This window comes from Spermophilus citellus, assembly GCF_964194105.1.
Source record: "Spermophilus citellus genome assembly, chromosome: 7".
Classification (NCBI taxonomy): domain Eukaryota; kingdom Metazoa; phylum Chordata; class Mammalia; order Rodentia; family Sciuridae; genus Spermophilus; species Spermophilus citellus.
This window is the reverse complement of record NC_138188.1, coordinates 166,118,615-166,190,315: the sequence shown is the minus strand read 5'-3', so window position 1 is coordinate 166,190,315 and position 71,701 is coordinate 166,118,615. Positions and strand designations below refer to the sequence as shown.

The following is a 71,701-nucleotide window of genomic DNA, read 5'->3' as shown; positions in this document are numbered from 1 at the left end:
GTGTGCCAATGTGCAATTAGTAAATTACTAATTGTGATAAGCAGAATAATGGTCTTTCAAAGATATATACATGTTTCATCTGTGGGAAATTTTCAATATGTTATCTTAAGTGACAAAAGGGATTTTGTAGATATGATTAAGAATCTTTTGCTGGGCTTGGTGGTGCACATCTGTAATCCCATGGAGCTGAGGTTTATCTTGGGAGCTAGACATCAAGAGATTGCTGCCTGGCATACCTTCATTTTAGCCCTGTGAAACTCATCTTAGACTTCTTACTACAGGAGCTAGATAATAATTTTTTGTCACTTAAGTCATTATCTGTGGCAATGTCCTTGAGCAGCCATAGGGAATTGACATAGTAACTCAAACTTTACTAAATTTTAATTCCCAAAACAATAAAAACTAATTGACGTCATCTTATGATAAAGGCTCTTTGTGATGAATAATGTTTAATAATGAATAAAAATGGGATTGTGCTCTGTTGCACAGAATTTGTCTCAAATTCAAGACCTCTCAAGTGATCCTCCTGCCTCAGCCTCTCTGCCTTTGACACAAAAAATTTAAGAACCACTCCTCTAAATGAATCCTGTGTCATTATGACTTGCCACCTCTCTTTTCACCTTGGTTCTTGCTGCTCTGAGTGTCCTTGCCTTAATTAAAACCCTCACCATTGTTTAAGGTCCATCTTACTGTGTACCTCATCATCACTCCAGCCAGAAGGCTCCCTCAGTCCTGTTTTCTGACATTCCATGAGGAGGTAACCATCTCTGTAAATCCTGCTCTCCACAATTTAAGGTCCCTGGCTCTCTACATAGACCCCAGCTATACTGCCATGATAAAATCCCAGGTTCTGGATGCTCCACAAAAAAGCCAAGATTCCCAGTGAGTACTGCTGTCATAGACTCTAATTTACTAGCTCATCATGTAAAGCCCAGCATCACTGTGAGTCCTACCATCAAGAGAACCCCAGTTCCATTTTTCTAAACATAGAGTTCAGAGGAACTGACTGCCCTGCGATACCGCTGAAGCCAGATTTAAAGATAGGTAGTTAGTGTAGTTACATAAATCAGGTCTAATATGGAGTAAGATAAAGAAAATTGAGGCCATTATCAAAAACTGGAGTCCAAGAAACCAGAGCAGAATTTGGGGAAATTGAAATGTTAATGTCCCCATGGCCCGCCTGGAACTCATTCTAAGGAACTGTTAATGAAACAGCTTCCAGCAAACAGGGAAGTGCTAATCAAACCACCCCAGGCCCTTCCTGCCCAGATAACTCCTCCAGTCATCTGTCTCCCACATTTTGGCCTTCCCACCTACATTCTATCAATGCAGGATAAAGGGAAACAAAGGACAAAAATGTGGGAAGACTAAAAGAAGACCTTAGCTATAAAAAAGGGAAGACCTCCCTCATCATGGATTCTTTTTCCTCCTGGAGGAAGTCTTTTCTGAAATCCTTTAATAAAGCCTTCCACTTTCCACTGTACACTTGCCTCAGCATGCTTCGGGGAAGCAAGGACTTGTCACCAATAAACAGCTGTAACACTGCCAGTTATCAGTGACAAGTCCTGCTTCCCCACATGTTGAAGTTTTAACATTAGAGAAGCACACCAAAGCAAGCATATGACCAGGGTTTATTTTAAAGGGGGTAACAGCGAGGGAGAAGGGGGCCATAGCTGGTATCCTGGTATCCCAAGAGATGAGGTGTTCTCCCCTTTTTATATGTTCTAGAATTCCTTTGTTCTTCTGCCTTTTCCCCCTGATCTTTCTCCTTCCTGCCTAGTGACTAGACCCAGTGTAAAGGTAGAATTTCTAAGCTGATTCTAAGCTGCAAAAGTCTGAGTTAAAGTGTAAAAGACTAGGGCATTGTAAAGCTTCTAGATTACAAGGCCTGGGCTAAAAGGTAAAAGTTTATTGTTACAATTCCCCTGCTATCCCCGGAACCTGCAATCTCTGTAAACTTGTTAGGACAATGCGGGACCTGCTCAGTAAATATCTCCATTGATTCCCTGGTTGTTTAATAGCTAAGGGCTCCAGGTAACATGGCACATAGGCATCCAGGCCCCAGAACCAATCAGTTTGAATGTGTACCCCACTTGGAAGTGACCAATCACCCCTACCCAAACTGTTCCCTCCAATGAATGGACTAATCATGTATCAGAATTGTTGTTCAATTTCCCCGTGCCTCATGATGATTTGTTCTGATGTATGTAAAGCCCACCGCCCTCTCCAAAAAGTGTACTTAAGCTCTGCTTGACCTCTGCTCTGGGCTCTGGGCTGCTCTCCCTTCCTGAGTGAGCATGGGGCCCTAGCGCGCTGGAACGGATCCCTAATAAATCCCCCTTGCCATTGCATGAAGCTAGTCTCGTGGTCTCTTTCTCCGACACTTCGCCGGACCCTTACACCAGGAATGCCCAGTGGGATGGCCAAAAGTTGGAAAACTGGTGGGCTGAAGGGGGAAGGGCAGGGCAGAGTAGCCAAGGACACTTGAACAACCTTATAGCTCCCTATAGGGAGGGGAAATTCTTGGGACAGGTTACCTTGGCAACGGGTTGGAGCAGGGGCAGGTTCTTGATAAGATCCCTCAGGGGACAATATCCAACTGCCCATACTCACTCAAATTGGCCTCTAGATCTGACCTGACTCAATTTACCTATCTACACTGACTGCCTAATTCTGGCTTCACTGCTACCAGAGAAACCCACTTACCTGTCTCTCTTGTGGACCCCAGGAGACCAGGAATTCTTCCATAAATAGAACCTCAGCTTCAATGCTTTCCACATAAATATTAGCAGGACAGATAGTCCAACCTCCTAGAATTGCAGTCCCCTGTGGGTTTTTTGTTGCTGTTGTTGTTTTGGTGATGTGGGTTGAACTCAGGGGCACTCGACCACTGAGCCACATCCCCAGCCCTTTTTTTGTATTTTAAATTCTTTAGAATGTATACATATGTATAAACTAATACAATGACTCTCCTATGAACTTTAATACTAATATGATAGTCAAAAGTACTGAGAGTCCTGTCATCATATAACCCCAGTTTCTTGTGATTTCCATGTAAATTCCACCAGACTAGATTTTCCTGGAAACATTAAAAAAATAGTTCACTTGCTATATCCATGGATAACAGCAGTCCTGAGAGTCATGTCATCATAGAAACCAAGTTTCCTTGCTCTCCATATTCAGACCTGCAGAACTGTGAGTTCTGACACGATAGAACCCCATTTCCATGTCTCCAAGTAAAGCCAAGAAAACATTGGAGGCCAAATTATCAAACCTGTGTTCCCTGGCTTTCCACATATCTCATAGCAGCTCTGGTGTTTATGCTATCATAGAAAACAGTTTATTTTCTCTACATAAAGATCAGTTGTCCTGCTGTCATAGAACACCAGTTTTCCATCTCTCATTGTAGAGTCCAGGAGCCCTGTGCATCGTGCCATAATAATCCTAGGAGGGAGGAAGTTCCCAAGATCCTCTGCACAGAGCCAATAAATCATGAAACTACATTACCCACAACTATAACAGGGGAGGAATCTCCCACAAGTCTCCACAGTTTGAATAAAACTTGGGATTATATTACCTGCAATTCCATGTGAATTGGTAGGAGGAATTACCCAGAATTCCTCAACCTAAGCCATACACCTGTTAATACTTCACCCACAATATTTGGGGAGAGCCTCCCACAATACCAAGCTAAGAGCAGGAAATATTGGGACTACATTATCCATAATCCTAAGGGGAAGAATCTCCAGTGTCAGTGGTTAAACCTGGACCTATACTACCCATGGTCTTTAGTGGCAGAAATTCAAGAGTACCTCTTGGTTTTGTAAATCTCACTAACCTTTGCTCTGTGGCTAATTTTTGCTTAGCCCTATCCCTACCCCTAAAATTACTCAGAATCCTCAGGGTATAAGGGCAAGCATGTGCATTCAGCTTTCATTGGTCTTCTGGCAGAGGTCTGTGGGTAAGATCAAGGACTACATCACCCATAATTCTTAGGGTGAGGAAGCACCCAGAATCTCCCAAGGAGAGTCAGGAAAACCCAAACTCTAACTCTATTCTTGTTGTAATGTAGTTCAGCATTTTGCTAGCTCTTCATGGGGGATCCTGGGGCTTCATCTTCCTTAGGATTGTAGGTCATTTAGTCCAGACTTTTTCCCACTCACGGGAAGAGGTGGAAATAATTCTCCTAAAAGTTTCTGACCCTGAGGACTGTGGGTAATGTAGTCCAGCATTTTGTCAGTTTGCTCCCATGAGGTGACCCCCCCCCATAGATTGTGGGTAATGTAGTCCAGTATTGGTTCTCTCTGCAGAACCCAGGGAACTTCTGCCCCATTCAGATTGTAATGAAGTCCCTGTATTTTCTGGTTCAGAGGGGTTGATTCTGTGCACTTCTACCTCCCCCTCCATGGATTATAAATAATGTAGTTCAGCATTTTGCCTGCCTGGGGGGTGGAGAAAGGGGGCTCTTGAGAATTTCCGCAACAGAGGTCTGAAGGCACTGTAGTGCAACATTTTGCTGGCTCCTGTGGGGGAATCTGGGAGCCTCTGTCACCTCAGGATTGTGAATAATTTAGTCACATGTTTTACCAGCTCACGTGAGGCACGGGAATCCTGTGATTTCCTGTCCCCCAGGATTGTGGGTAATGTAGTCCCACATTACAGCTCATGGTGAAGGAATTCCTATGAACCTCCCACTCCCACCTCCACCCCAAGCATTGTGGGTAATGTAGTCTAGTGTTTTGCTGGTTCTCTGTGGGGGACCCTGAGAGCTTCTTCCCCCTTAGGACTGTAGGTAATGTAGTCCCACACTTTGCTAGCTCACAGTGGGGAGCACTCCTGTAAGCTTCTACTGCCCCCTGAGAATTGTGGGTAATGTAGTCCAGTGTTTTTCCCACATACACCTCTGTCAGATGTCTATGTAAGCACAGTTATCACCACAGTGGCTTCTGGGAATTATCAGGCAGATCACTCAACTGTGTGCAGACTTACCCAGAATAAATATAAACAATGAAGCAACATTAGCCTTAGCCCTCAGGCACTAGTGAGTCCCCTGTGCTGGGAACCCCAGGCCTCCCCTGCACTACCCTGAGTCTATGCCTCAATTTCTCCTTTTAGTGTGCTGGGTTTTCTCCCCATAAAATATACTATGACAATGAGCATTCAAAGCCTCACAAGGAATACTTTCATAAAATTAAGTCCCACCAAAATATTACCTACAAAAGTAAAAACACAGCAGAGCTTCTTTCTCAGTGCCTGGGATAGTGGACAAAGAGGCTTTTCCTCATTCTTCCCCCACCTTTTCCTCTGATAGACTTCAGTTATCCCAAAATCACTGTGCCATCCACATGTAGATTCCTAGGGGAAGAAATCTCATGGTACACACGTCCCTAGGTGTTCCCAGCCAAGGCATCTCCCTGTGAGGGTATCAAGGAAGCTCTGTCACAACAGTCATTGCTCCAAGGTGCCTTTAGCCTGCACCATGGTCCCTTCCTGGGTGGGTTCCCAGTTTTGGGTTAGAGTTACTTCACTTGGACATGGGCACCAGGTGTCCTCAGCTACAGCATTTCCCTGTGTGGGTCCCAAGGAGAAGGAAGCTTTTGTCACCACACTCATAGCCCAAGGTGTCCACAGCAATGGTCTCCCCTGGTGGACCACAAGGGTGAGGGTTACAGCAAGTCTTGAAGGTTTGGGTTACCTCACTGTGGACATAGACCCCAGGTACCCCCAGCCATGGAATTTCACCAGGTGAGTCCTGAGAAAAAAGTTTGTTGTGGGAATAGGACATCAATCCCTGGCAGTCATATGATTCAAGGGGATTAGAAAAAGTCACTCTGAGAACCCTCTTCTGGCCACTGTGGGCAGTTGAGGATAATCAGTGCTCACTGTTCAGCATTGGCCCTGCACCCCCTTGTAGCAGTCCTGGTGAAGCTCTGAAATTCATGGTTTTGATTTTATGAGGCCATAATTTTGGAAATCAAACAGCAATAGAATCCACTATACCATGTTCATACAGGATACAGATAGAAAAAAGCAAAATACATAGTCAATAAGAAAAAATCAATTGATTTCTTATATATCTGCAAAACTATATAGGAAAAATTGGAATTTAAAAACTAGAATAAGAAAAAAAATTGAACTATTCCATTTACAATATCACCCCCAAAATTGAAAAGTTATATGTTTTAAATTACAACCATACTTTTAGAAAATCTTGAAACAATTGAAAGAAATCAAACAAAATATAAATAGAGATATTTGTTGTTCAGGTGTCTAAATAGTAAAGATGAAATTCTCCCACAGTTGATTTGCAGATTCAGCACAATCACACTCAAATTTCCAGAATTTTTTTTTTCTGAACCTAGAATAGATGTCACAGACTACAGAAGGACAAAGAATTCGCACATCTGTGTCACAACACCTGAAGTAGTGAGGAAATGTGATGCTGTGAAGGGATACACAGGTAGATATAAATGGAGATGAGTGGAGAGCCCAAAACTCACACATGCCTACAGGCAGCTGATTTTGTCAAAGGAAAGAGACCTTCATGAAGAAAACAGCATCTACTGCACAGATGGTGTTGGAGTGTTTGGAAACCCTATGGGAGAAATGGACAGGGAAAACCTTTATAAGGTTCACAAAACTCACTCTAAATAGTCCATGGCATACATCAAAAATGTGAAACTATAATAATTATAGTAGAAACTACTATGACCATGTTTCATATTGAGTTTTTATTAAAAAATACAGCTGCAAAAACAAATCCATGAAAGAAAGAATTGATAATGTGGACTTAATTTAAATTTAAATTGTCGCTGTGCATGGTGGTGCATGCCTATAGTCCCAGCTACTAGGTAGCCTGAGGTTACTTAGCAAGAACCTGTCTCAAAGTAAAACAGTTAAGAAGAGCTGGGAATATAGCTCAGTGGTAGAACACCCCTGTGTTTTATGTTCAGTACCAATTTTTAAAAATATATTTTTATTAGTTATTGATGGACCTTTATTTATTTAATTGCTTATATGTGGCACTGAGAATCAAACCCAGTGCCTCATGCATGCTAGGCAAGTGCTCTACCACTGAGCCACAGCTCCAGCCCCCACCCCCAATTATTTTAAATAAAAACATCTACCCTGAAAAATTCATATTAAAGGAACAAAAAAATTAAGCCAGAGACTGGTGAAAATATTTGGAAAATACATGAAGTCCATCTAAAGTGGACTTGTATCCTAAATATGGTAAGAAACAATTGAATTAAAATGGGTTAACATCTGAACTGACAACTCAACAAAGAAGATATGAAAATGGCAAAGAAGCATAGAAATGCTGCTCAGCTACACCTGACATGAGGGGAAATGACCCACAATGCTGTATGGAACTTCAACTGCATTCAATGGCTCCAAACTTTTTCAATTGGAAGATGTAGAACCAGAACTCTCATTCATTGCTGGTGAAATGCATAATAGTTCATCACTTTTAAAAGTTTTAAGTTTTTTCCAGAGCAATACATAAGCACACCATATGATCCAATAAAATCTTAAGAATTTAGACAATTGCTTAGAAAATATGTCTTGAAAATATGTATATACAACATGCATTTATACACAGAAATTCTATTCAGAATGGCCAAAGAGATCCAGTGTTCCCTTTATTCCACAACATAAGTTTGCACATTGAAGCTGAAATTGAACCCATTATCCCATGCCTGAATCTAAAAACATGCCACTATGGCTTGAATGTTTGCATTCCACATGTGTTTAAAATTTTTTGTGTTAGAAACTCAATCTCCAAAATCCCAGAATCCAGAAAGCCCACCAATCTCTCATGCCCCCCTAGCCATCCACAGTTTGGAACAGCCGAGGTGTCCCTTTTAATCTCAGCAGGAAGGGTGTCTCAGGAAGGCACAGAAAAGGATGCTCCACCTGGTCATGGTATCTCACCTGTGTCCACTGGGCCCAGCCAGCCTTTTAAGGCAGTGAGGGTAGAATAAGCTGGGGGCTACAGCCCTCTTCTCAAACCCAATGAATTACAATTTAATCAAAATCCACCCTTGTCAACCCTCCCTGGGCCTTCCTCAGTCAGGTTTCCCTCACAGTACTCAAAGGAGATGCCCCATGGACACAAGCATTTCAGAATGCAGGCCACACCCCATTTAGAAGGCTAATGGGGTGCAGGAATGTGATCTTGTGCACAGGTGGTGGGAAAAGGAACACTTCCCTCTCTAGGTAAGACTTCACTGCACAGAGGACACAGGGAGCTCAATTCTGACCTGTGGCTGCTGCTCAATTTCTGAACATTTCTCAAATGCTCCCTCTAACACAAGGAGCTGCCAAACACACTACTGAATGGGTGGCAGTGTTTTTGTCTCCACAGAAACCTTAAGAAATTTCTGGGGACCTCTGTTTTTTACTCAAAATGAAGCTCTATAATTTTTGTTGAAAAACTGATAATCTTTACCTGATCCTCATGGGGGGCTGACCTGGCTCCGCATACATATTTCTGCCCAGATGCCACTGAAAGTTCAAGTAGCCTCCTGCCTTCCAAGAAGGCATCACAGGAGGCCCAGCTTTAGGCCAATGTTCCCAGAAAGCCAACAAAGCATTACATGCAGAGGCACCTCTCCCAAGGTCTGTCTTCCCCACGGAACCTCCTGGCCCTGTGCAGGCCATACTCTGGACTCTGGAGGGGACAATTCCCTGCAACAACCCCACTCCAGCTCTCAGTCCACTAACATCCAGCTGTGAGTTGTCTCTGATCTTTGTTAACCTCATATATTCATATCAACAACACTAGCTGAGCCTTCCTCAGCCTTGAGCTCTAAATCATGAAGGAAGAGGGAAACATGTGGTGCTCATAGGAAGGCCTCATCTTGCTGGAGAGCAGGAGTTGGCTCAGCTCTATGGCAGACAATGGGGCCTGGGGTGGCAGATGGTGCTGGCAGCTGCTCTGGGGCCCTGGCAGAAGAACAGTGTCGAGATGGGCCCTGCCTCAGGGGTGCTATGTGACAAGATATTGCAGTCCTCCTTTTTACACATCAGGATGGGCTCTGTCTCCCTAACAAGATCATCCCACCAATGTGTTTCCACATTAGGAGTCATCCTAGGTGCTCAATGTGAATGCTCAACCCTGTAAAGGATGTCTGTTAAGAGGGAAATGTGACACATCCTGAATAGAGTTGCTCCACAAGTCACAGGGCAAGAGAAAATAGGGTGTCAGAGCAAGTTTATGGAGATGGATCCAGTGCACGCATGTGAAGGAGGAGATGGTGAAGGATGGGCCTGAGTTATGAAGGAGATGGGAGGCCATTAGGACAAAGTTAAGGATCAGGAGGAGGGAGAGCAGAGAATGGGCAAACATAGTCACCCAGGACAACAGTTATTCCTAAACATGTCAACACATGCCTCCATGTTGGTGGTCAGTTGTGCACCAGGGAAAGTGAAGGGGTTTGCAGAGCACACATGCACAGGAATATTCACAGCAGCCTATTTTGTAATGCTCTGTTATGGGTCAGGCTATATGGGCAATGATCAACAGACTCCATTTTATCCTGAGACTCCATATCCTGCAAGAAATACTTCTCCTATGGGAAAGACCTGCCTCTGTACTCATTAATATTTACCTAGCATAGCATACTTTTCAACACAAAATGTCAATTCTTTTTTTTAATTTTTTAATATTTATTTTTAAGTTTTCAGCAGACATAACATCTTTGTTTGTATGTGGTGCTGAGGATCAAACCCGGGCCGCACGCATGCCAGGCGAGCGCGCTACCGCTTGAGCCACATCCCCAGCCCCCAAAATGTCAATTTTTATACAAAGTAAAACTGTTCTCTTTTGGTCCCATTTTTCTTGGGCAATGTACCCTGACAGAGATTGTCTAGTAACCATTAGTAGTAACCGTTAGTAATTATTCTCTAACTTGTACTCAACTGGGGTCATTTTGACACACTTCCCTTTTGCTTGCTTGCTGCTATGGCAACATGGAACATCTGTTGCATTGTTTCATTAACTGCTCAATTCAGCTTCTGTACCCTGCTTGCTTGCAGCTACATCAACCTGGATGTGGCTTTTGCCTTTAAATACCCTAAAATGTTGAAGTTCAAGGCTGTTTTTTGCAGAGACAACTTGGTCCTGTAGGAAGCAGTCCCAGCCAGTCAGAATAAAGACTCTTCAATTTGGACAAAACTGGGACTTGGTATTTTCTGAGTGACCTGCCCCACAACATAACCACCAACATGCAAATGTCATCCACAGAAGAACAGGTAAGCAACTGTCAGCCACCCACAGGGACACAGGTGGCTCTGAGGCATCTGTCCTACCCTGGCAACAGCAAGTTCATCTGTGTTCTAATAATTGTATCATTTCAGCAAGCAGAGGATGTGATGTGGGGGCTACTACCCTTTCCTCATATTCCCTAATTCTTCCCTCACTGAGCACCTGCCTTGGGTCCCCAGAACTTTAGCTCTATCCCAGGGACCTAGTCCTGGTGGCCACTAATGGAGATAGGACAAGTGTGGTGGAGGTGATCCTCTCTCCACTGGAGAACCTCAGACCATCCCATCACATTTCTCCATCCCACCCCCTCTCTCTTCAACCCATAACCTGTATTCCCAGTCTGGAGGCCTTAATCTCTCCACAGAGGACCCCAGACCATTCCACCACAATGTCCAACCTGTCTCTGTGGTCTCCTACTTGTTTTCCCATCTTTGAACTTGGTCTATCTCTCCAAAGGGGACCCCATATGACACCTTCACACTTTCAACCCCATCTCTGCAGTTCCCCAGAGACCTTGGTCATCTCTGCTGCATCTTCAACAGTACATAGCTTTGATGTCATCAAGAGCAGTTTCTTACCTAGGCTGTTAAAGACCCTTCCCAGCCTGTTCTTTTATTAGAAGGCAAAACTGCTATTTTTGAAAGATGTAGGCAGGAACTATTAGAGTTTTCAGAAATCCTTGAGGAAGGCTTTATCTGCATATTCTGAGATGGCAAGTCTATAAATCAGGCAGTATCCAACCTCATGTCCTGCAGAAATGCTTATCTAGGCTGAAGGCTCTTGGGGCCTACCTCTGGGGACCATAAATCAGGAGTCTATGGTGGGAGCACTGTCACCAGGAAGCTGCCCACCTCTGCCAGCTCATCACTTGGGCCTGGACCCTTCTCCAGGAACACTCTGGTGATAGCTGCTGCATGGGTGGGTAAATCCTGTAAGGAAAGAAATTCCACAACCCACTGGAGGGAGGAGGGAGCATAGTCCACATGCAGTATAACACAACCTCAAGTAGGGAGGCAGACATGGCATCTAGCCCAGCTATCCTAGGCCACCTGAGCCAAGTTCATCACTGCTGTGCCCCAGCCTCCATCTCTAAACCCTGGTCTCCAACTAAGGAAGGAGGGGAACTGAGCATAAGAGATGGCCCAACTGCCTGAGGGGATGACAGCACCTGGCAGCCAGTGGCCTTGAAATTGTGTTTGTCCTAGGAGAACTGTGCTGGAAATGCTATATGCCTGGGGATTGTGGTTTTGTAGATTATGATTTGGGGTCATCTGGCATTAGTGGTTGTGGTTGAATGGGACAGGTTTTGTTGGTTCTAATGCCTAAGCAATGGGTGAGTTTTAGGACAATGACCATATCTGAGGGCAACAGCAGACATCCTTGTTTTGATTCTGCAGAAAAGAGGCTTTATCTCATTTATCCAAATTTACAGTGAGAAAGAGGGTCATTGATCAGTTTTCCCCTGTACAGACATTGGCTGAGGTGCATCACCCCTACTTACCACATGGTAAGAGCCTCCAGGACCCTACTTCTCATCAGGTCAGTGACCTCCCTTCTGTCACCCTGGCTCTTGACCACTTGAACCGAGCTTGCCTGTGGTTCACCCTGACCCTAATTATAAGCACTTCACTCTCTTTGTACTTCAATGTCACCCTCAATCTCTCCTAGAAACACAGTGGGCACCTGCCCCCAGGTTCTCTCAGTCATTTTTCACCCTTTACTCTCCTTATACCCCAAATGCTAGGGAGCACCCAATGCTCCAAGGATTCTCCACAATAAGCAGGCACATAATAGATTACCTTACCCACAATCTGAAGTGGCAGATACTTCCAGGATCCCATGTAGAAATCAGCAAAGGGCAAATATTAACCCAACTCCTAGCCCTTGCCCTAATCCTAGCCCTAACCCTAACTGCTCAGAATTTTCAGGGTACCAGGGCAAGCATGAGGCATTCATCTTTATGTGACTACTAGCAGAGGTATGTGGGCAAAAATCAGAATTATATCAACCATGATGCCAAGGGGCAGAAGTTGTCAGAGCCCTCCTTTTATAGTGAGTGGGCTAAACACAGGAATGCATTACCCACAATTCTAATTGGAAGAAACCACCAGGATCCCTAGAAGATAATTGGCAAAATGCTAAACATTGTATTTAATCCCAGAGGTTTGGGAGGCTGAGGTTGAAGGATTACAAGTTCAAAGCTGGCCTTAGCAATTTAGTGAGGCCCTAAGCAACTTAACAAGACCCTGTCTCAAAAAATAAAAAGTTTGGAGATGTGGCTCAGTGCTTAAGCACCCCTGGGTTCAATCCCTAGTACCAAAACAAACCCTAAACTTACCATAGCCCTAATACTGGAGCTAACAATACTCAGAATCCTCAGGGCACCAGGGTATATGGCTTTCAGTTTCCATGGGATTCCTGACAGAGGTGAGAGGGCAAAACTCACAATAACATTACCCATAATTGTTGCATTTCTCATGACTAAAACACTTAGGGTCACTCCACATAAACTGAACTGGGTTGCATGAAGTAATCACACAAGAGACAGAGAAACCTTTTTCTTTGGGTCCTGTGAAGGCTCCTCTGACCTTAGGGGTTCATGGAAAGAGAGAGAGAACATGTACTGAACCCTTTAATTGGGGAGAAGCCATTCAAATGATGTAAGTGGTCAGGTTTCAGGGGGTTGAGTGTGGCTTCATGATGTCTGCTGTCAGCAGGTTGACTGACATCTAGAAAGGCCATGCTTAAAAGCATGGCCTTTTTTTAGGGAGTTTCCATGGAACATTTTATCCCAAACAGGGCAAAGGGGTAGTGTTACAAAAGAATAGGTGAGTATAGCTCAACTTCAGGGGTGTGTCTACTCAGAAGACTGGCCTTGCTATCTGAATGGGGGAAAAGACCAAGTCATGAGTCATGGCACTACCACGCCAACTACAGTGATCTTTCAGATCCTTGTGGTGCATCAGGACTCGAAGACATGGTAGCTCAATGTGGCTCCCCACATATTCCCCCTTTCTTAATATTTAAATACATTTGGGGAATTATATCTTTTAGTCACTGGATTCTTGGTCCGAGGTCATCATGATCTACTATTGAAACACAAAAGGAATTAGTAGAAAACATATTATCTCAATGACACACCATGTGGAATGTTTCAACATATTTAGGATTAAAGTCATTTAATTAACTTTGGAAGATCCAGGTTATTATTATTATTTTGCCAATGCTTATCAGAAGATTCTTAATCTTTTCCCAATTTTATTGGGAAGCATTCTGTTTGGCCATAGTAACATATACATTTTTATTTGGCATGGCATTTAGGCCTTTCCACAAACCATAGAGCAGAGAGCTCATTCACAGTATTTATTACAGTGGCTTTTTAGAGCATTTTAACTTAGTTCCAATCCTTCCATCAGCACTTATCTGACTATGAAGAGTCTTGGAAGTAATTTAAGTCAAATATTAAGAAAATCAATATAAGTTTTAAGATATAACCACAAGAAATATTGTAGAAGTAAGGAATAATATTTAAAGTATCACTTCAAGGATCATGAGATCAAGAGCTGACCTAGGTCTGGTTAATTGGCATGCACCTGTTTTAAAGCCTGAACATGAACTTCAGCATATAATAGATCTGAAATATTAGCTAGAGATAACCATAATATAAGTTGTATTTTTCATCCTTACTCTTAATTCTCACATTTAAGGAGTTTATTAGGTCTGTCAGTAATATAAATATTCTGAAGGTTGGAGTCAAACATCAAAACATCTTTTTGGATGCCATCTCACTGGGAGTTTAAAGTTTCTAGGAGTTATGGCATCCTCATGTAATTGTTCTTGTCCATTCTAGGAGACCAGCCTAAAATATATACTTTATTTCTAGATATCTTGTGTTGTACTGACAAGACATGCACAATCCATCCACTTAGAAAAGGTATCAACTTCTATTGTAGAAATATTAGGGCAATAATACATTGGTGGATATTCTATGTAAATAACTGTCTTGAATAGGAAAAAATCTATTTTATTAATTTTTCTGACAATTGCCTAGATAAGTAAATATAGTCTTAATCTTAGGGACCAGCATGATTGGCTGGTTTAGGTTTCTTATATGCTGTCTTTTTCTCAAATGATACTTCCAGACATCCTGTTTACCATAGGATCAACATATAGGTATAATTGACCACTACAGTCAGTGAAGACAGAATTAGACAGGCAGTCAGTATTGAGACAGGTCAGGTCAAGGAGGCCAATTTTGAGTGAGTCGGGGAAGTTGGAGACTGTCCCCTGAGGGATCTTATCAAGAACCTGCCTCTGCTCCAACCTGTTCCCAAGGTAACCTGTCCCAGGAATTTGCCCTCCCTACAGGGAGCTATAAGGTTGTTAATATGTCCAGGACTTCTACACTGCTTTTCCCTCTTCAGCCTACCTGTTTCCCACCTTTTGACCTACCCACTGAGCATTCCTGGGCCTAGCCACTAGAAAGGAAGGAGAAAGATAAGGGGGGAAAGGCAGGATAACAAAGAAAGCCTAGGTCATATAAAAAGGGCACAACACCTTGCTTCTTGGGATACCAGCTATGACCCCCTTCTCCCTCACGGGAGAAGTCTATGTTATCCCCTTTTAAATAAACCCTGGTTCATATGCTTACCTCAGCATGCTTCTCTAATGTTCAAACTTCATGGGGAAGCAGGACTTGTCACTCAATAACTAGTGGTATCATTAGTACAGTTAATCTAGTTTCATTGGTGGACTTTCCAGTCCACACTGCAATGTACATTAAAAATGGACCTGAGAAATGGGTCCATAGAAGTCTCTTCATAATTTTTACTGACCTGACAAGCTCATGAATCTATATAGCTATAAACTCTGCAGCTGAAAATTTACCTTCCTGTGCCAGGTTTCTCAGTCATTATCATGATGACAGGTTTAAACTTTATCTTTTGAAATCTGATTAATTTACTGAATCATGTTCAGTAACAATAAGACTCTCAGTATCACAATTTAAGAAAATTTTGAAATATTTGTAAGATGTAGTGTGTGCCTGTGGAGTCCTGTTTTCCCCCTTTTCTTTATTTAATAAAATTGATTAAAGATCTGGTGTAGATTCTAATATATTAATATATGAATCTGGATCTCTTGGAAATCTCCCTGAATTTATTTTGGTCTATATTAAGTTTGAGAGGTTTCCTTTGATTATAGTTTTTGGTAGGTAAAATTTTAAGGCCTTCTCTTAAGAGTAATTAAGGCTAGATATGAAAATGAGATACCTTTTATTGATTATTGTAATTACCCTATATAGATAATTTATTCTAACAATTTAGAAACAACCATCAACCTCTTTCTGAGACAAAGTCTTAAAATATCTCTATGTTTCAGAATATTATCCTTTAATTAGGTGTCTCTTAATTGTCTTTTAGAAAATATGATTAAGGTTACTTCCCAGTGTAGAGAGTGATATATAAATTTTATCATATTTTTTTACAGATAATAGGTCCAGTCAGAGAACTTATAAAGTACCAATGAATTTTCAACAAGGTTTGTAACCATTATTGCTCAAAACTAACATACAACTTTAATTTGGAAAACCTCAGTCCTAATAAAATGTTCTCCCAAATCTCATAATTATCCAAGAAACAAAGTAACATGTAAGAATCAGCAGTGTATTTGAATCAATCAAATTTAGTAACCAAATAGAATTGTCAAAATTGGGATCTAAGTCAGCAGTTTAATATATTCAGTGTTTAATTAAGGATATGAATTTATTGAAAAAATTAATCCTTGCCTTGAATAGTAGAAATCATTAGGCAATAAAGACCTTCCTTAAAGAAAATTAACTTAACATTTTAATATGTCTTCATCATGTCTAAATATGGACAAAATATTAGCTCATATCAGCATAGTAAAATCAGGAAAATAGCCTGAAATATTCTTAAATTAATTAGTTAAAATTCTTATAGTCAGTCCAGTACATATAAATCTTTTTCTCAATTATTTTAACTTTCTATATGATCTGTCTGTCTAGATAATGATATAAAGATCTATTTAGGAAAATATCTTTATTATTAAAACCTAGAATAGAAAGACATTGTTTTACCCAAAGATGATTTTTTTCTTCTTCTGAGGACCTTCAATGTGTGCTTCTTCTCTGTTGAAGCATCTTCTTTTCTTTTAAAACTTTTCCTGGGGGCTGGGGATGTGGCTCAAGCGTTAGCACGCTCACCTGGCATGCGTGCGGCCCGGGTTTGATCCTCAGCACCACATACCAACAAAGATGTTGTGTCCGCCGAGAACTAAAAAAATAAATATTAAAAATTCTCTCTCTCTCACTCTCTCTCCTCTCTCACTCTCTCTAAAAAAAAAAAAACTTTTCCTGGTTATACTTTGGAACAAAACTTTAGAATCAAAACAAGTTATTGTACCTTGATAAGAAAAAATATCTTCATGAAAATATAGTTAAAGTACTTGGATATTTCTGTAGACAGAATTATATCTGTTTATCATCTAATACAGTTTGTATACTAATATGAGATTACTTGATTGTTGTTTCACCTCTTGAAAGAAAATATATGGTAAAATACATCTATCTCAAATATCTGCAATTAAAAGGCAGAGCATCAGATAAATGCATATATAAGAAATGTATAAATTATGTGTTTTATATTAAAGAAAAACAATTAGATAAACATATATTACCTAAACAATTAGACACTCAGACAACTAGACTGCTCTGGAAGGGAACCCGGGGCGCACCTAGAGACGAGGCCCACAAGGGTTTCCCAGCATGGCCTCTCCTAGGGCTGCTCTGAGGAGAGGGGAGCTATGCCCTCCCTGTGGAATGACCCATGTTGTCCAGCAGTCAGGGTTCCTATGCTCAGCTCTGAGGAGAAAGCTCCCTCCTCAGCCTGAGGCCCAGACAGCATCCAAGGTGGACCCAGGCCCCCCACTCAGGCTCCCACTATGGTAATCACCTGAAACTTTGCTGGGAGTGGAGATGCCCCATGGGAGGGGAGACACCCTGCTGGGAGGGGAGACACCCCCTCTAAGGGAGTCACATCCCCTCTAGGGGTGACACTCCTCCTAAGGGAGATACCAGCTGACAGGGAAGCCAACCCCTGGTAGGGGAGATACCCTGATGGGAGGGAAGATGCATGCCCCTACAAACCCAGACAACCCCCTATGGAAGAGAAACACCCTGCTAGAAGGGGAGACACCCATAGGACTGGAGCCACACCCTAGAAGTAAAGACACCCTGCTAGGAAAGCAGAAGCCCCCACTCTAGGGCAGACACTTCCATGGGATGGGGAGACACCCTGCTGGTAAGGGAGAAGCTCCTGCTGGAAGGGAAGAATCCTAGGCTTCGGGGGACTCTGCTTCTTCCTCCACCCCAGAAATGTTCCCACTGCTTTCCCTACTCTGGCTGTGCTTTCTGTGGCATAAGGAGGAATGAAATCTCTAGAGAGCAGAAAAGGGAGCCAAGGAGCCATCTCCCTGCACCCCAGCCAGATCCCCACCAGGTCAGGCCTGCTGTGGCCAGGGGCCAGGCAGCCATAGTAAGCCCTTCTTCACTCCTGCGCCCAAGGGCAGAGGCCAGAAAAGGGCCACCACAGAGGCCTCTGGAAGTGATCTTTGACAAGGGTGACAGAAGCCCACTTTAGGATCAGGGGTGTGAAGAAAAGCAGTGAAATCCCAGCCTATGGTGGCCAGTCTAGGAATTGGGAAACCTGAAATCCGACCAAGTCCCAGCAGATTCTGGAAGCTGCAGGATGCCCCTGCCCTCTGCCTTGAGTGTCCCAAGAGACATAAATATCCTACCAGGGTGCCTAGGCCTGGCATCTCCTCTAGGCTGACCTAAGGAGGGAATCCCGGGCATCGCTAGAGACATGCTCCATGAGGGTCCCCAGCCTGGCATTTCCAAAGGCTCCTCTGAGGAGAGGAAACACGGGCATCCCTAGAAACATGGCCCACCAGGGTCCCCAGGCCTGACATCTCCCCCAGGCTGCTCTGAGGAACAGGAACCCCATGTGTCCCTAGAGAATTGGCTGAGTAGGTACCCAAGCCAGGATTCTTCCTCAGGCTGGTCTGAGAAGAGGAACCAGAGGCATCCATAGAGATATAGCCAAGAGGGACTCCAGGCCTGGCATCTCCCCCAGGCTGCTCTCTGAGGGTACCCCTGGGATACTCTTAGAGTCGTGGCCTAAGAGGTTTTTCTGGCTTGTCATCTATTCTGGCTGCTCTGATGAGAGGGGGACTCTGCCCTCCTTGTGGAATGACCCACTTTGTCCAGCAGTCAGGGTTCCTCTGAGCAGCTCTGAGAAGAAAGCTCCCTACTCATCCTGAGGGTGACAGAGATTCCAAGATGGCAACCAGTACCCTTCCTCAGCCCCTCTGCCCACAAAACTCACCTGAATATTGGCTGGGAGACCAGATGCCCCCAAAGAGGGAAGACACACTGCAGGGAGGAAAGATGCTCACTCCCATGACCCCAGATGCCCCCCAAGTAAAGTGAGACACTTTGCTGGGAGGGGAGACACCCCTGGGAGTGGAGCAAGCCCCTAGGATTGGAGACATCCCATTAGGAGGGGAGAAGCCCCAACCATATGGGAGATGGTGGCTCTGTTGTTTCTAGCTCTGAGGAGAGGGAGAGTCTGCCCTTCTTGTGGAATGACCCACCGTTTCCAGCAGTCAGTGTTCCTCTACTCAGCTCTGAGAAGAAAGCTCCCTACTCAGACTGAGGGTGACACAGAACCCGACTTGTCCCTAGAGACATGGCCTTCCTGGGATGTGAAGACATCCTGCAGGGAGGGAAAAAGCTCCCACTTGGAGGGGAGCTGCCTGGGCTTCCTGGGGACTCTGTTTCTTCCTCCACCTCAGGAGTTACTGGATGAAACCTGCTCCCACTACAGTATCTAGGTCTGGCTTGGTTGTCTCTAGCACCAAGAGGAGTGGAATCTCTAGAGAGAACAAAAAGGAGTCTGGGAGTCACTTCCCTGCACCCCAGCCAGTCCAAAACCAGATCAGGCCTGCTGAGGCCAGGGGCCAGGCAGGCACATGGAGCCCCACTTCACTTCTGTGCCCAAGGAGAGAGGCCAGTAATGGGCCACCACAGAGGCCTCTTGGAAGTGGTCTTTGACACAGGGTGACATAACCCAAATTTGTGGCATCAGAGGTTTGAAGAAAACCAGTGAAATCCTACCCCATGGTGGCCACTCTCAAGGTTGGGAAAACCTGAACTCACCAAGCCTCAGCAGCTTCCTCCCCAGAGTGTCCCTAGATATGTGGCTCACCAGGGATCCAGGCCTGGCACCTCCCCATGGCTGCTCTGAGGAAACATAAGCCGAGGTGTCCATAGAGATGTGAAGAGTGTCCCCAGGCCAGACATCTCCCTGTGGCTGCTCTGAGGAGAGGAAACATTGGTATTCCCTAGAGATGTAGCCCAACAGGGTGGCCAGGCCTGGCGACTCCCCCCAGATGGCTCTGATGAGAGGGAACCCCGGGTGTCCATAGAGACATCACTCACCATTGTCCCCAGGCCTGGCATCTCTTCTAGGCTGCTCTGAGAAGAGTACCCCCAGCATCGCTAGAGATGTAGTCAAGAAGGTCCCAGGTCTGGTGTCTCCTCAGGCTGCTCTGAGGACAGTGAACCCCGGGGTGTACCTAGAGTCATGGCCAAGAGTGTCCCCAGGCCTGGCATCTCCCCGAGGCAGTTTTGAGGAGAGGAAACCTGGCAGCCCTGTAGACTTGGCCCACCAGGGTCCCCAGGTCTGGCATCTCTTCCAGGCTGCTCAGGGAGAAAACCCAGGGGCACACCTAAGAGATGAGGTCTGTTGGGGTTCGAGTGTGCAGAGTTTAGCTCCCTCAGGCCTGACAGGTTGCAAGAGCTGTGGTTGTGATTTAGGTCAGCTGAGGCAAACCTCAGTTAGGAGGAGAAAAAGTTCTTTTCCCCTTATCGCAAGTCACAAGTTCTGCATGGTTTGGCTAGGAGGAAGAAGCTTCCTGCATACTTGTCCTGGGAACAGTACATTCTAAAGAAACAAATGCATCCTCAGAGGATTAGATAATGTTTACAAAGAACTTTGGGAGGGTACTTATCATATGAACAGGAACGATCTGAATTTAGCTCTGTGTACCCGCTGAGGCATGACATTTGGGCAATGTGGGTAAAGTGTTAATTGCTTGCTTTGTTAGAAGAAGAATATAAAAGGAACTTGCAAATAAATCTCAGCATGCAATTGCAACTGCTGCCTTTGCTCTGCATCCCCTGTGTCCCGGTTATTTCGCGAACCTTACCCAGGGACCCCAACACTCTAGACGTTCACAGAGGTCCATGAGGGTTTCCAAGCTGGCATGCCCTGAGGCTGCTCTGAGGAGAGGGGACCTCTGCCCTCCCTGTGGAATGACCCATGTTGTCCAGCAGAAAGGGTTCCTCTGCTCAGCTCTGAAGAGAAAGCTCCCTCCTCAGCCTGAGGCCCAGACAGCACCCAAGGTGGCACCCAGGCCCCTCCCTCAGCCCCCCACTATGCTACTCACCTGAAGCTTGGCTGGGAGTGGAGATGCCCCCTAGGAGGGGAGACACCCTGCTGCTAGGGGAGATACCCCTCTAGGGGAGTCACCACCCTCTAGGTGAGTCACCCCACTCTAGGAAAGTCACCCCCCTCTAGGAGAGAGATACCTGCTGAGAGGGAAGCCAACACCTGGGAGGGGATACTCCCTGCTGGGAGGGGAGATGCTTGCCCCCACTAACCCAGACAACCCCTAGGGAAGAGAGACACTCTGCAAGGAGGGGAGACACCCCTGGGAGTGGAACCACCCCTTAGAAGTGGAGACACCCTGCTGGGAGGGGAGATGCCCTGCTGGGAGGACAGAGGCCCCCACTCTAGGGGAGACAATTCCCTGGGATGGGGAGACAGCCTGCTGGGAGGGGAGAAACTCCTGCTGGAAGAGGAGCATCCTAGGCTTCCTGGGGAATCTGCCCCCTGCCTTGAGTGTCCCAAGAGACATACATAGCCCACCAGTGTGCCTAGGCCTTGAGTCTCCCCTAGGCTGACCTGAGGAGGGAACCTCGGGTATCCTTAGATACCCTCCACCCCAGGAGTGTTCCTAAGGCTGACACTAGGTCTGGCTATGCTGTTGGTGGCATGAGGATGAGTGAAATCTCTAGAGAGCACAAAAGGGAGTTCAGGAGCCACCTTCTTGCACCCCAGCCTATCCCCCACCAGGTCAGGCCTGCTGCGGCCAGGGGCAAGGCAGTCACAGTGAGCCCTTCTTCACTCCTGTGCTCAAGGGCAGAGGCCAGAAAGGGGCCACCACAGAGGCCTCTGGAAGTGGTCTTTGACACAGGGTGACAGAAGCCCACTTTAGGATCAGGGGTGTGAAGAAAAGCAGTGAAATCCCAGCCCATGGTGGCAAGTCTAGGAGTTGGGAACATTGAACGCCGACCAAGCCCCAGCAGCTCTAGGAGATGCAGGCTGCCCCTGCCCCCTGCCTCGAGTGTCCCAAGAGACATACTTAGCACACCAGGGTGCCTAGGCCTGGCGTCTCCCCTAGGCTGATCTAAGGAGGGAATCCCAGGCATTGCTAGAAACATGGTCCATGAGGGTCCTCAGCCTAGCATTTCTGAAGGCTCTTCTGAGGAGAGGAAACCCAGACATCCCTAGAGACGTGGCCCACCAGGGTCCCCAGGCCTGACATCACCCTGAGGCTGCTCTGAGGAAAGGGAACCCCACGTGTCCCTAGAGATATGGCTGGGAGTGTCCCCAAGCCAGGAATCTTCCTCAAGCTGGTCTGAGGAGAGGAACCCCAGGCATCTGTAGAATTATAGCCAAGAGGGTCTCCAGGTCTGGCATCTCCCCCAGGCTATTCTCCATGGGTACCCCCAGGATGCCCCTAGAGATGTGGTCTGTGAGGGTTTTCTGGCTTGACATCTTTTCTGGCTGGTCTGAGGAGAGGGTGACTCTGGCCTCCTTGTGGAATGACCCACCTTGTCCTGCAGTAAGGGTTCCTCTGCTCACCTCTAAGAAGAAAGCTCCCTACTCAGCCTGAGGGCGACACAGATTCCAAGATGGCAACTAGTTCCCACCCTCAGCCCCTCTGCCCACAAAACTCACCTGAATCTTGGCTGGCAGTGGAGATGCCCCCTAAGAGGTGTGACACACTGCTGGGAGGAGAGATGCCCACCCCCATTACCCCAGATGTGCCCCCTAGCAAAGAGAGACATTTTGCTGGTAGGAAACACACCCAGGGGAGTGGAGACAGTCCCTGAGATTGGAGACACCCTGCTAGGAGTGGAGAAGCCCCCACCATAGGGTAGATGCCTTCCTGGGATGTGAAGACATCCTGCAGAGAGGGGAAAAGCTCTCACTTGGAGGGGAGCTGTCAGGGCTTCCTGGGGACTCTGCTTCTTCCTCCACCTCAGGAGTTACTGGGTGAAACTGGTTCCCACTATAGTATCTAGGTCTGGCTCTGTTGTCTCTAGCACCAAGAGGAGTGGAATCTCTAGAGAGAACAAAAGGGAGTCCACGAGCCACCTCCCTGTACCCCAGGCAGTCCTCCACCAGATCAGGCCTGCTGAGGCCAGGGGCCAGGCAGCCATATGGAGCCTGTTGGGTAAACATATAATGGCAGCAGCACCCCAGAGAAAAACCCCAGCATGGCGTCTAACGACCCTCTTTCTCCTCTTTGTTTCTTTCACTGGTGCGAAACGTTCAAACCCTGCTGGTGGGAAGCCTTAGCCCCAATTAGAATTAACTTCTTGGTCTCCGGAACTGACATATGGAAGAGCTTGCCAATAAACGGGCAACCTGTTATCTCCCTCAGCCCTGCGACCTCTCCTTAGACGTATATAAACACATAGCCTTTTGTAATAAAGCAGAAACCTCTTTGGTGATCTGTGTCATGTGGTGCGGCGTCTTCCAGTCTTACAGAGCCCTGCTTCACTCCTGTGCCCAATGGCAGAGGCCAGCAATGGGCCACCACAGAGGCCCCTTGACACAGGGTGACCCTGAGTAGAGTACCCCCGGCATTGCTACAGATGTGGCCAAGAGGATCCCAGGCCTGGCATCTCCTTATGCTGCTCTGAGGAGAAGTAACCCCGGGGCATACCTAGAGTCATGGCCAACAGTGTCCCCGGGCCTGGCATCTCCCCCAGGCTGTTCTGAGGAGAGGAACCCCGGCAGCCCTGGAGACTTGTCCCACCAGGGTCCCCAGGCCTGGCATCTCTCCAACGCAGCTCATGGAGTGAACCCAGGGATATACTTAGAGATGAGGTCCATGAGGGTTTTCCCAGCCTGGCGTGTCCTGGGTCTGCTCTGAGGAGAGGGGAGCTCTGCCCTCCCTGTGGAATGACCCACGCTGTTCAGCACTCAGGGTTTCTATGCTCAGCTCTGAGGAGAAAGCTCCCTCCTCAGCCTGAGGGCCAAACAGCATCCAAGATGACACCCAGGCCCTGCCCTCAGCCCCCCACTATGCTACTCACCTGAAGCTTGGCTGGGAGTGGAGATGTCCTCTAGGAGGGGAGACACCCTGCTGCTAGGGGAGATACACCATCTAGTGGAGTGACCCCCCCTCTATGGGAAAGACACCTGCTGAGAGGGAAGCCAACACATGGGAAGGGAGATTCCTTCCTAGGAGGGGAGATGCTTGCCCCCACCAACCCAGACAACCCCTAGAGAAGAGGCATACTCTGCTAGGAGGGGAGACACCTGTGGGAGTGGAGCCAGCCCCTAGAAGTGAAGACACCCAGCTGGGAGGGGAGACACCCTGCTGAAAGGGGAGAAGCTCACACTGGGAGGGGAGCATCCTAGGCTTCCTGGGGACTCTGCTTCTTCCTTCACACCAGTAATTTTTGCACTGCTGTCACTAGGTCTGGCTGTCCTGTCTATGGCATGAGGAGAAGTGAAATCTCTAGAGAGCAGAAAAGGAAGTCCAGGAGCCACCTCCCTGCACCCCAGCCTGTCCCCAATCAGGTCAGGCCTGCTGTGGCCAGGGGCCAGGCAGTCAGTGAGCCTTTCTTCACTACTGCGCTCAAGGACAGAGGCCAGAAAGGGGCCACCACAGAGGTCTCTGGAAGTGGTCTTTGACACAGGGTGACAGAAGCCCACTTTAGGATCAGGGGTGTGAAGAAAAACAGTGAAATCTCAGCCCATTGTGGCCAGTCTAGGAATTAGGAAACCTGAACTCTGACCAAGCCCCAGAAGCTTATGGGAGCTGTAGGCTTCACATGCCCACTGCCTCAATTGTCCCAAGAGATATAAGTAGCCCACCAGGGTGCCGAGGCCTGGCATCTCCTCTAGGCTGACCTGAGGAGGGAATCCTGGGCATCGCTAGAGACATGGTCCATGAGGGTCCCCAGCCTGGAAATTCTGAAGGCTCCTCTGAGGAGAGGAAACCCGGGCATCCCTAGAAACATGGCCCACCAGGGTCCCCAGGCCTGATGTCTTCCTCAAGCTGCTCTGAGCAAAGGGAACCCAACGTGTCCCTAGAGAATTGGCCGAGTAGGTACCCAAGCCAGGATTCTTCCTCAGGCTGGTCTGAGGAGAGGAACCAGAGGCATCCATAGAGATATAGCCAAGAGGGACTCCAGGCCTGGCATCTCCCCCAGGCTGCTCTCTGAGGGTACTTTTGAGATACTCTTAGAGACATGGCCTGAGAGGTTTTTTTGGCTTGTCATCTTTTCTGGCTGCTCTGATGAGAGGGGGACTCTGCCCTCCTTGTGGAATGACCCACTTTGTCCAGCAGTCAGGGTTCCTCTGCACAACTCTAAGAAAAAAGCTCCCTACTCAGCCTGGGGGTGACAGAGATTCCAAGATGGCAACCAGTACCCTTCCTCAGCCCCTCTGCCCACAAAACTCACCTGAATCTTTGATGGGAGTGCAGATGCCCCCTAAGAGGGAAGACACACTGCAGGGAGGAAAGATGCTCACTCCCATGACCCCAGATGACCCCCAAGTAAAGTGAGACACTTTGCTGGGAGGGGAGACACCCCTGGGAGTGGAGCAAGCCCATGGGAATGGAGACATCCTGCTAGGAGGTTAGAAGTCCCAACCATAGGGGAGATGGTAGCTCTGTTGTCTGTAGCTCTGAGGAGAGGGAGCGTCTTCCCTTCTTGTGGAATGACCCACCTTTTCCAGCAGTCAGCTCTGAGAAGAAAACTCCCTACTCAGACTGAGGGTGACACAGAACCCGACTTATCCCTAGAGACATGGCCTTCCTGGGATGTGAAGACATCCTGCAGGGAGGGAAAAAGCTCCCACTTGGAGGGGAGCTGCCTGGGCTTCCTGGGGACTCTGTTTCTTCCTCCACCTCAGGAGTTACTGGATGAAACCTGTTCCCACTACAGTATCTAGGTCTGGCTTGGTTGTCTCTAGCACCAAGAGGAGTGGAATCTCTAAAGAAAACAAAAGGGAGTCCAGGAGCCACCTCCCAGCACCCCAGCCAGTCCAAAACCAGATCAGGCCTGCTGAGGCCAGGGGCCAGGCAGGCACATGGAGCCCCACTTCACTTCTGTGCCCAAGGAGAGAGGCCAGTAATGGGCCACCACAGAGGCCTCTTGGAAGTGGTCTTTGACACAGGGTGACATAACCCAAATTTGTGGCATCAGAGGTTTGAAGAAAACCAGTGAAATCCTACCCCATGGTGGCCACTCTCAAGGTTGGGAAAACCTGAACTCACCAAGCCTCAGTGGCTTCCTGCCCAGAGTGTCCCTAGAGATGTGGCTCCCAGGAGACACAGGCCTGGTGCCTACCCGAATCTGCTCTGAGGAAAGGGAAGCCAAGATGTCCATAGAGATGTGAAGAGTGTCCACAGGCCAGACATCTCCTCCTGGCTGCACCAAGGATAGGGAATCTTGGTATTCCCTAGAGATGTAGCCTAACAGGGTGGCCAGGCCTGGCATCTCCCCCCAGGCTGCTCTGATGAGAGAGAACCCTGGGCGTCCCTAGAGACATCACTCATCATTGTCCCCAGGACTGGCATCTCTTGTAGGCTGCTCTGAGATGAGTATCCCCGGCATTGCTAGAGACATCATCAAGAGGGTCCCAGGCCTGGCATTTCCTCATGCTGCTTTGAGGGAACCCCAGGGCATAACTAGAGTCATGGCCAAGAGTGTCCCCAGGCCTGGCATATCCCTGAGGCTATTCTGAGGAGAGGAACCCCAGCAACCCTGTAGAGTTGGCCCATCAGTGTCCCCAGGCCTGGCATCTCTCCCAGGATGCTCAGGGAGGGAACCCAGGGGCACACCTAGAGATGAGGTCCACGGGGGTTACCCAGCCTGGGTTGTCCATGTCCTGGGGCTGCTCTGAGAAGTGGGCAGCTCTGCCCTCTCTGTGGAATGACCCACACTGTCCAGCATTCAGGGTTCCTCTGCTCATCTCTGAGGAGAAATCTCCCTCCTCAGCCTGAGGGCCAGAAAGCATTCAAGGAGGCCCCCAGGCTCCGCACTTGCCTTCCACTATGCTAATTACCTGAAGCTTGGCTGAAAGTGGAGATGCTCCCTGAGAGGGGAGACACCCTGCTGGGAGGGGAGACACCCCTCTAGGGGTGACCCTCCCCCTAAGGGAGAGACACCTGCTGAGAGGGAAGCCAACCCCTGGGAGGGGAGATACCCTGCTGGGAGGGGAGATGCTTGCCCCCACTAACCAAGACAACCCCCTAGGAAAGAGAGACACCCTGCTAGGAGGGGAGACACCCCTAGGACTTGAGCCACCCCCTAAAAGTGGAGACACTCTGCTAGGAGAGAAGAGGCCCCCACTCTAGGGGAGACAACTCCCTGGTATGGGGAGACACCCTGCTGGAAGAAGAGAAGCTCCTGCTGGGAGGGGAGCATCTGGGCTTCCTGGGGACTCTGCTTCTTTCTCAACCCCAGGAGTGTTCCCACTGCTGTCACTAGGTCTGGCTGTGCTGTCTGTGGCAAGAGGAGGAGTGAAATCTCTAGAGAGCAGAAAAGGGAGTCCAGGAGACAACTCCCTGCACCCCAGCCTGTCCCCCACCAGGTCAGGCCTGCTGCGGCCAGGGGCCAGGCAGGCACAGTGAGCCCTTCTTTACTCCTGTGCCCAAGGGCAGAAGCCAGAAATTTGGCCACCTCAGAGGCCTCTGAAAGTGGACTTTGACACAGGGTTACAGAATCCCACTGTAGGATCAGGGGTGTGAAGAAAAGCAGTGAAATCTCAGGCCATGGTGGCCACTCTAGGGGTTGGGAAACCTGAATTCAGACCAAGCCCCAGCAGCTTCTTGGAGCTGCAGGCTGCATCTCCCCCTGCCTTGAGTGTCCCAAGAGATGAACATAGACCACCAGGGTCCCCAGGCCTGATGTCTCCCCCAGGCTGCTCTGAGGAAAGGGAATCCTCATGTCCCTAGAGACATGGCCCGGAGGGTCCACAGGCCAGGTATCTTCCTCAGGCTGGTCTGAGGAGAGAAACCTCAGGTATCCCTAGAGATGTAGCCAAGGGGTCTCCAGGCCTGACATCTCCTGCCGCAGTCTGGCTGGGCACAAGATCATGAGCCACTCACAGCTTTGTAGATTCAAACAGCAATTCTTTATTCCCAAACTCACACCGGCCTCTACACACACGTTCTCTGGAAATCCAAGTTCTGCCCCACAATTCACGTCCCAAAATACTTTTTCAATTCCACGAGAACTCAACGGGAACTCAGGCAGCAGGATACGCCCTATTCCCAGCAGCAATAACCTTAAACCTGGAACTTCCCTAAACCCAGATTGTCTTAAACCGGGAACGGGGAATGCCTTAAATTTGTCTTAAACCAGAACGCCCTAAACCCAAAGAGCGGGATACTTCCTAAAACCTGCAGGATACACCCTAAACCTGGATCTACCCTGGTCCTTGAGCAGGGTCACCTTTCTCAAACACACATGCAATGTCACAGCGAATTTCCAAGGCAAGTCCATTTAACATGGGGTACGCTGGCAAGGAAATTTCGATGCGTCATTCCTACTTGGCAATGGCCCTCAGCAATCTCCCACAGGCTGCTCTGGGGGGGTACCCCCAGGATGCCCTTAGAGATGTGGCCCATGAGGTTTTTCTGGACTGTCAACTTTTCTGGCTGCTCTGAGGAGAGGGGAGCTCTTCCCTCCTTGTGGAATGAACCACCTTGTCCAGCATTCAGGGTTCCTCTGCTCAGCTCTGAGAAGAAAGCTCCCTACTCAGCCTGAAGGTGACACAGATTCCAAGATGGCAACCAGTTCCTGCCCTCAGACCCTCAGCCCCTCTGCCCACAAAACTCACCTGAATCTTGGCTGGGAGTGGAGATGCCCCCTAAGAGGGCAGACACACTGCTGAGAGGAAAGATGCCCCCACCCAGCAAAGAGAGACACCTTGCTGGGAGGAAAGACAACCCTGGGAGTGGAGCCAACACCTGGGAGTGAAGACACCCTGCTATGAGTGGAGAAGCCCCCACCCTAGGGGAGATGCCTTTCTGGGATGGGAAGACATCCTGCAGAGAGGGGAAAGGCTCCCACTTGGAGGGGAGCTGTCTGGGCTTCTTGGGGACTCTGCTTCTTCCTCCACCTCAGGAGTTACTGGATGAAAACTGTTCCCACTACAGTTTGTAGGTCTGGCTCTGTTGTCTCTAGCACCAAGAGGAGTGGAATCTCTAGAGAGAACAAAAGGGAGTCCAGGAGCCACCTCCCTGCACCCCAGCCAGTCCTCCACCTGATCTGGCCTGTTGCAGCCAGGGGCCAGGCAGCCACATGGAGCCCTGCTACCCTCCTGTGCCCAAGGGCAGAGGCCAGCACTGGGCCACCACAGAGGCCTCTGGGAAGTGGTCTTTGACACAGGGTGACATAACCCAACTTGGTGAGATCAGAGGTTTGAAGAAAAGGAGTGAAATCCTAGCCCATGGTGGCTACTCTCAAGGTTGGGAAAACCTGAACTCATCAAGCCCCAGGAGCTTCCTGACCAGAGTGACTCTAGAGATGTGGCCCACCTGGTGTGTGCTCATGCACACAAACAGTTAAGTTTGGCTGTGCTTAGCAAAACAAGGGGGATTCACAAGAATTCAGTATGAACTCTTTGAACTGTGTCTTGTTGCTGTCTTAAGAAAATAAAAGAATGTTCTGCCAAGTTTAAAATCTATATCTATCTATCTATCTATCTATCTATCTGTATATGTGTGTGTGTGTGTGTGTGTGTGTGTGTGTGTGCGCGCACGCGCGTGCGTGCGCGCTTGCCAGGAAATAACTAACTATAAGTCAGATAAAAAGAAGTGCAGGGCACTGTGACCATGAACAAAGTTATACTGAGAATGTTTATCCATGCTTGAAAAGATTAAGCTGCCGAGAGGATGTGTTTCTTTTTTGCTGTATAAAAGAAGAAGGGAAAAAATAAAGAGGTGCTCATTTCTACTGGATGTGTGTGTGTGTGTGTGTGTGTGTGTGTGTGTGTGTGTCTTTCTTTAGCATCTCTGCTGTAACATGAACTACAGATTGTCAGCAGGATCTGATAGGTGGCGTCCTTGGGTGGGCAGCATAGAGTTCCCTTACTGGAAAAGGTAAGTGAAGGGGAGAGGTATAATGAGATTAAAAATCTCAAGAAGTCAAATGCAACAGGCAATTATGGCTTTGCTTAAGAAACAAGAAACTGCAATTAATAAAAGGACAGCTTCTGCTTTTATGCATGGTATTGAAACTGCATCTCCTTGGTTTTTGCACTCAGGAAATTTAATGGTTCTTGATTGTAAAAGAAGATTTAAGGGAAAAGGGTCCAGACAGTTTTCCTGTAGCTACTTTTCCTTTGTGGAATTTGGTGAATGATGCACTTTTATCTCGAGATGTAAAAGTGCATGAATTTTTACTGCAGACACAGGGAACTTTGATGGAGGTTCAGGACAGGGAATCAATAGTTTCAGTGAGTGAAAGTGATTCCTCAGATGATGAGGCCCCCGTTTATGATGCTTCTAAATTAAAAACAGAGGATCCACCACCTACAAAAGAGGAGCTAATCCTGTAAGTAAAAGGAGGGACTCCCAGCAGCTGCCGAAGCCCTTTTTTGCTTCAGGGAACTCCCGCCTTCCTTCCCTGCACTGTAAGGATATGCTACCTCTGTCTACTTATCTGAATGGGTTTTTGAAGCATTGCACAATCTTGCAGTTAAAAGTTGGGTTTAGGTAATTGTTTAGTTTATGTTTTTCAGATAATTCATACCAGAGAACTTAAATACTTAGGATGGAAAACTAAAGAACTCTACTTCTAAGTTGGCAAGTAACTCCCAATCATTCAGTTTTTTCACCAATTTTTGAATTGGGTAGCCTGGGAAGATTTCACTATGTGTACCAGTGCATTAATTTGGACAAGGATTGTAAATCATAGTATGGTATCTGTTGACAAAACAAGATGTAAAGATATAAAATTTTGTGAATTGTATCTTAAACTTGTATCATAATTTTCAACATTCAAAACTAAAAATTATGACTTATGGTTAAAATGCCTAATACATGAGGTGTCTGCTCAGAATAACAGTTTTCCCTGCTCCTTCCAGACCTCAGTCAGAACTTACATTAAAATGCAAATGAAAGAAGTCTGCAAGCTCAGTAGGAGACTGATCTGAGACCTAAAAAAAAAAAAAAAAAAAAAAAAGTAAATTGTTTGGTATTTACTAATTCTGTATTTTTCTTTTTAGCTCATGATTTTGATCCACTACAGACTTAGGTTAATGTTTTTTTCTGATCAGTTCTATTTTTAATCAACTGTGGAGTTTTTTGTTTGTTTGTTTGTTTGTTTTTGTTTTGTTTTAACATTGCAATGAAGATTTCACCTGCAAAAAGCTACAAGGCCTTTACTATTGTGTTATGTGTGCACACTGTGTTATGTGTTGTATGTCTATATGTACATATGCCTGTATATCATATATATGATATACAAATTAACATATATAAGGAGCACTCATAAAAATTTTAAAAAATAGATCCAAAGATCTTTAATTCAAATGATTAAAATGGTTCAATTTAAATTTAATAAACAGATAAAAATAAATGCCTTTAAATTTAAGTTTACAAGTTTTTCTAGGTGTTCAAAAAAAACTAATAAAATATTAATGTCTATAAAATGTCTAATATGCCTTGGTTCTAGGACTTTTCCTTCAAAAAATAACTAACACTGTTCAATATACTTGTCTAATATTTTGATAAAATAAGTAAATTTAATATGGGATTACTCATTCATGAGTACTTTTGTTACATATCCGATTGATTTACTAAGGTCTGTATAAGTTTGTTTTACAATCAGTCATGTGTTAAAAAGACAAAAATTTCTTAAAACATGTTTACCCATAACATTGTGTTCATTAAGTTTTATTTTTCTAGAGCAATTAACCATAAAAATTAAATAACTGGTTAAATAAGAACTGTTATTTTAGAGCATTGTACTGTAATTTCTTTAAAAGCTAAACTTGGTTAATATAGAAACATCAATGTAATTGTGATGCTATTAATGTGCTCATATCTTCCAGGTATACAAGTCTGTAAGGTAGAAGCTTTAAAAGAGCATTATATCATGCTGGTGTTCTAAAGTTGTATGGTAATTTTAAGCTTAAAAACATATTGGGGATTTATTTACCTGTTATCAATAAGATATGTAAAGTTTTATATTACTTTTTACATTGGGGAACAATTTAAATGTATTTTTAAGTTAATGAGAGCCTAATCTATGTAAAGGTTAATATTGATAAGCACAAAATATTTTGCTACCTTTCCACAAATGATTAAAAATTTTCAGCCTTTCTTTAATTCATGTTTTAAATGTGATATCATATGGTGTTAGCTAATGTTCATGTGATCTCAAACAATTTATGTAAACTTTGTAAAATGATATTTAAAAGACAAAGATCAGCTTCAGAACTACAGTACTTAAGATTTATGAAGAGCCCTGCCTTACCTGAGATAAGGCTCTGTGTCCCATCTTACCACAAATGAGAATGACTACAAAAGCAGTAGGCCAGATTTTAGTTCATTTAAAGTTATGTTCAAAAGTTGTTTTTTTTTTTTTTTTCTGTAAAGACTACTAGGATCTCAAACAGGGGATATATGTATAACTCAGCCAAAATTCTAGGTAGCTATTATATGAACTAAATATGTTTTCACTCTTGTTAATTTTATTTTGTAGTTTTCTTATAAATGGTCTAAAGATTGCCTGTTAATGTTTTAGAGAGGTACTGCTTTAAAAACACACAACCTGGGATAATTTAAGATAATAAGCCATCACCTACAAGACAGAATAATACAGACCCCAATTAATAAAAAAGATAAATAATTGTAAAGTTATAGACATTAAAGCCCAGTACTCTTAATATAAGGCTGTTAAAATTTATTCACTGCATGTTTAAGATGAAGATTTAAAATTAAATTTAAATCAAAAGGGCCAAGAAAACCAATATTTGGCTCTTGCCCTCTGTGTCAGTCTGAATCCAGGAAACAGAAAACTTCTTAAAAAGCTTTGCAACTCTGGGCCACATAACCTCCCGATCAGGGAGATTAATGAGACCACTAGAAAACAAAAAGCCAATCCGTGCATTTGCTATAAAGAGGAGGGTCATCAGAGAAGGGAGACATCCCTAGAGACATTCCCTTTCCAAGGGAAGCCACATGGTCAAGCAAGGCCTGGACCCATCCTAGTGCAAATGGCACTAGCAGAACTGAGAAGCTGCTGTAAAGTTTCCCCAGGAATGACTCCCATAAAAACTCAGCTATTAATAATAGATAAAAACAAAAGTTAGTTTAACTGCTTCATCTTAAACACTCAGCAAATACAGTTAAAACCAAAACACAGCCATTCCTGGGCATTTTAAATAATAATAATTAATAATAATTATTATTATTATTATTAAGGTATACACCTTATGTTAGCCTGAGATAAGTAAGATAAGTAACTGGAGGCTACAAAGAAGGATTCTCAGACAGAAATGTCTGACAACTAGACTTTGGCCCCTTTGCCTCTTCAGGTGCTCAAGTCCAGGGGCTCTCCTGTTCTTTTCAGTGCTGACTTCCGCGTGACTATTCAATCCGTCTTTCTTCCCAGGCCCATTGCTGCACCTCGAGCTGGCTCTCCCTGCACCTCGCGTTTAGGCACCCTTTGAGCTGCCGAACCTGCCTTCTTTCGGTGGGAGTTCATTCTCCAACACCCAGGGGCCCCACCGCAGCCCTTGCTCACCCCCAGTCTTGGTTCCTGTCTGCCTTGCAAGAATGGGCTTTCGGCTCCTAACTTTCCGCATTTTTCAGGATCCAGGAGGATGGATAAGAGGACACCATATGGTAATGACAACAAGTGGATTGCAACTACACATATGACTATGGATGAGTTTCACCAGGTGGAGGAAAAAATGTACAATTCAGTGGCATTGAAGACATTCTCACTGTATAACCATCACCACCATCCACCTCCAGAACTATGTCATTCTTTCAAATTGAAGCTTCATACCCATTGGACCTAATTCCAAATTCCTTTCTCCCCACAACATCTCGAAAGCCACCATTTTACTTTCTGTCTCTGTGAATTTGATGACTATAGGGACCTCATAAGGGAATCAAGCAATATTTGTCATTTTTATAGCTGTCTTATTTCACTTAGCACAATGTGCTTAAGATTCATCTATGTGGTAGCATGTGTCAGAATTTCCTTGAAGCTGAATAGTAGTATTACAGTATATGTATATACCACACTTTGTTTATCCATTCATCTGTTGATGGACACTTGGGGTGTTTCCACTTTTTGGTTATTATGACTAATTCTGTTGTGAAGATAGGTGTATAAATATCTTTTTAAGTCTCTGCTTTCCATTCTTTTGGTCATAAACCTAGAAATGTAATTGCAGTATTCTCCTTTTTAATGTGCACATATTTTTAACTTTATTCACAATAGGCAGGTTTTCAAAAAAGAAATTTTGAGTGGTATTTAAATCTATAATTTGAAAAATATCTAATTATTTAGACCACTCTCAGTTAAATAAACATTATATATAGTAAGAAAAAAAAAAGAAATGTCTGACAACTATAAAAAGAGACTATCAAGAGGAGCTTCCAGAGACAGAAGTTTTTAGTTTAAGGCCTACAGATATTCCTAACCTACACAGGTAGGCTTGCTAGCATGATTATCCAGTACTGAGTAACAGAATTAAAGGTTTCTCTATTAGACACAAAGGTCATTCAACTTTATCAGGACCGATTAGTTAAAAAAAAAAAAAAAAGGCTGCCACTGATTTAGCCTCCAAAATGTCTGCCTTTCTATCTATGGATCCCCAAACTTTACATTCTCAATTTCACCTTAATGCTTCTTCTTTAGTTCATCATTGTAAAATTCCTCATGAAGCAGCTTCTCAAATTATTCACAATTGTTCCCTCTGCTCTACACAGATACACTACACTCTCCTAATTTTGACATTAATCCTAGAGGCCTTTTACTGGGTCATTTATGGCAGATGGATATTACTCATCTTTCTTTTGGCAAATTAGCATATGTTCATGTGTCTATAGATACTTACTCTCATTTCATTTATGCTTCGCCTCATTCAGGGGAAAGGGTCAAAGATGTAATTGCTCTCTGTATGGAAGCTTTTTCTATTATGGGTCTCTCTAAACATATTAAAACAGATAATGGACCAGCATATATAAGTACATCATTTGCAAGATTTCTTCACACTTATGATGAAAAACACATGACAGGTATTCCTTATAATCCTCAAGGACAAGGTATAGTAGAATGAGCTCTTCAAACTCTTAAAGCATATATGTCAAAAACAAAAGGGGGGAGTAGCGGCAGTCCCTGCTCTTGTTTAGCACATGTATTATTTATTTTAAAATTTTTAACTATAGACCCAGCTTCAAAACTGACAGCTGCAGATCACTTATGGCATGCTAAGGGAAAAACAGCCCATCCACTTATAAGGTGGAAAGATGTTTTAACAGGACAATGGATGGGTCCTGATCCTGTATTAATGTGGGGAAAAGGAGCTGCCTGTGTTTTTCTGCAAAATGATCCCGGACCTCGATGGATTCCTTCTTATTTGATACGGTTTGACTCTTCTAAAACTACATCATGAATGCTCTTACCTCTTTGGTTTGTTTTATTTTTTTATAGATGATGTCCCTAAACTTTTTTCTCCTTTTCAGAGCTATGGAAATTGCCTCTTTCAATCATACCAGTGTATGGCTGAGATTGGCTCAATTGGCAGGGACTGATAATATCTGCCTAAAACAAGATGTCCATCTGGGAGCAGTATTGGGTTCCTGTTTACTATCTGTCTGTCATCCAGCAGAAGAAATAAAAATATGACATTTTTCTCCAATTTTGACAAAACTATTACTTATGCTGATTATTCTAATTGAGACACCCCTTCTTATCGCCTACCCCGAAATGCAGTTCAAGTTATAACCACTACTGTTATTGTAACAGATAATGACACCTGCGCTGAGTTTCACAACTGTGCAACTAAATGTAGATCTATGGGACCTTCCTTTGCATGTAATAATTCCTTTGCAGTTCCTTCAAGTTATGGACATGTGCCACTTCCAAGAGGCTGTTTTTTTTCCCCTGTGGAACTTATACATTCAACTACATACTGGCAAATATGACTCATGTAACACGTTGCTGTCTTAGTCGACTCACAGTTTTCCTTCCCTCCATTGGTGATTTGCTTCCTGAAAATCCTTCTCGTCACTTACGAAGAATGGCTACGCTAACATCAGACTTTAAGGACGATATAAACTTATTATCTAAAGCAGAGTTTGATGCATTGACTTTTTCCCTTGTAGTGATCCCTGGATTGGCAATAGGAGCTTATAAGACAACTATGAAATTGGCATGTGTAATGGCAAAAAAACATTAATCGTACATCTACTGCTCTAGCCTTGTTGAACAGCAGGTTTTACGACAAGGAGTTTCAGAGCTGCTATAGATTATTTACTATTGTTACACCATAAAATATGTATTCAAGTAAAAAATATGTGCTGCTTTAATTTGACTGATAACAGTGTTCCTATTGATACAGAAATTCATCATTTGAAAGAAATTATTGATAATATTAGACAATATAAAGAAAATGAAGAATTATTTTCATGGTTAACATCTTGGCTTCCTAATATTTCCTGGTTAAAAAATTAATGATATGTATGATTTTGATAATTGGCATGTCTATACTTTTTTGTATCATTGGTTGTTGTATGATCACTTGTCTCTTATCTCGTCCTCCTATGGTGACTTCATACATCCCTCCACCAGTTTGGATGATTGTTGCTAGTGACGGGTAAGATGAATCACTGCACATATCAACCTAAGACAGAGGCTTTCCTTTTCCATCAATGGAAGTCATCCATTACGGGTAAGAATGTTGCAGTATGGTTCACAACCTAAGACAGGCACAATCTCCGTCATTGTTATTTAAGGGGGAACTGTGTGCTCACGCACACAAACAGTTAAGTTTTGCTCTGCTTAGCAAAACAAGGGGTTCTGTGAGAAAGTATGAACTCTTTGAACTGTGTCTTGTTGCTATCTTAAGAAGATAAAAGAGTGTTCTGCCATTTTTAATATATATATATGTGTGTATACATATATATATATGCTTACCAGGAAATAACTAACTACAAGTCAGATAAAAAGAAGTACGGGGGACTGTGACCAAGAACAAAGTTATTCTGAGAATGTTTATCCATGCTTGAAAAGATTAAGCTGCCGAGAGGATATGATTCTTTTTTGCTGAATAAAAGAAGGGAAAAAATAAAAAGGTGCTCATTTCTACTGGATGTGTGTGTGTGTGTCTTCCTTTAGCATCTCTGCTGTAACAGGACCTACAGATTGTCAGCGGGATCCGACACCTGGGATGCAGGCCTGGTGCCTCCCTCTGGCTGCTCTGAGGAAAGGGAAGCCCAGGTGTCCCTAGTGAAGAGGGTCCCCAAGCCAGATATCACCTCCTGGCTTCTCTGAGGAAAGGGAACCTCATGTGTCCCTAGAGACATGGCACAGAGAATCCCCAGGCCAGTCATCTCCCTCAGGCTGCTCTGAGATGAGGAACCCCGGGAGGCCCTAGAGACATAGCCAAGAGGGTCTCCAGGTGTGACATCTCCCCACAATGCTGTGAGGAGTGGGAACTCTGGGGTGACCCTAAAGACACACCCCAGTAGGTTCCTAAGGCCTGGCAACTCCCCCAGGCTGCTCTAAAAAGAGGGAACCTTGGGAATCCTTACAGATGTAGCCCACCAGGGTGGCCAGGCCTGGCATCTCCCCCAAGACTGCTCTGATGAGAGGAAACCCCGGGCATCCCTAGAGACATAGCCCACCATTGTCCCCAGGCCTGGCATCTCCCCTAGGCTGCTCTGAAAAGAGTACACCAGGCATCACTACAGACATCATCAATAGGGTCCAAAGCCTGGCATCTCCTCCTGCTGCTCTGAGGAGAGGGAACCCCAGGGCATAAATAGAGTCAAGGCCAACAGTGTCCCCAGGCCTGGCATATCCCCCAGACTGTTCTGAGAGGAACCCCGTCAGCCCTGAAGACATGGCCCGCCAAGGTCATCAGGCCTGGAATCTCTCTCAGGCTACTCTGGGAGGGAACCCAGGGGCACACCTGCCGCAGTCTTGGCTGGGCACAGAATCACGAGCCAATCAAGCAGGAACAAAACTTTATTTTGAAAAAGCCGCTAACACTCTCAGCGCCAGCAAGTCAAAAACCGATCCTCCCACGAGGGTGTCCGACCGGAACCGCGCGCCGACCGGAACCCCGGGGTCCCCCGGACCTCCCCCGGAATTTCCTCCTACTATCCTTCCCCAACCAATGGGAACTCTCCAAGAGTCTGGTAACATGAGTCCGTAACATGAGTCCGGTAGCAGGCCAAGGTGAACAGCGGGAGTCCAATTTGCATATGAATGTAAATCTTAACATAATCATCTCAGTGGCTAGCTGGCGTCACTTTACAACCAAAGGTGCCATACATTGTATATTTGCTTGTGGCTCCTAGCATCTGCCCCCTTCTGTTTAATTAAGCAACAAGCAATGTGGCTAGGGACCGTGCCTGGTAGGTTGTCCAATTTAACATATGGTTCTTACCCGTCATGGGAGAACTGACCTTTAGGCGTCAGCTTCCTGTCTTAGGTTGAATCCACTGTAATCAGAGCAACCCGTCGCTGACTACCGGTCCAGCATTCAGCCATGCTCGTGGATAGGCCTATGCACCAGTGGGGGGGTGAGGTTCTTGCCTCACCTCTGTTGGCCCCCAAATTTTGCCTTGGTGCCAGTGGGGGGGTGAGGTTCTTTGCCTCACCTCTGTTGGCCCCCAAATTTTAGACCATCACTAGTAGAAGGGAGGAGGATACAGAAATGCCACGACACCAAGCCAATTGATGGCTCCTTGGAAAAATTGCGTCACTGGTGACACCATCAGCAAAGATATGCCAGTATTACCACAATAAACATGGGGTGAGCTGGCAAGGAAATTGCATCACTGGTGACACCATCAGCAAAGATATGCCAGCAGTACCACAATTCGGTGCACCAGATGATATTTTACAATGTATACAACTGATATATAGTCCAGGCAAGTTCTGCAAGCAGTTCAAATTGGAGGAGTCTATCAATATGTCCATTTCCTCCCAAAGTAAATCAAGTCCTTGATTGAGCATTACTTGTTGAGTTATATTCATTGATGCATCAGTTTATACAGTTTACTGTGATAGCTATCATAGAAGCTGTAGTTTGGTTTTATCTCAGTCTTCACCGGAATTGGGATGGAGATGGAAATTCTGGCAATGATGCTAAAGAGACATTATCCTGAACAGAGTTATTAAATATAATGAAAAGGAATGGTGAAAGTAAACAAACAGATCTGTTAACCATCTTTAACAACAATCATAAACAGCTGTTCACCTAATTTAAATTAAACCATATAAATCACGTGAATAAAGAAAAAATTCGGATCCATTTTTTCATGAGCGCTCCTCATATAAGAAATATGGACATACACACATACAGACATACAACACAAAACAGAAGTGTGCACACAACATACAACACATAAGACAATAGTAAATAAAGGCCTTGTAACTATACTTAGGTGAAATCTCCATTGCAATGTTTAAAAACTCCACAGTCAAAAAATAAATAAATAAATAAATAAATAAAAAAAAAATAAAACACAGTCAAAAAATAAAACTGATCAGAAAAACATTAACCTAGGTTTGTATGAGCTCAAAAATAAAATAGAACTTTATGATGTGGAAAAATGCAATAATAAAATAGATACTGAAAAAAAAAAAAAAACACCTTGGTTAATCACTGTCGCCGATGTAAGAATAGCCAAGCTGGAGCTCTGGATGTCAGCTGTTATGGATTTGAGTCAAATCATCTTCTTTTTCTGTAGAAATTGTTTTAGTTAATCTCTCTGGAATCCAAATTGGTTGCTGTTCATCCTGTGGGAAAACACAGACAGCGCCCCGATTCCAGACTATCACTGGATCCGGGCCTTTCCATTGTCCTGTTAGAATATCTTTCCAAAGTACCTTAGGCTTATGTACATTTTTGGGGTACAAATGTCTTTCCGCAGCACTAAGTCCCAATGAATCTAAATTTAAAAAGTTTAGAGTAAAAAGGGTTATTTTAAGTTTATCTTTGGGGGATATATACCCCTTTCCAATTCCCTCCTTTTGTTTTAATAAGTACATTTTAATAGTTTGATGAGCTCTTTCAACTATGCCTTGTCCTTGTGGATTGTATGGAATTCCTGTTATGTGAGTAATACCAAATGATGAGCAAAATTGTTTAAAAGAGGAGGAAGTATAACCAGGACCGTTGTCCGTTTTTAACTGTTTTGGAACGCCCACAGTGGCAAAATTTTGTAAGCAATGAGCTATAACATCTTTAGTTTTTTCTCCGGCATGAAGGGAGCCCATCAAAAATCCGGAAGAGGTATCAACTGTAACATGTAAATATTTTAATTTTCCAAATTCTGGCAAGTGTGTGACGTCCATCTGCCAAATATGGTTAGGTATTAGTCCTCTAGGATTGACTCCAAGATTAACTTGTGGTAAAAATGTCACACAATTTTGACATTGTTTTATTATATGTCTGGCCTGTTCTTTAGTTATTTTAAAACGCTTTTGTAAAGTATTAGCATTGACATGGAACCTTTTATGAAAATTTATAGCTTCTTCTATTGTGGAGAAAATATGTATGTCATGTGTAGATTTATCTGCTAGTTCATTGCCCATACTAAGGGCTCCAGGCAATCCTGTATGTGCCCTGATATGACCTATGAAGAATGGATCTTTTCGGTCCCAGATTAGACTTTGTATATCGGAAAACAAAGAGAAAACAGTAGAGGAAGGGGAAATCCTACCAGCATCTTCAAGGGAATTAATAGCATTAACTACATACTGACTATCAGAAAATAAATTAAATACAGAATCTTTAAACATCATAAAAGCTTGTAATACTGCATTAAGCTCTACCTTTTGAGCTGATTGTTTGGGTACTAAAAATGTAAAAGTTTGATCAGGAGTAACTACTGCTGCTGTACCATTGTTTGACCCATCAGTGAATATATTTGGAGCATTTATGATAGGGGTTTTTCTTGTCATTTTTGGAAAAACTACAGGATGCTTAGACCAAAAAGACAACAAAGGATTAGATGGTAAGTGATTATCAAATGAAACACTAGTTTTACACAGGATTATTGCCCAAGTATTTAACTCATTAGCTAACTCATCAATTTGATCCATAGTATATGGAGTAATAATTTTATTGGGAGAAATCCCAAACACTCCCTTAGCTGCTTTTATTCCTTTGAGTATTAATTGTCCTACAGCCTCAGGATATCTAGTAAGAATAGTGTTAGGGGAATAAGATAAATGTATCCACAATAATGGACCTTCTTGCCAAAATACTCCTGTAGGAATATTTTTTGTTGGTAGTACAATAAATAATAAAGGCAAACTTATATCAATTCTATCCAAATGCATATTTTCCATATATGTTTCAATGATTTTTAATACTTTTCTTGCTTCAGGCGTTAACATGCGGGGTGAATTTGGATCTGATGGACCTTTTAGAATATCAAATAAAGGTCCTAACTCTCCTGTTGGTATGCCTAGATAAGGCCTTATCCAATTTATGTCTCCCAATAACTTTTGAAAGTCATTAAGTGATTTGAGTTGATCTACTCGTATTTGAATTTTTGGTGGACGGACCATGGTTGAGGATAATAGAACTCCTAAATAATTAATTGGAAGATTTAATTGTACTTTATCTATTGCTATCTCTAGATTATAGTTTTTCAATAAGTTTGTAAGTGTGGCATAACATTCTAGTAATGTGTTTTTATCTTTATGTGCCAATAACACATCATCCATATAGTGAAATATTTGTAGTTCAGGATTTTGGTTTCTAAGTGGCTGGATTGCTTTATTAACATAAATTTGACACATAGTTGGGCTGTTAGCCATCCCTTGAGGGAGTACTTTCCATTCATATCTCTGATCAGGACCTTCATGATTCAGTGCAGGGATAGTAAATGCAAAATGTGGACTATCCTCGGGATGAATTGGAATTGAAAAGAAACAATCTTTAATATCTATAACTAAAACATGCCAGGTTTTTGGTAAAGCAGACAATTGAGGAATCCCTGATTGAGCAGGTCCCATAATAACCATCTCATTATTAATGGCTCTTAAATCTTGTAATAATCTCCATTTACCAGATTTCTTTTTAATGACAAAAATGGGAGTATTATAGGGGGATACGGAAGGTTGTATATGTCCTTCCGCTAACTGTTGTCTGACCAAGTCATGGGCTACTTGTATCTTTTCTTTAGTCAAGGGCCACTGAGGAACCCACACTGGTCTTTCTGATTTCCAAGTAATTTTGATTGTCTCAGTGGCCCTTTCTGAAAACCCAATTCATGTCTATTTATTTCTTGATCTATTTGAATAGGTGCTGTCATACCTTGTTCTTGTTCTCTTAATCTTTTTTCTTTCCTAAAGCCTTGTTTAGCCCTAGTAGTGGGCGCGTTAGGATTGATGTTATTTGTTAATGTCAATCCTAATTGATCTAGGACATCTCGTCCCCATAAATTTACAGGAAGATGATCCAATACATAGGGCTGTATAGTTCCTTCACATCCTTCAGGATCCCTCCAATCTAATACCATAGCACTTCTATGGGGATTTGTTGCCACTCCTAGGCCTCGAAGCGTTTGAGTGGCTTGTTGTAATGGCCAATATTTTGGCCATTCTTGACGAGAGATGACACTAAGGTCAGCTCCTGTGTCCAGCAGCCCATTAAAGTCATGTCCTTGAATATTTAATTTTAGCATTGGGCGAGAATCTAAATTCAAAGACAGCATAGCCCAATCTACACCTGTGGAGCCTAATCCCTTGGAACCTCTTTCTACATTACAACTGGAAAATTTATCATGCAGGCTGGGTATTATTAATAACTGTGCTATTCTATCTCCTGGTGAAATTACTGATATACCTCTTGGAGAACTAGCTATAATTTTTATTTCACCTTCATAATCGGGATCAATTACCCCAGGACTTATCATAAGTCCTTTTAGTGTAGAAGAACTGCGTCCCAATAATAAGCCTACTGTTCCCTGGGGAAGAGGTCCTTTTACTCCTGTGGGAATGATTTGAATTCCCATCTCTGGGGTTAGTACTGCTCTGGCAGAGGCGCAGATGTCCAGCCCTGCGCTCCCTCTAGTTTGTCTGATGAGGGATTTAATGGATAATGCGTCCTGGGCACTACCTTGATGGGGCTGTTGGGTTCCTCCATTGCCCCATATATTTGTGGTTTGGGGCCCCGGGGCATTGGGCCCTCTAGTCCGTTTTTTGGCAATGGAGCTTGATACCTTTCTCCACGATATCGTGGGTAAACACTTGGTCCTTGTCCGTTTTTTGATAACGGAATACCCTCTATGGTGGTTTGAGAACGGCATTCATTAGCCCAATGTCTCCCTCTACGGCATCGTGGGCAAATACCTGGTATTCTATTCCTTTGATATCCAGCTTTGTTAAACCCTCCTCTTATGGGGCAACTCCTTTTAAAATGTCCTGTTTGATTACAATTATAGCATGTTCTTGGCCTGGCATCTAAAGCCTGTTGTACTGCTGCTAAGACTTGCCCCTGTTCATTAATGTCTCTACATAATTTAATATATGTGTTTAAATCCTCATGTCTCCATGGTCTAATGACCTCTCTGCAGCAACGATTTGCTTGGTCATAAGCCAGTTGTTTTATAAATGGCATTACCTGTTCTGTATTTCCAAATATCCTAGAGGCTGACTGAATAAGTCTATCTACAAATTCAGCATAAGGTTCATTAGTTCCTTGTATTACCTTAGATAATTGACCTTGTAAGTCTCCATGCCCCTGTAAAGTTTTCCATGCCCTAACTGCATCTACAGCAATTTGTGCGTACACACCAGGGTCATATTCAATTTGTTGTCTTTGACCCTCATAAGGTCCCTTCCCCAAAAGCATTTCTATATTTCTTTGAGGATAACCAGCTTCTGCATTTCGCCTAGCTGTCTCCATGCAAAATTCCTCATTGGCAACCTTCCATAACAAATATTGTCCTCCGTTTAGCACAGATCGACACATGTTAGCCCAATCTGCTGGTGTCATGTCCAAGTTGGTAACAGATTCGACCATGCTTATTGTGAAGGGAGCTTGCGGCCCATAGGTCGTTACAGCCTCCTTTAATTGCTTTATTGTTTTGAAATCTAAAGCACGGTGAATTCGTTGCCCTCCTGCCTGCTCAAGTACAGGGCATGCTAATCTTTGGGGTCCTGCCTCAGAATTCCGTCCATCAACTACGGGAATTGAGGGCCGCTCAGCGGTAGATGGAGCTGTTGGCTGAGTTACGCCCTCTGGTGATAGAACGGAGTTGGTAGCAACCTCCTGTTGTAATTCTCCACCTGATGGCTTCTTGTCCTCTAAGCTTGCTTTTTTTAAATTTTCCTCTGTCTGACTAGCTTGAGAGACCTTCTCTTTTGCTTGACCTAGCGTTTTTTCTACCATAGTCTGGACCTCTAACAATTTACTTAACAGTTTTTCGGTTTGTTTTTTATTGGATTCTAATCTACTATAACCTAACCCAATAAGGTAGGATAAAACAAAGCCGAAGCAGAATGAAACAAAAACGGAGCAGACAATGGTTGTATCAATTTTCTCTTTCTCAGGGCCGAATAACTTCAAACCTTGAGCCAACCATTTTTCCCAGTTCGCCTGAGAAAATTCTAGGGCTAGGGAGCTCGAAATAAAAACAAAATAAATCAAAACAAGAACACATTGTTTTTTGAGAAGGTCATCCATCCTGTCGCCTTCCCTCAGGGGCGAGCAATTTACTCACCTCTAAGCTTCAGGCGTTCCCCGCACGGGCCGCCAAATGCCGCAGTCTTGGCTGGGCACAGAATCACGAGCCAATCAAGCAGGAACAAAACTTTATTTTGAAAAAGCCGCTAACACTCTCAGCGCCAGCAAGTCAAAAACCGATCCTCCCACGAGGGTGTCCGACCGGAACCGCGCGCCGACCGGAACCCCGGGGTCCCCCGGACCTCCCCCGGAATTTCCTCCTACTATCCTTCCCCAACCAATGGGAACTCTCCAAGAGTCTGGTAACATGAGTCCGTAACATGAGTCCGGTAGCAGGCCAAGGTGAACAGCGGGAGTCCAATTTGCATATGAATGTAAATCTTAACATAATCATCTCAGTGGCTAGCTGGCGTCACTTTACAACCAAAGGTGCCATACATTGTATATTTGCTTGTGGCTCCTAGCACACACCTAGAGATGAGGTCCATGAGGGTTTCCGAGCCTGGGTTTCCCATGTCCTGGGGTTACTCTGAGGAGAGGGCAGCTCTGCCTTCCCTGTGGAATGACCATGTTGTCCAGCAGTCAGGGTTCCACTGCTCAGCTCTGAGGAGAAAGCTCCCTCCTCAGCCTGAGGGCTAGACAGCATCCAAGGTGGCACCCAGGCCCCACACTCAGCCCCCAACTATGCTCCTCACCTAAAGTTTGGCTAAGAGTGGAGATGCCCCCTAGGAGGGGAGACACCCTGCTGCTAGGGGAGACACCCCCTCTAGGGGACATATACCTGCTGAGAGGGAAGCAAACCCCTGGGAGGAAATATTCCCTGCTGGGAGGGGAAATGCTTGCCCCCACCAACTCAGACAACTGCTAGGGAAGAGGGACACTCTGCTAGGAGAGGAGACAACCCTGGGAGTGGAGCCAACCCCTAGAAGAAGAGACACCCTGCTGGGAGGGCAGAGGCCCTCACTCTAGGGGAGACACCTCCCTGGGATGGGGAGACACCTTGCTGGGAGGGGAGAAGCTCCCACTGGAGGGGAGCATCTGGGCTTCCTGGGGGCTCTGCTTCTTCCTCCCCCCAGGAGTGTTCCCACTGCTGTCACTAGGTCTGGCTGTGCTGTCTGTGGCATGAGGAGGAGTGAAATCTCTAGAGAGCAGTAAAAGGAGTCCAGGAGACACCTCCCTGCACCCCAGCCTGTCCCCCACCAGGTCAGGCCTGCTGCGGCCAGGGGCCAGGCAGCCACAGTGAGCCCTTCTTTACTGCTGTGCCCAAAGGCAGAGGCCAGAAAGAGGCCACCACAGAGCCCTCTGGAAGAAGTCTTTGATACAGGGTGACAGAATCTCACTTCAGGATGAGGGGTATGAGGAAAAGCAGTGAAATCCAAGTCCATGGGGGCCAGTCTAAAAGTAGGGAAACCTGAAATCCGACCAAGTCCCAGCAGATTCTGGAAGCTGCAGGCTGCCCCTGCCCTCTGCCTTGAGTGTCCCAAGAGACATAAATATCCCACCAGGGTGCCTAGGCCTGGCATCTCGCCTAGGCTGATCTGAGGAGGTAACCCCGGGCATCACTAGAGACGTGGTCCATGAGGGTCACCAGCCTGGCATTTCCGAAGGCTACTCTGAGGAAAGGAAACCTGGGCATCCATAGGGACAGGGCCCACCAGGATCCCCAGGCCTGACATCTCCCCCAGGCTGCTCTGAGGAAAGGGAACAACACGGTTCCCTAGACACAAGGCTGGGAGGATCCCCAAGCCAGGCAGCTTCCTCTGGCTGGTCTGAGGAGAGGAACACCAGGCATCCATAGAGATGTAGCCAAAAGGGTCTCCAGGCCTGGCATCTCCCACAGGCTGCTCTCCATTGGTACCCCTAGGATGCCCTTGGAGACGAGGCCCGTGAGGGTTTTCTGGCTTGTCATCTTTTCTAGCAGCTCTGACAAGAGAGGGGACTCTGCCCTCCTTGAAAAATGAACCACCTTATCCAGAAGTCAGGATTCCTATGCTCAACTCTGAGAAGAAAGCTCTCCACTCAGCCTGAGGGTGACACAGATTCCAAGATGGCAACCAGTTCCCGCCCTAAGCCTCTCTACCTGCAAAACTCACCTGAATCTTGGCTGGGAGTGGAGATGCCCCCTAAGAAGGGAGATACGCTGCAGCGTGGAGAGATGCCCCCCCAGCAAAGAGAGACACTTTGCTGGGCAGGGAGACAGCCCTGGGAGTGGAGCCAGCCCCCGGGACTGGAGATACCCTGCTAGGATGGGAGAAGCACCCACCATAGGGTAGATGCCTTCCTGGGATGGGAAGACATCCTGCAGAGAGGGGAAAAGCTCCCACTTGCTGGGGAGCTGCCTGGGCTTCCTGGAGACTCTGCTTCTTCCTCCACCTCAGGAGTTACTGGATGAAAACTGTTCCCACTACAGTATGTAGGTCTGGCTCTGTTGTCTCTAGCACCAAGAGGAGTGGAATCTCTAGATAGAACAAGAGGGAGTCCAGGAGCAACCACCCTGCACCTCAGCCAGTCCTCCACCCAATCTGGCCTGTTGCGGCCAGGGGGCAGGCAGCCACATGGAGCCCTGCTTCCCTCCTGTGCCCAAGGGCAGAGGCCAGCACTGGGCCACCACAGAGGCCTCTGGGAAGTGGTCTTTGACACAGGGTGACATAACCCAACTTGGTGGGATCAGAGGTTTGAAGAAAAGGAGTGAAATCCTAGCCCATGGTGGCCACACTCAAGGTTGGGAAAACCAGAACTCACCAAGCCTCAGCAGCTTCCTGCCCAGAGTGTCCCTGGAGATGTGGCTCAACAGGGACCCAGGCCTGAAGCCTCCCCCTGGCTGCTCTGAGGAAAGGGAAGCTGAGGTGTCCACAGAGATGTGAGGAGGATTCCCAGGACAGATATTTCCTCCTGGCAGCGCTGAGGAGAGCGAACCTTGGGATTTCCTAGAGATGTAGCCCACCAGGGTGGCAAGGCCTGGTGTCTCACCCCAGACTGCTCTGAATAGAGGGAACCTTGGGCATCCCTAGAGATGTCACTCACCATTGTTACCAGGCCTGGAATCTCATCTAGGCTGCTCGGATAAGAGTAGCCCCGGCATCGCTAGAGACGTCATCAAGAGGGTCAAAGGCCTAGTGTCTCCTCATGCTGCTCTGAGGATAGGGAAACCAGGGGAGTACCTAGAGTCATGGCCAACAGTGTCCCCAGGCCTGGCATATCCCCCAGGCTGTTCTGAGGAGAGGAACCCCGGCAGCCCTGGAGACTTGGCCCACCAAGGTCCCCAGGCTTGGCTTCTCTCCCAGGCTGCTCAGGGAGGGAACCCAGGGGCATACCTAGAGATGAGGTCCACGAGGGTTTCCCATCCTGAGTTGCCCATATCCTGGGGCTGCTCTGAGGAGAGGGCAGCTCTGACCTCCCTGTGGAATGACCCACACTGTTCCTCTGCTCAGCTCTGAGGAGAAAGCTCCCTCCTCAGCCTGAGGGCCAGACAGCATCCAAGGTAACACCCAAGCCCCGCCAACAGTCCCCCACTATGCTACCCACCTGAAGCTTGTCTGGGAGTGGAGATGCCCCCTAGGTGGGGAGACACCCTGCTGCTATGGGAGACACCCACTCTAGGGGATTCACCCCCCTCTAGGAGAGAGACAGCTGCTGAGAAGAAAGCCAACCCCTGGGAGGGGATACTCCCTGCTGGGAGGGGAAATGCTTGCCCCCACCAACCCAGACAACCCCTAGGGAAGTGGCACACTCTGCTAGGAGGGGAGACACCCCTGGGAGTGGGGCCACCCCCTAGAAGTGGAGAACCAGGCTGGGAAGGGAGACACCCTGCTGGGAGGGCAGAGGCTCCCACTCTAGGGGAGACACCTCCCTGGGATGGGGAGACACCCTGTTTGGAGGGGAGAAGCTCCTGCTGGGAGGGGAGCATCTGGGCTTCCTTGGGACTCTGCTTCTTCCTCCCCCCAGGAGTGTGCCCACTGCTGTCACTAGGTCTGGCTGTGCTGTCTGTGGCATGAGGAGGAGTGAAATCTCTAGAGAGCAGAAAAGGGAGTCCAGGAGACAACTCCCTGCACCCCAGCCTGTCCCCCACCAGGTCAGGCCTGCTGAGGCCAGAAGCCAGGCAGTCACAGTGAGCACATCTTCACTCCTGCACCCAAGGGCAGAGGCCAGAAAGGGGCCACCACAGAGGCCTCTGGAAGTAGTCTTTGACACAGGGTACAGAATCTCACTTCAGGATCAGGGGTGTGAGGAAAAGCAGTGAAATCCCAGCCCATGGTGGCCACTCTAGGAGTAGGGAAACCTGAACTCAGAGCAAGCCCCAGCAGCTTCGGGGAGCTGAAGGCTGCACCTGCCCCCTGCCTCGAGTGTCCCAAGAGACTACATAGCTCCCCAGGGTACCTAGGCCTGGATCTACCCTAGGCTGATCTGAGGAGGGAAACCCGGACATCACTAGAGGTGTGGTCCATGAGTGTCCCCAGCTGGGCATTTCCAAAGGCTCCTCTGAGGAAAGGAAACCCAGGCATCCATAGAGACAGGCCCACCAGGGTCCCCAGGCCTGACATTTCCACAAGGCTGCTCTGAAGAAAGGGAACCCCAAGAGTCCCTAGAGACATAGGCAAGAGAGTCCCCAAGCCAGGCAGCTTCCTCTGGCTGGTCTGAGGAGAGGAACCCCAGGCATCCGAAGACATGTAGCCAAGAGGATCTCGAGGCCTGGCATCTCCTCCAGGCTGCTATCCATGGGTACTCCCAGGATGCCCTTGGAGACGTGGCCCATGAGGATTTTCTGGCTTGTCATCTTTTCTGGCTGAAATGAGGAGAGGGGGACTCTGCCCTCCTTGTGGAATGACCCACCTTGTCCAGCAGTCAGGGTTCCTCTGTTCAGCTCTGAGAAGCGACACAGATTCCATGATGGCAACCAGTTCCTGCCCAGGGGAGCTGCCTGGGCTTCCTGGGGACTCTGCTTCTTCCTCCACCTCAGGATGTAGGTCTGGCTCCCTTGTCTCTAGCACCAAGAGGAGTGGAATCTCTAGAGAGAACAAAATGGAGTCCAGGAGCAACCTCCCTGCACCCCAGCAGTCCTCAACCCGATCTGGCCTGTTGCGGCCAGGGGGCAGGCAGCCACATGGAGCCCTGCTTTCTTCCTGTGCCCAAGGGCAAAGGCCAGCACTGGGCCACCACAGAGGCCTCTGGGAAGTGGTCTTTGACACATTGGGACATAACCCAAGTTGGTGGGATCAGAGGTTTGAAGAAAAGGAGTGAAATCCTAGCCCATGGTGGCCACTCTCAAGGTTGGGAAAACCTGAACTCACCAACCTTCAGCAGCTTTGTGCCCAGAGTATCCCTGGAGCTGTGGCTCACCGGGGATTCATGCCTGGTACCTCCTCTTGGCTGCTCTGAGGAAAGGGAAGCCGAGATGTGAGGAGGGTCTCCAGGCCAGACATTTCCTCCTGGCTGTTCCGAGGAGAGCGAACCTTGGGATTCCCTAGAGATGTAGCCCACCAGGGTGGCCAGGCCTGGCATCTCCCCCCAGATTGCTGTGATGAGAGAAAACTCCGGGCATCCCTAGAGACATCACTCACCAGTGTCCCCACGCCTGGCGTCTCTTCTAGGCTGCTCTGAGAGTGCCACCGGCATCGCTAGAGACATCGTCAAGAGGGTCCCAGAACTGGCGTCTCCTCATGCTGCTCTGAAAAGAGGGAACACCGCGGCATACCTAGAGTCATGGCCAACAGTTTCCCCAGGCCTGGCATCTCCCCAAGGCTGTTCTGAGGAGAGGAACCCCGGCAGCCCTGGAGACTTGGCCCACCAGGGTCCCCAGGCTTGGCATCTCTCCCAGGCTGCTCAGGGAGGGAACCCAGGGGCACACCTAGAGATGAGGTCCATGAGGGTTTCCCAGACTGGGTGGTCCATGTCCTGGGGCTGCTCTGGGAAGAGGGCAGCTCTGACCTCCCACTGCTGATGCTGTCCAGCAGTCAGGGTTCCTCTGCTCAGCTCTGAGGAGAAAGCTCCCTCCTCAGCCTGAGGGCCAAACAGCATCCAAGGTGGCACCCAGGCCCCTCCCTCAGTCACCCACTATGCTACTCACCTGAAGCTTGGCTAGGAGTGGAGATGCCCCCTAGGAGGGGAGACACCCTGCTGCTATGGGAGACACCCCCTCTGGGGGAGTCACCCCCTTCTCTAGGGGAGAGACAGCTGCTGAGAAGGAAACCAAAGCCTGAGAGGGGATACTCCCTGCTGGGAGGGGAGATGCTTCCCCCCCACACACACACAATTCAGACAACCTCTAGGGAAGTGGCACACTCTGCTAGGAGGGAAGACACCCCTGGGTGTGGAGCCACCCCCTAGAAGTGGAGAACCCAGCTGTGAAGGGAGACACCCTGCTGGGAGGGCAGAGGCTCCCACACTAGGGGGGACACCTCCCTGGGATGGGGAGACACCCTGCTTGGAGGGGAGAAGCTCCCGCTGGGAGGGGAGCATCTGGGCTTCCTTGGGACTCTGCTTCCTCCTCCCCCCAGGAGTGTTCCCACTGCTGTCACTACTAGGTCTGGCTGTGCTGTCTATTTTACCAGGAGGAGTGAAATCTCTAGAGAGCAGTAAAGGGAGTCCAGGAGACACCTCCCTGCACCCCAGCCTGTCCTCCACCAGGTCATGCTTGCTGTGTCCAGGGGCCAGGCAGCCACAGTGAGCCCTTCTTCACTCCTGTACCCAAGAGCAGAGGCCAGAAAGGGGCCACCACAGAGGCCTCTGGAAGTGGTCTTTGACACAGGGTACAGAATCTCACTTCAGGATCAGGGGTGTGAGAAAAAGCAGTGAAATCCCAGCCCATGGTGGCCACTCTAGGGGTTGGGAAACCTGAAATCAGACCAAGCCCCAGCAGTTTCCGGGAACTGCAGGCTGCACCTGCCCCCTGCCTCAACTGTCCCAAGATATGGACATAGCCCACCTGGGTCTCCAGGCCTGACGTCTCCCCCAGGCTACTCTGAGGAAAGGGAACCCCACGTGTCCCTAGACATAAGGCCGAGTCCTTCTCCAAGCCAGGCAGCTTCCTCTGGCTGGTTTGAGGACAGGAACCCCAGGCATCCATAGAGATGAAGCCAAGGGGTCTCCAGGCCTGGCATCTCCCTTAGGCTGCTCTCCGTGGGTTCCCCCGGGATGCCCTTGGAGACGTGGCCCGTGAGGGTTTTCTGACTTGTCATCTTTTCTAGCTGCTCTGAGGAGAGGTGAGCTCTGCCCTCCCTGTGGAATGACCCACCTTTTCCAGCAGTCAGGGTTCCTCTGCTCAGCTCTGAGAAGAAAGCTCCCTACTCAGCCTGAAGGCGACACAGATTCCAAGATGGCAACCAGTTCCTGCCCTCAGCCTCTCTGCCCACAAAACTCACCTGAATCTTGGCTGGGAGTGAAGATGCCCCCTACAAGGGGAGACATGCTGCTGCATGGAGAGATTTTCCCCAGCAAAGAGAGACACTTTGCTGAGAGGGGAGACACCCCTGGGAGTGACATCTCTAGGGATGCCCGGGGTTTCCTCTCATCAAGGCAGTCTGGAGTGAGACTCCAGGCCTAGCCACCCTGGTGGGCTACATCTCTAGGGAATCCCAGCCCTTGGGACTGGAGATACCCTGCTAGGATGGGAGAAGCACCCACCATAGGGTAGATGCCTTCCTGGGATGGGAAGACATCCTGCAGAGAGGGGAAAAGCTCCCACTTGCTGGGGAGCTGCCTGGGCTTCCTGGAGACTCTGCTTCTTCCTCCACCTCAGGAGTTACTGGATGAAAACTGTTCCCACTACAGTATGTAGGTCTGGCTCTGTTGTCTCTAGCACCAAGAGGAGTGGAATCTCTAGAGAGAACAAAAGGGAGTCCAGTAGCCACCTCCCTGCACCTCAGCCAGTCCTCCACCTGATCTGGCCTGTTGCGGCCAGGGGCCAGGCAGCCACATGGAGCCTTGCTTCCTCCTGTGTCCAAGGGCAGAGGCCAGCACTGGGCCACCACAAAGGCCTCTGGGAAGTGGTCTTTGACACAGGGTGACATAACCCAACTTGGTGGGATCAGAGGTTTGAAGAAAAGGAGTGAAATCCTAGCCCATGGTGGCCACACTCAAGGTTGGGAAAACCAGAACTCACCAAGCCTCAGCAGCTTCCTGCCCAGAGTGTCCCTGGAACTGTGGCTCACCAGGGACCCAGGCCTGGTGCCTCCCCTTGGCTGCTCTGAGGAAAGGGAAGCCGAGGAGTCCATAGAGATGTGTGGAGGGTTCCAAGGACAGACATTTCCTCCTAGCTGTGGTGAGGAGAGCGAACCTTGGGATTCCCTAGAGATGTAGCCCACCAGGGTGGCAAGGCCTGGAGTCTCACCCCAGACTGCGCTGATGAGATGGAACCCCGGGCATCCCTAGAAATGTCACTCACCATAGTCACCAGGACTGGCATCTCTTCTAGGCTGCTCTGACAACAGTGCCCCCAGCATCGCTAGAGACGTCGTCAAGAGGGTCCCAGAACTGGTGTCTCCTCATGCTGCGCGGAGATGAGGGAACACCGCGGCATACCTAGAGTCATGGCCAACAGTTTCCCCAGGCCTGGCATCTCCCCAAGGCTGTTCTGAGGAGAGGAACCCCGGCAGCCCTGGAGACTTGGCCCACCAGGGTCCCCAGGCTTGGCATCTCTCCCAGGCTGCTCAGGGAGGGAACCCAGGGGCATACCTAGAGATGAGGTCCACGAGGGTTTCCCAGCCTGGGTTGTCCATGTCCTGGGGCTGCTCTGGGAAGAGGGCAGCTCTGCCCTCTCTGTGGAATGACCCACACTGTCCAGCAGTCAGGGTTCCTCTGCTCAGCTCTGAGGAGAAAGCTCCCTCCTCAGCCTGAGGGCCAGAAAGCATCCAAGGAGGCCCCCAGGCCCCGCACTTAGCCTCCCACTATGCTACCCACCTGAAGCTTGTCTGGGAGTGGAGATGCCCCCTAGGAGGGGAGACACCCTGCTGCTATGGGAGACACCCTCTTTAGGTGAGTCACCCCCCTCTAGGGGAGAAATAGCTGCTGAGAAGGAAGCTAAAGCCTGAGATGGGAGATTCCCTGCTGGGAGGGGAGATGCTCCCCCCCCAACCTCTAGGGAAGTGGCACACTCTGCTAGGAGGGGAGACACCCCTGGGAGTGGAGCCACCACCTAGAAGTGGAGAACCAGGCTGTGAAGGGAGACACCCTGCTGGGAGGGCAGAGGCTCCCACTCTAGGGGAGACACCTCCCTGGGATGGGGAGACACTCTGTTTGGAGGAGAGAAGCTCCTGCTGGAAGGGGAGCATCTGGGCTTCCTTGGGACTCTGCTTCCTCCTCCCCCCAGGAGTGTGCCCACTGCTGTCACTACTATGTCTGGCTGTGCTGTCTGTGGCATGAGGAGGAGTGAAATCTCTAGAGAGCAGAAAAGGGAGTCCAGGAGACACCTCCCTGCACCCCAGCCTGTCTCCACCAGGTCAGGCCTGCTGCGGCCAGGGGTCAGGCAGCCACAGTGAGCCCTTCTTCACTCCTGCACCCAAGGGCAGAGGCCAGAAAGGGGCCACCACAGAGGCCTCTGGAAGTGGTCTTTGACATAGGGTACAGAATCTCACTTCAGGATCAGGGGTGTGAGGAAAAGCAGTGAAATCCCAGCCCATGGTGGCCACTCTAGGAGTAGGGAAACCTGAACTGAGACCAAGCCCCAGCAGCTTCTGGGAACTGAAGGCTGCACCTACCCCCTGCCTCAACTGTCCCAAGACACAGACGTAGCCCACCAGGTTCCCCAGGCCTGACAGCTCCCTCAGGCTGCTATGAGGAAAGGGAACCCCACGTGTCCCTAGACATAAGGCCAAGTCCTTCCCCAACCCAGGCAGCTTCCTCTGGCTGGTTTGAGGACAGGAACCCCAGGCTTCCATAGAGATGAAGCCAAGGGGTCTCCAGGCCTGGCATCTCCCTTAGGCTGCTCTCCGTGGGTTCCCCTGGGATGCCCTTGGAGATGTGTCCCCTGTGGGTTTTCTGGCTTGTCTTCTTTTCTGGCTTCTCTGAGGAGAGGTGAGCTCTGCCCTCCTTGTGGAATGACCCACCTTTTCCAACAGTCAGGGTTCCTCTGCTCAGCTCTGAGAAGAAAGCTCCTTACTCAGCCTGAGGTTGGCACAGGATCCAAGATGGGGACCAGGCCTGTCCTCATCCCCTCCCCCTGCCGAACTCACCTGAATCTTGGCTAGGAGTGGAGATGCCCCCTAAGAGAGGAGACATGCTACTGGAAGGAGAGATGCCCATTCCTATGTCCTAGAGGCCACCCCCCAGTATAGAGAGGTACTTTGCTAGGTGGGGAGACACCCCTGGGAGTGGAGCTAGCCCCTCAGATTGGAGACAACCTGCTATGAGGTGAGAAGCCCCTACTTCTAGAGATATGACCCACGTGGCTCCCCACACCAGGCATCCTCCTCAGGCTGCTCTGATGAGAAGCAAACCCTGGGCATCCCTGGAGACATGACCCAAAAGGGTCCCCTCACCAGGTGTCTCCCTCAGGCCACTCAGGAGAAGGGAGCTCCGGCATCCCTAGAGTAGTGAACCAGGAGGGTCCCCACAGTGGCATGTCCCCTAGCCCGCTCTGAGTAGAAGGGAACTACAGGCCTACTTAGAGACGTGACCCAGGAGGGTCCCCAGGCCTTGCATCTCCCTCAGGCTGCTGTAAGAAGGAGACCCCCACAAGGGTCTCCACACCAGGCGTCTCCCTCAGGCTGCTCTGAGGAGAATGGATCGCCAGGCGTCCCTAGAGACACGACGCATGAGGGTGCCCACACCAGGTGTCTCTCTCAGGCTGCTGAGGAGAAGGGAACACCGGGCATCCTTAGAGACAAGCCAAGAGTCCGCTGAGGCTGCTCTGAGGAGAAGGAAGATCCGGAGTCCTTGGAAGCATGACCCACGAGTGTCCCCAACCTGGATGTCTCTCTCAATCTGTTCTGAGAAGGGAGCTCTGCCCCTCCCTGTGGAGTGACCCAACACTCCCAGGACTGAGGCTCTCCTGGGTTGGTCCTGAGGGGAAAGCCAGCTCCTCACTCTCAAGGAGAAGGCAGTAAAAATGGTGGCGAGGCCCCGCCCCTGGTTGACCACGCCCCTTTGGCCACGTACTCCAGCAGGAGCTGCTCATGGCTCAGAGGCGGGGCCTCTCTCGGCTCCCTGGTGAATGTTAGTGCCTTCTTCCACCATCAGCAGTTACTGCATAATAAAACATGTTCCCACTGCTCTAACTAGGTCTGGCTGTGGCACCATGAGGAGTGGTATCTTAGGAGAGGAGAAATGAGTCCAGGAGACTCCCTCCCTGCACTCCACCAGGCCAAGTTCTACAGCAGCCTGAGACAGGCAGGCAGAGGCACAGGTAGGCAGTTTCAGGGAGTCTAGTCCCCTCTGACCAAGGGCAGAGGCCAGAAACAGACCACCTCAGAGGCTTCTGGGATGTGTAGTCTTTGAGACAGAGTGACTTAGCCAGGGACTGCTCCATTTTAGAATCAGGGGTTTTTAGGAAAATCTGTTAATTCCCAGCCCAGGGGGACCACTGTAGGAAGGTAGAAGAACCTGAGCTCAGACCAAATTCCCAGTAGCCTCTGAGAGCATTCTAGGTCATTCAGTCTGTCCTGCCTGTCCAGCTCTCACCATGGATGCCTCTTGGAGCTGCAGGCTACACAGATTCAAGATTCTCAGGGATTCTGGACAGTGTAGTCTGGTGCTCAGCCCACACAGTCTTTGCCATTCAGGACCATGGAAGCTGTGTGCCATGTGCTGGCCCAGGTACCTTGGAGGACCCTGGCAGTGGAATCTGGTGTTCTACCCATGCAGCCCTCACCCCAGAAGCCTAGGGGCTGCAAGTAGCACATTTACCCTCATATCCCCAGGATCTGGGTAGTACAGTCTTGTATTACATAATGCAGCCCAGCTGCAGAGGTCTCTGTGAGCTTCAGGCTACTCAGGCACCCCTAGTGATTCTGAACAGTGTAGTCTGGCATTCTGCCCATTCAGCCCTCACTCCAGAAGCCTATGGGGACTTCAAGTAGCACATTCACCCTCATATCCCCAACCAGTATTCTGGGTAGTGTAATCCAGTCTTCTACAATGCAGCCCCCTCTGCAGAGGTCTCTAGAAATTATAGGCTACACAGTCACTCAGGCATCCCTAGGGATTCTGGACAGTGTAGTCTGGTGTTCTGTCCATGCAGCATCACTACAGTGGATTCTGGGAGCTGCAATCCCCCAAGGATCATGGCTATTATAGCCTGGTGCTATGTTCAACTGTACAGTGACTACTTAGAGCTTGGAGCCCCCAGGAATTCTGAGTATTATAGTCAGTTCTACTCAGTCAGCCCCGACCACAGAGGTCTCTGAGAGCTGTGGGCCATTGATTATTCTTGGTAGTGCAGTCCATCCTACCTAAGTGGACTTCACCATCAAAGCTCTGGGATCTGTGTTGCACAAGCCTGCCTAGACACCCCTGAGGAGTCTGTGTAGTGCAATACAAAGCTTGCCCTGGCAGTACTCAAAAGGAAGGTATCTAGGAGCTGCAGGCCCCTAGGGATTCTGGGTAGTATAGTCTTGCCTTCTGCCTCCATAGTCATCACTATGGAGACTTCCAAGCCACATGGACACGGGGCACCTCCAAAAATTCTAGGAAGTGTAGTTCAGCTCCCTACCCAGCCACCCTCACTATTGCAGATCCTGAGGACTGCAATTCCCCCTAAGGATTGTGGATAAGGTAGTGCAGTGTTTTGCCTGCATGCCCCTACTACAAGGGCCATGAGAACTGAAGGCCACATGCTTGCTGTGGTAGAGAAGACTTCACTGTTGAAGTCTTCTAGAATTGGAGGCAGGACATTTACTAGTGTGTCCCTAGGAATTGTAGGTAGTGTAGTCTGACCTGCATAATGCAGAACTCTCACTTGGGAGGCCTCTGGGAGTTGCAGGCTGCATACTCACCTGGGCAACACACCCCACCAAGGATTCTGGATACTGTAGTTAAGTTCTTGGTCCAACAGTCCTCACAACAGAGGATCTTGAGAACTGCTGACACTGAGATTTCTGGGTAATATAGTCCTGTGTTTTTCATACTCACTGCAGAAAATTCTGAAACTAAAATTCCCCCTTAGGATTGTGGATAATGCAGTTCAATGGTTTGCCCACTCACTACAGAAGATTCTGGGAGCTGCAGTCCCTGAGGGTTCTGGATAATGCAGTCTAGTGTTTGGCCTGCACAGTCCTGCTGTGGATCACAGGAGCTGAAGACACCATGCTTTCCCTGGTACCCTGGAGAGCCTAGGTAGTGTGCTCTACCAATACAACCATCACCATAGAAACCTCTGGGACTTACAGGGTTACAGGGTATGTAGGCATCCCCAGAGGTTCTGAGCATTGAATTCTGGTATTCTGCCCTTGCAATTCTCATCCCATTGGCTCCTGGGCAGAGCAGGCACCCAAAGGTAATTGGTAGCACAGTTTGATTTTTTTTGTCAGTACATCCCTCTCTGCAGAGGTCTCTGAAAGCTGCAGGTCCCCAAAATTATGGATAGCACAGTCTGTCATTTGACCCATGCTGCCCTCACTGCAGAAGGCTCTGGTAACTGCAATGAGGATTCTGCAGTTACCCAGGATTCAGGGTAGTGCAATCCATCATAATGTTTGCATCTCTCAACCTAGAGGCTCCTGAGAGCTTCTTGCTGCATTTTCATGAGCCCTTACCCTCAGGCCCCAGTGAGACTCCAGGCACTGGGCCCTCCCTGCACCATCTTGAGGGGGCATTTGTGTCCTTAGACACTCAAGCCACATACCATGATAATGAGCACCAAAGTCTCAGTAAGAAATACTGTTGTAAAATAAGTTCTGCTAAAATATTACCTGAGAAAGTAAAGAACATGGCAGAACTTACTTCTCAGCACACCAGGCAGTGCACAGGAAGCTTCTTCCTCATGTTTTCCTCACATGGACTTCAGTCATCCTGAATCCACAGTGGAGTCTCCATGGGTAGGTGCCAAGGAGAAGGAAGCTCTGGTCCTCACCATAGATGTGGTGTCCAGAGTGTTAACTTAGAGTAGGACACACACCACACCAGCTTACAGAGTAGAACAGCAATCTGTTCACATTGTGTAAAATGGCTAGGCAAGAAGCAGAGAAGTAAATGTGTCTCCTCTAATGGGGGTTCTGAGTGCCCCTGGCCACTTCCTGTCCTGGCTTCCTCCCTCTGGCCAAGGTGCGGCAACCCACCTCTCCTGCATCATGGCCCTCCTACTGGGGCACCCATGCTCCTCCCAGATTGCAGTGCTCTTCCTGCTCTCTGGCCTGTGGGGCATGGGGTATGCTGTCTGGCAGATGCAGAACAATGGTGAGTGCCCAGAGTCTGGAACCTTTTCTCCTTGGCTAGTCACCTTGGCAAGTGAGCAGGCAGCCATTGTAGTTCAGACCCCAGCCAGCCACAGCCTTCATCAGAAACCAGGTGCTTGGGTGGGAAAAGTGAGAGAGAGGCCAGGCTGTGAGGGCTTCACACCATGCTCTGGATCTGAAATATGTTCTTTGAGCATCTGTTCAGGTTTATGATGCAAAAGAAGGACCAGTAGAAGGCAAGTCCACCTACATAGCTTGGCAGTCCCTGAGGTGACCAGCAGATGCACACAGAGTAGGAGGAGGAGAAGAGAGTTCTGCAGGGTTCACAGAATAAGCCAGATACAGGCAACAGACCAGAGCATGGGTGATCCCTGTCCTGTAGGACATGAGGCTATGGAAAATGGTGAGACAGACACCAGGGTGGCCCCATATGGTACAGTGGTAGGTCATTACCAGAATATGTAAGGAGAGGCAACAGGGTCCAGGTATAGTCCTTGACAAAGCCACCCACACGGGCCCTTGAGCCACTTGAGGACTGGTAGCTGGGAAGAAGTAGAATACCCCATGAGGATGGCAGGCCACAGGCCAAAGTCCTCATCCAATAAAGTGGCAGGACCAAGGATGAAGTATCCCATCAGCAGTGAGAGGTAGGCATCTAAGCAAGCTGGGTCCCCATAACTGTGGAGAGGGGCCCTGGACCAGGCACTGGTGACAGCAAGGCTCCAAGGGAAACAGCAGTGAGGGGCAGTAGAGGAGGTCTCTGTCCTGTTTTGTTGGCTGTGCTTTTGGCAAGAGAAAGGCTAATAGGTTTTAAGGGAGGACACTAGGGACAGCAGGCAGCAGGGTATTGTGTGGTGGCTTGGGTAGGAGCAGGGGTATGCTTCTGGGTCATGGTGGAAAAGGGCAGGGAAGCTTCTGCCCCACACAGGCACAACCCTGGCCATAATTCCCACCGTAACCCTAATGCTTACCATATAATTTTGGTTTCCCCATCTTGACCTTGAAGAGGGGCTAGGCTTCAGTATGGATGACATTGACAAGTCTGGATGTCATTTGAAGGCAGGCCTCTTTCCTCCATCCAGGGATAGCTGGCCACATCTGCTGGATTCTTAACTGCACTCTTCTGGAACTGGTTGGAGAGATCCAAGACCTGATTTGTCTGAATGTAAACTTGACCTAAAACAATTAAGCCACTTTTTTCACAGAAATTGTGAATACTGTACCTGAGGGTCACATCAGCCTTGTACTGAGACATACCCTACTGATGGGATTAAAATAGGTTCTGAGCATTGAAGTAACTACCCTGGGCCACATCCTGGCACGCAGCACACCTGGAGTCCTGAGCACAACCCCAGCCCTACTCCCAGCCACTCCACCACACTTCTCCATCTCTAAGGCAAGGAAGGAGGGATCTCAGTCCTTGACAGGGACAGTGTTCTCTGGGGCAGATATTGCTTCTGGGGATAGGATGCTGTCCCAGGAGCAGCTGAAGGGTGAGGACCAGGGTGAGGGGCATTCACCCAACTACACATAATCCTCATCCTTGCCTGGACCAATACCTGTCTCACTCCCTCTGAGCACCAATCATAAGAACCCTGGCCTGGGATGGATTTGACACCTGGCTGCACACTCCCCAGACAATGGAGCCTGGGTTCTTAACCAAGAGAATTTGCTAACTTCAAACTTACTTTGCAACCTCCTAGGCACCAGAAGTGGCTTTGGTCAGATCTCTCAAGTGTGTCCTGGATCATCCCAGATTAAAATATAGCTTCTTCCCTGCCCATAGTGTCTGCTGTCCAATTTGACTGGTCATCCATGCAGGCCAGACCAGGAGTTGCCCTTTCCAAGCCAGGCAAGTGGGTGAGTAGAGGCTGTTGGCATCATTCACCTTTATCAATCTCCCAGGAAAAGAGGAGATGGAGGCCAGCTCTACTGGTCCACTGAAGCTACTAGGACCCCAGTTGGACAAATGGGCACATGGTGCTCTTTCAGAAAGTTTCCTTGTACCTTCAGACCTGGTCCAAAGCTGCACAGAGCACAACAGTGAAACCAGAACTTGGCACAGGACTCTGAACATGGTAGGTGTTTTGCAAGGTCCAGAGACTCTTGGGACACTTGAAGGTTTACCTATGCAGCTGGAAGTCAGTCTTCACTCTCTTTATTTCTATCATTTATGCTGATGCTATTCATGGCAGCAAAGAAGAGAGAGAGAGAGAGAGACAGCTTTTCCTTCTCTGCTTCTATGTATTTACATTCTCCTCTCAGCCTTCTTTTTCTCCTCAGGATCTTGACTGTGTTCAATCAGGTAGGCCAGAACATGTGCTCACTGGACCCACCAACCTCATTGTCAGGAATCATTGGTACTCCACACCTACCTGTTCCTAATTTTGGAAGGTCTAAATTATCTTCTACTTTGTTCGTCCTGATCCCACACAGAATTTCTCTTCACAGGTTTGACTTGTAGCCTCTTGAACATGATTTCATGTTTCTTCTGCCACCAACAGTGGTTAATTTCTCACCTGAAGGCACATGAAAAACCCTGGGAGGTGAGCAGTTCAAGAATTAGAAGAATCCCACTGGGCATGGTAGTGCACACCTGTAACCCCAGTGGCTCAGGAGGCTGAGATAGGAGAATCTCGAGTTCAAAGCAGGGTGGTGACCCTTTGTAAACTTGTGCACCCAGTGCTGAAAGTGGTATAGAGCATGCAAGCCTCAGCCTTGGTGGATATGACAGGACCACTCTGCTTTTGATGTGTAAAGTCACAGAGAAACATGAGTGGATAACAGAAAATGGCTTTGGAACAGTGGGAATCAGCTGTTTTGCACAGGTAGCTCTGGGAGATGTTATTTACTGTAGTCTATGTGCAGTTGAGACAAAATCAAAAAAACAAGATTAGTTTGGTGCTTTGGAAAGTGTGAAAGCTGCCAGTGAACACTGTTCCCCTCTATCAGGAGAAGTAACTGAAATTAGTGAGACACTTGAAGAAAACCCAGGGCTTGTGAACAAACCTTGTTATGGAGATGGCTGGCCGAGGAAGATGACAAGTGACCTTTCAGAACTAGATGACTTAATGAGTGAAGAGGCATTTGATAAATATGTGAAATCTATTGACAAATAAAAATAGCACCCTAAATAAACTCATGTGAAATAGCTTCAGTGCAGTTGTCATAAGTTAGTGGGGGAGAGAATATTTAAAAAGAAACAACTTTCAACACTGCTACTGGGGAAGATACCCCCTTAACTTCCCAAGAATTGCAGATAAATACAACAATATGCATCCTTTTTACAATTCCTTATGATTTTATAATAGGCTTTAGGCTCTGGTATTCAGAATTCATGACATTGATCTATGGTTAAAACTACTTCTAAAATTATGTAATCCCAGGAAAATCTTGTTATAAACATTTATAGTATTGTAACTTGTTTACAACCATCCCTGGATGGGGATCAAGATACTTAATAATCTTCCCTTTGAAAAAAATTTCTGGAGTGGAAAAAATTATTTGTCATACAGTGTCATAAGAACAATACTGTCCTAATTTTATAATAGGCTGCATATGCTGCTATTATTTTTATATACTGAAGCAACAGATTTGCAGCAAAATAAGAACAAATAAAATATTCAATCTCAAGAAAACAAAAAGCAAAAAGAGGCTGGGTCTGAGAGGCAGCAAGCTCCTTGTTTTCACCTCCTTCCTTCCTTCCTTCCTTCCTTCCTTTTTTGGTGGGGGGTGGTACCAGGGATTGAACTCAGAGGCACTCAATCACTGAGCCACAACCCCAGCCCGTTTTTGTATTTTATTTACAGACAGGGTCTCACTGAGTTGCTTAGTCTCTCTCTGTTGCTGAGGCTGATTTTGAACTCATAATCCTCCTACCTCAGCCTCCCAAGCCACTGGGATTACAGGCATGCACCACTGTCCAGCCCATTATTTCCTTTCTTGGAAGGCAGAATGAGATAAACTTGACTTTTCCTTCTCTTTCCTTTTCCTTCTCTTCCTTCTTCCATGACCTTTAATTCCTCTCAGCCCTTCTTTTTCTCCACAGTGTCCCAACTGTGTTCCCCAAGGATGAGCCAGAACACCTGCACTTAGGTCAAACCCCAGCCTTGGCTTCTGGAATCATGGGTACCACAGACTGCCACAACTACCTCTTTCTGATTTGGGAGGTCTAAATTATCTTCCAAGTTGTTCCTCCATATCCCATAAGAGCCTTCTCTTTGAATATTTGACTGTCCACTTGAACATGTTTTGATGTTTCTTCCAACACCAACCAGCGTAAACATCTCAGCTAGAAAACAATTTCATGTTACTAGCATCCCATACATGTTTTTGTTCTGACTGATTTTGTTTCTTTGGTTGTCACTCACTCCTTTGTTCATTCACTTTTTTTATATATCACAGTCCTGGGAATACAATCTTGGGCTTCAACACTCCAGGGAAAGCCTCCAGTACTCAACTCTACTCCAGTTCCAAGAAGTGAGCATTTGAGCTACAGAAGGCTTTGTGTTCCCACAAATATAGCCCTAGGGAATACAGCCTAAGGCACAAAGAATTTGGTTTTCTTCCTTAAACAGGATGTATATTTCTTTGACACCAATTTTAAAGAAACTTCCCAGTGACTAGGGTAACTGAGATGGAAGAAAATTATCCTGGGCAGCTTCATGAAACCCTGTCTCAAAATAAAATATAAAAGAGCTGGAGCTGCAGGTACTGTGCACCCGAGTTCATTCCTCAGCTTCACTAATCATAAATTTATTTTGTGCTTTCTTTCCTTCCCTCTACTACTCTCTTTCTAGTTTCTCTCTTTAATGCTGCCTTTATTCCAGGAAGAAAAGGAAACTAGACATTCCCTTTTCTGTTTGTCCATAACTTCCTATTCCTCTCTCCCCTTCTTTTTCTCCTCAGTTTCTCTGCTGTGTTGGCTGATAACAGGCCTGTAATTCCTGCACTCACATGATCCTCGACCTCAACTTCTGAAAAAGCTGCTACTATAGGCTAAAACTCCTCTTGCTGGCACCCCTGCCTACCACACATATATTTATTCTGGCACCATCAGTAGTTAAATTCTCAACTAGCAAAAAAAAAATTATAGGGTTACTAACATCCCATAAAATTTTTTGCCTTATATTGTTTTCTGGTTGTCATTCATTCATTCACTAATTTATACTGGAGTCCTTTGAATTCATTCCCAGGCATCACACATCCCAGGGAATGACGCTACCACTGAGCTCCATCCCCAGCCATGAGAGTTTAGTACCTCAAGATAGAGAAAACTCAATGTATTTAAGGCCAGAGGACAGCTAAATATTAGTTAAGATGCTATAGTTTAATTTTTTTATTAAGGTCAATGGCTACAAGGAAGATATTGTATCAGTTTCAGATGCTGTATTATGAATATTACATTGTTATTAAATATCAGAGTACAGCTATTATATTAAATTTAGATGCTATGATATGAATATAAAATTAATATTAAAGGTCACAGGGCAGCTATTAGTTTTCAAAGATATAATATGATATCATGTTAAGGGCCATAGGGCAGCTAATATATTGCTTTTAAATAGTACTGTATGGGTATCATTTTATTGTGACAGAGCACTATTATATTAGTTTCATATGTTATAGTACTGACATCATATTAGTATTAAAGGCCACATGGCAGGTATTATATCAGTTTAAGATACTGTCAAGAGGACAGCTGTTGTACTAGTTTTAAATGCTATAATATGGATATTATATTAGTTTCAAAGGCCACAGGGAACTGTCACATAAGTTCTAGATACTACAGTGAGGATATTATATAAGTATTAATGCCACAGAGCAGCTCTTATATTAGTATTAGATGCTACACTATCAATAATAGTATTAAAGGCCACAATAATAGCTATTATATTAGTAAGATGCTATGGTATGGATTTTATATTAATGATTAAGGTAACAGGGCAGCACTATGTCAGCACTAAGTCAGTATTAGATGCTGTCATATGGATGTCCTATTAGTAATAAAGGCCATAGGCAGCTTTTGTGTTAGTTTTATGGGCTAGCATATGGATATTATAATCACAATAAAATCCAGAAAGCAGCTATTCTATAAGCTTCAAATTCAATAATATGGATATTATATTAGTACTAAAGGCCACAGGGAAGCTTTAGATTTAGTATAGTTTTAGATACTATACTATGGATATTATATAAGTATCAAAGCCACAGGTCATATATTAGCATTAGATGCTACACTATAGAATTCATATTAGTATTAAAGACCAGTGTTTGCTATTGAATTAGTTTTACATATTATAATATGGAGATAATATTTATTGTAAAGGGCAGATACCTATTATATTAGCTTTAGATGCTATAGTATGGTTATCATATTAGTATTAAAGGCCACAGCACCAGCTACTGCATTAATTTTAGCTGCTCTACTGTGGACATGATATTCATATTAAAGGAAACAGGGAAACTATTACACTGGTTTTAAAGGCCACAGGGCAGGATTGTGTTATCTTTAGAAGCTACAATATAATATTAATAATAAGGAAAGGGGACAGTTAGTATATTAGCTGTAATTGCTATAGTATAGATATCATGTTAGCATTTCAGGCCACATATAGCTATTATATTATGAATATCATGATAGTATTTAAGGTCACAGGGAAGCTAATGGAAAAGATGCTAAGGTATAGATATTACATCAACAATAAAGGCCAAAGTGCAGCTATTATAGTAGTTTTAGATGCTAGTGCATGATATCAAAGTAATATTAAGGGCCACCAGACAGCTATTATGTTAGCTTTAGATATAACAGTATGAATAGCATATTAGGATTAATTGCCACAGGGAAAGTATTCTATTCATTTCAGATGCCATAGTCAACTGATACTACATTAGTATTAAAGGCCACAGGGAACCTATTAATTTATTTTAGGTGATACACTATAGACATCATATTAGTATTAAAAGTGACATGAATTTTTGGAATCTAGCTCAGCTGGTAAAGTACTTACTTAGCATGCAAAAGGCCCTGGGTTCAATCCCCAGCACCACCAAAAAAAAAAAAATGTATATATGTGACATGAAAGCTATTACACTAGTTTTGGAGGACACTCTATGAATATTATATTATTAGTAAAGGCCACAGGGCAAAAATTATACCTGTTTTACAGGCCATAGTATGATTATTAATGATAAAAGGGAAGTTTTATATTAATTTTTGTTGCTATTATATCTATTCCACAGGACAGTGATTATATCAGCATTAAATGCTATACCAAGACTATTATATTAATATAAAAAGCCACAGGGAATTAATATATCATTTTCAATGCTATTGTATGGATGTCACATTAGTATTAGAAGTCACAGCACAGCTGTTGTATTGGAGTGCCTATTATATTAGTAGTAGATGCTACACTATGGATATCATATTAGTACTAAGACACAGTTTAGCTATTGTATTAGTTTCAGATGCTACAGTATGTATATTTCATCAGTATCAGAGGCCACAGGGAATGCATCACATTAGTTTTAGATGCTATTGTATGGATATTATATAGGTATTAAATCAACCAGGCAGCTATTATATTAGTATTAGATGAGCATTAGATGCTAATACTAATATAATTTTTTTATTATATTATATATCACTATGTGTAGCATATTAGTATTAAGTGCCACAATGCAGCTAGTGTATTAGTTTTTGATGCTATAGTATGGATATCATATTAGTATTAAAGAACACAGGGTAGCTATTGTATTAATTTCAGATACTACTGCATGGATATTTTATTAACATTAAAGGCCACATGGCAGCTATTAGTTTTATATGGTATAGTATGAATACATGTTAATATCAAAGACCACAGTAACAGACCACAGTAAAAGTTCAGATGTGGTAGCTGCCTGAAGAGGAGGCCTGACACTGAAGAGGCTCAGGCCCTGACACTGACAATGGTGGAAAGCCAAGAGGACCTAAACCCACCCAATGCTGTTGAGGTAGATGTAGAAGGGTGAAGACAGTCATGGCAAGTTGGCAAGTGAGGAAGTAAGGGGCAGAACCAGATCAAAGGAGCATGGAGAGGGTCTTCTAATGAGGTCAACTTCCCAGCTGATGAAAGTGTTCATGGGCACAAGAGGGGAACATAATCAGACAGACACTAGGATTCATGCTCCTAAGCAGGGGATGCAATAGAAAAACTAAAATGGATTTGTGGACATGAGGGCACCAATGAACAATAGTGAGAGCACCAATGAACAATAGTGAGAGAAAAGAGAGGAGAGGAGATAAGGAAAGAAAAAATTCCAGGAACCATAAAAAGAACAAGCCATAGTTGGGCATGGTGGTGCATGTCTGTAATCCCAGTGGCTTGGGAGGCTGAAGCAGGAGGATCATGAGTTCAAAGCCAGCCTCAGCAACTTAGTGAGGCCCTAAGCAACTCATGGAGACCCTATCTCTAAACAAATATAAAAAAGGGCTGGGGATGTGGCTCAATGGTTAAGTGCCCCTGGGTTCAATCCCCAGTATCAAAAAAAAAAAAAAAAAAAAAAAAAAAAAAAAAAAAGAACAAGCCAAAATTTCCCCATTGGACTTCCAGCTCTGGGGCCTCTTTTTTTTTTTTTTTTAAGAGAAGTTTGTTACTGTCACTTTTGAAGTAAACCTGCTGCTTATTTGCCTTCTCTGTGTCCTGCTCTTCAATTCTTTGCTGAGTGAAGACAATGAACCCAAGACCCATAGATGATAACAAAACTGGCAGCTCATCTGGATCAAAACCACTGACTCAAAGGTCAGTAACAGTCATGTCATATGGCTGATGACACCTGGAAAGTGATCATGGATCATCTGGCTTTTCTGTGGCTCTATAAGGCCAGGTAAGTCCCCAGCCACGACTAGCATGGTCGAATTCCCAGACACATGAGAAATAGGCCCCATTGTCCATGATAAAATTGACAACATTTCCTTTCCTCCTTGTGGCAACAGTTTGTCAATTGAGAAAAGGTCAATCCTCATTTTTCTTCCCTATGCAGAGTCTTTATCCTTTTGTCTGGATAGTTAGCCCTGGTCAAAAGGCCCTATCATAGAGCAACTCCCAATTTTTTTTTTGAGACATTTGCGAAATCACCTATCTTCCTTGTGGCCAGATCATCCTGAATTAGCAAAGGATTGCAAACTTGGCACTCAGATCTTAGCGACAGTCTGCTCCTCTAAACCAGACACGAAATCCCCAGAAAAGAAAAACTAGAGAAAGAGAAAAAGGATCATTTACCAGTGGAACAGGAAATCCCCTCTCCCCTATCTTAAGAAAAGATAATAGATCCTAAGATCTCTTCCCCTTTAGATCCTAATTGAAAAGGATTAGAGTCCAATCCTATTTATCTAGGAGCAAACTTCACCTATGGTCCCAGAATTGCTATAAAATCTGCTACTCAGGGCACTTTTCCCCTCAGGACAATGCTGGGGGGGGGGGGGATTTAGGCCTGAGATGGTACATGTCCTTTTTTATTAACTGAATTAAAGGACATGAAGAAAGACCTATGGCATGACACTGAAAACTCAGAGCAATATCTTCAGACCTTCCAACAATTATCAAATATTCATGATTTAGCATGGAAGAATTTTATATTGTTTTTTAGTCAGACTAATTTCCCTGGAAAAACAAAGGGTCCTAGAGAAGGCTCTAAAAACAGAAAATAACTATAGGAAATAACTACTATACAGCAGAGAAAGTAACCATGGCTGGCAAGAGTTGGAGCATTCCCACTGGGAATCCGGCAGTTCCCCTTACTGAACAAAATTGGAATACTGACAAGAGATAGAGATTAATGGGATAGATGTCACTTTATATTGTGTTGGAAGGATGAAGAAGGGCCCAAGTTAAGCCTTTCAATTATGATCAATTAACAAAGTGATTCAGGGAGAAGGGGAGCCATCAGTGACCTTATTACAAAGACTCTAGGAGACTATTACTAAACATATTGATATGTTTAGCCAGAGTAACAGAGAAAATTATCCTTAAAAACAAATTCTTGAGGGGATGGGGTTGTAGCTCAGTGGTAGAGTGCTTGCTGAGCATGTGTGAGGCACTGGGTTTATCTCTCAGCACCACATATAAATAAACAAATTATAGTCCATTGACAACTAAAAAAATATTTTTAAAAAATTCTTGACCCAATCTACACCAAGACAGGCAGAAAAAACTCTAAAAACTTGCAGTAGAACCAGGAAAAACCTTGGACCAATTAGTCCAGGTTGCTACAATAGTCTTTTATAATAGGGACCTAGAAAAAGAGTAAAAGGACAGATGACATGGAGAATTAGTGGCAGCCCTGCAGGTGGGTGTACCAGGATACTTCTCAGCTTTGTGTTTCTCTTGGGGAAGGAAGGCCATTTTAAGAAGGAATGCCCCCAGAGGTTTATATCCCCCAGGCCATCTCCTGGACATTGTCTACTGTGTGGGGAAAACAATTGGCAGGATAGATGTCCTCAGAACCTATCAGAATTGAGGCCATCACCTATGAGTTCCCAATTATGGGCCTCAAGGGCTTCCTTCATGGCTCCCCAGGTGACCTTGCTTATGGATAGATAATAGATACACTTCCTTCTGGGCACAACAGCTTGATTTTCATTCCTATCCTTCTGTCTGGACCTTGGTCCCATGATAAAGTAACTGTTCATAGCATATCAAGCCAGCCCCTTGAGCAATATTTTATAAGACCTATTGCTTATTCATGGGGTTATTTTCACTTATTATCTCAATTAAAGGTCAAATTACTGTTACTACCTGGGAAATATTAAATTGAAAACTTCTTCCTAAGATGTTTCTTTTTAACTCTGTTAATATCTGCAACCTGCTAGTTTCTGCTTCTGTAATCATGCTTTCTCAGAAGCTATGGCAGGAACCAGAGCTGCCTGGAGAAAGGGGGAGACATCAAGTCTACATATGAGAAAGTCTTTTTTTAAAAGAGAGAGTGAGAGAGGAGAGAGAGAGAGAGAGAGAGAGAATTTTTAATATTTATTTTTAGTTCTCGGCGGACACAACATCTTTGTTGGTATGTGGTGCTGAGGATCGAACCCGGGCCGCACGCATGCCAGGCGAGCGCGCTACCGCTTGAGCCACATCCCCAGCCCCTGAGAAAGTCTTAAAACCCAAATTTCTGTACTGTGTAAAAGATACTGAGAACAAAAGTCAGTGTTCAACTTTTGAAGAACACTCCACTAAGCCTTGACTAGTGCTAAATAAACTATGCCCTTCTACATCTCCAAGTGCTGCTTATCTCTTCCTATTGCCATAATTTTCCACAACAATATAATTGTATGCCTCTAATGGAAATTGATATAGATCCTATAGTCTGATCAGACAACAATATAGTGAAAAGAACACAAATTGCAACTCTTCTTAAAACATATCTTAAGGTCCCCTTATACTTCCCTCATCAGAAGCAATATCCTTAAACTAGAAGCCAAGGAGTGATTAATACCCATTATACAAAATTAGAAATGAAAAGGACTTTTGATATAGCACCAAGAATACTCCTATATTTGGGGTCTCAAATTTCCCAACAAGTGGAGATTAGTTCAAGACCTTCATATAATCAATGAAGCAGTAGTCCCTTTGCATCCAGTGGTTCCAATTCTATATACTCTCCTTACCCAGATTCCCAAGGGAACTGCTTATTATATTGTCCTCATCCTAAAGGATGACTTTTTTCTGGATCCCTTTATATCCAAGTAGCCAACCTCTTTTGCCTTTGAGGATAAATTACATGAACAGTCCTTCCCCAGGAATTTAAAGTTAGCCAAGTTTTATTTAGACAAACATTGGCACAAGACCTCATGGACTGGTCATACCCTGAAGCAGTGTTACATCAATATATAGATGACTTTCTTTTGTTTGGATCTTCAGAAAAATAGTTTCAGAGGGCACTGGCTCTCTACTCAATTTCCTGCTCAACAGGGGATATAAACTATCCAAGAGAAGTCTCAATTATACCTACCTCACATTACCTATTTCGGCATGATACTGGAAAGTAAAATTTGAAAACTTGTTCTAGAAAAAAGTCAATCAATATTGTCATATCCCCTTCCTCAAACAGTAAAACAACACATGGTATTTCTGGGAACAACTGGGTATTGTAGAATTTAGATCCCTGGATATACTGAGAAGACAAAACTCTCAGCCTCAGGAAAAACCCACAGCCTCAGGCTAAATATGGGGTGGCGGGGAGGGGGGGAACCCCAGAGGAGACCAACCTAAAAATACCTGACAGGTCTTCCTCAACACTGTCAAGATTGTCAGAACAGGTAAGGTCAGAGAAATAGTCACCCTAAGAGAAGTCCTTGGAAACATGATGACTGGATGTCATGTGGGGTCCTGGATGGAGTCCTAGAACAGAAGAGGCAGAATCCAAAGGAAGTGCATAGATATTATATTACTATTAGTAAAAGTAATATAATAGTTAATAGTAACATAATAGTTAATTGTAGCATATCAGTATTTGTTCTTCATGAAAAGTGGTCTAAGATGTTAACACATCTGAGATAGTGCACCTAAGTCATAACAAGGGAAAAGCAGGTTGAGGCTGCGTGGGAAATCTCTGTACATTCTTTGTGATTTCTGAATAAAGATAAAAATACTCTAGGGCGGGGCTGTGGCTCAGTGTTAGAGTGCTCTTCTAGCATGTATGAGACCCTGGGTTCGATCTTCAGCACTAAATAAGAATAAATAAATAAAATAAAAGTATTATGTCCAACTACAACTAAAAAATAAATATTTTTTAAAAAGATAAAAATACGGGGATCCAACATG

General features: G+C 46.1%; 1 protein-coding gene and 1 long non-coding RNA gene across 8 annotated transcripts; both read right to left on the bottom strand.

Moving 5' to 3' along the window:
• Positions 1–19,107: 19,107 nt before the first annotated feature.
• LOC308653205 lies at positions 19,108–53,460 on the bottom strand. Its single transcript, XR_014023019.1, has 3 exons — positions 53,242–53,460; positions 19,791–19,895; positions 19,108–19,224 (listed from the first exon to the last, which is right to left on the bottom strand). It is a non-coding gene; the product is annotated as an uncharacterized lncRNA (long non-coding RNA).
• On the bottom strand, positions 23,563–52,768 carry LOC308653203 (uncharacterized protein). Of its 7 annotated transcripts, none has more exons than XR_014023013.1 (9): positions 52,670–52,768; positions 50,636–52,386; positions 50,417–50,543; positions 50,130–50,236; positions 49,860–49,943; positions 49,402–49,574; positions 47,596–47,705; positions 47,314–47,472; positions 46,806–47,029 (listed from the first exon to the last, which is right to left on the bottom strand). XR_014023013.1 is itself a non-coding variant. In XM_081301796.1 (8 exons), the coding sequence occupies exons 3-6, from the start codon at positions 50,194–50,196 to the stop codon at positions 47,696–47,698; spliced, it is 312 nt and encodes a 103-aa protein (XP_081157922.1). In that variant the 5' UTR covers positions 50,197–50,236; positions 50,417–50,543; positions 50,636–50,774; the 3' UTR covers positions 46,810–47,029; positions 47,314–47,472; positions 47,596–47,695. The 7 variants fall into 7 exon arrangements, 1 of the variants encoding a protein (XP_081157922.1); XR_014023014.1 differs by having other exon boundaries at positions 50,636–51,860; positions 51,930–52,767; XR_014023017.1 differs by lacking the exon at positions 52,670–52,768 and having other exon boundaries at positions 46,810–47,029; positions 50,130–50,231; positions 50,636–50,774.
• Positions 53,461–71,701: the final 18,241 nt, after the last annotated feature.

Bases quoted from the DNA above. Each gene is read 5' to 3' on its own strand.
- LOC308653203 (XM_081301796.1), bottom strand. From the start codon at position 50,196: ATGTCTCTAGCGATGCCGGTGGCACTCTCAGAGCAGCCTAGAAGAGAC. The intron at 49,944-50,129 runs GTGAGTGATGTC...CCCTTTCCTCAG, and splicing joins CGCCAGGCGTGGGGACACTG to AGCAGCCAAGAGGAGGTACC. The intron at 49,553-49,859 runs GTGAGTTCAGGT...TCTTGGTGCTAG, and splicing joins CACAAAGCTGCTGAAGGTTG to AGACAAGGGAGCCAGACCTA.